At 36.6% G+C, this 60,948-nt stretch overlaps 1 protein-coding gene and 2 non-coding genes across 3 annotated transcripts; all 3 read left to right on the top strand.

Annotated features, from left to right (window-relative positions):
• Positions 1–24,111: 24,111 nt before the first annotated feature.
• On the top strand, positions 24,112–26,355 carry LOC108047167 (anti-sigma-I factor RsgI2). The gene is made up of 2 exons (XM_017127264.2): positions 24,112–24,189; positions 25,359–26,355. Exons 1-2 carry the CDS (start codon positions 24,175–24,177, stop codon positions 25,971–25,973), a joined length of 630 nt encoding a protein of 209 aa, XP_016982753.1. The 5' UTR covers positions 24,112–24,174; the 3' UTR covers positions 25,974–26,355.
• A 16,189-nt stretch (positions 26,356–42,544) lies between these two features.
• Positions 42,545–42,617, top strand: Trnav-cac. Its single transcript has one exon. It is a non-coding gene; the product is annotated as a tRNA-Val (tRNA).
• A 2,343-nt stretch (positions 42,618–44,960) lies between these two features.
• Trnav-cac lies at positions 44,961–45,033 on the top strand. Its single transcript has one exon. It is a non-coding gene; the product is annotated as a tRNA-Val (tRNA).
• The last annotated feature ends 15,915 nt before the right edge of the window (positions 45,034–60,948 follow it).

A 60,948-nucleotide genomic window follows, 5' to 3' on the forward strand; every position in this document is an offset into this window, starting at 1 on the left:
CAAATTATCCATTTCATTCCAAATATAAGTTTGTCTCTGAATATACAATTAGCGATTGGACTAAAAATGAAAAATGACATTAAATATAAATATCTCAATCTAACTAAAATTTGAAAGTTATCTTTATTGATTTATTTTAATTAAGGCAACATATAATACAACTCAGTTTAAGAACGAGTTAATCCCTTAGAGAAGGGAAGAAGGTGAAGCAATATCTTTTATCTACGTTGCAGAAGGTGAAAACTTTAAAGTGCGACTTTCCCCTGGTATTTCCGGACAGCTAAAAGTTTATCTCAATGAAAAACCCCAAGCACATTAACGGCTGTCGGTGTTGGGCATTCAATCACTGCAAAGTGCAGCTGCAACTTGCTCTTACATATAAATAGTTTATGTTTCTTTCCGTTCCATGTTGCCGCTCGTGAAGGCGGCAACCTTTCGGTGAAAACTTTGCACACTTTCGGTTTTGGGGAGTGCCGGATCTAAGCCAGACTTCCCCAAATCAGAGTCCCCACCTGCTGGATTTTCTTAAGCTGCCTTCGCTGTTCACCATCCTAGTCTCTCAGCCTGGCGGCAGGAAGTTTCGTGCTACATCGCACAAAAGACGCAAATAAATGAAGCCATTTGTTGTGTTGTTAGCTGATTTTCGATGCAAAGGATGGCCAGAGGTGGCAAACTTTCGCACCACCTGCCTGGCGAAACTGTTGGCAATTCCCATTAGTCGCTTGTCATTTAAATTTTTTTGACTTGGTCGTGACCTCGTGTGTACTGAGTGAATTTTTAAATTCAACACGCCAATGCCATCCGACAACTTTTTTGACTTTCGTATGCCGTGGGTGCGGTCTTGCGCAAATGAAGTTCATGCTGCGGAAGTGGCTCATTTAGCAGCGGAAGTAATTTGTCGTCCCTTGGTCAGTTGTTGAATTAACAACATATCTTGTTGCCCCACACTTTTCCTGATTTTTGATTAGATGAATTCGGAACAACGCCACCAAGAGTGATATTTTTATACTCACATAATAAACCAATCGAAAAAACAAATGGACAGGTTATATAATAAGTATTTAGGAAGATATGTCGATATATTTCTTATTAGCAACACGGGTCAAAAGACACCTCAAAAGTTTCAGCTTAGAACTGCATTACCAAATTAATTTGCTACAAAGACATCAACTTTTTATATACCCTTGCAGAGGGTATTATAATTTTAGTCAGAAGTTCGTAACGCAGTGAAGGAGACGTTTCCGACTTCATAAAGTATATATATTCTTAATCAGGATTAATAGGGGAGTCGATATAGCCAAGTCGTCTGTCAGCTCAGTTTAAAAGCTAGCGATCTGAAACTTTCACAGTCGTTCTAAAACATGTGCAGATCAAGTTTGAAAACCGCCCCGATCGGATGTCTATATGCTATAGCTCCTATAGGAACAATCGGATATAACTTGAATCTTTCCAAATCGTATTTTTTATGCATTCCTTGATCAAGGTAAAAGCGCGTGCCGATCGGACGTCTATATCCTATAGCTCCTATAGGAACAATAGGGTGAAATCCGAATTTGATATTTTTCAGAATATTTCGCGTAGTGTATAAGCTATTGACATACATTTTTTCAAGTCTTATTTATTTACGCATATCTTGATCAGGGTTAAATCTCTTGCCGATCGGACGTCTATACCTTATAGCTTCCGTAGTAATACTTGTTAAAGGCGGCGAAAATATCCATTTTTTTTATCATTTTCTATGACGTTTTTGCAGTATAAAAGCTATTGACATGAAACTATGCAAATCTAATATATTTGTGTATACCCTATTCTTTTCGCTACTTTTTCAATTCTAGCAATTTCGGCAAAGTCTACAAGGGTATTAAAACTTCGGCTTGCCGAACTAAGCTTCCGTCCTCGTTGAAAATGAAAAACCCCTGATGAAGAATAAACACGGCTTATTTCTGATTTGATTGGACTGTATATCCCAGCAATACTTTTTTCTGAGCATTTAAAGTCATAAAGTGTGCAAAAAGAGTCCGGAAAGAGAGTTTTTATACCCTTGCAGAGGGTATTATAATTTTGGTCAAAAGTGTGCAACGCAGTGAAGGAGACATCTCCGACCATATAAAGTATATATATTCTTGATCAGGATCACCTCCTGAGTTGATATAGCCATGTCCGTCTGTCCGTCTGTCTGTTTCTACGCAAACTAGTCTCTCAGTTTTAAAGCTATCGAGTTGAAACTTTGCACACACCCTTCTTTCCTTTGCACGCAGTATATATTCCAACTTCCTAACTTAACAAACACCAATGTTATGGCATTTCCGATCAATCAGTTATATGGCAGCTATAGGGTATAGTCGGCTGATCCTTATGAAATTTGGTAGGTCGGATTAATTGGCCAAATATAAAACCCATAGAAAATCCCAACTTCCTAACTTTATAAATATATATATATATAGTCGGATATAGTCGGCCGATCCCGTTCCGACTTATATACTGCGTGCAAAGGAAAGAAGGGTGTGTGCAAAGTTTCAATTCGATAGCTTTAAAACTGAGAGACTAGTTTGCGTAGAAACAGACAGACGGACAGACAGACGGACAGACAGACGGACATGGCTATATCAACTCAGGAGGTGATCCTGATCAAGAAAGGTCGAGTGCCTCGACTATTAGATACCCGTTACTAAGCTAAACAACTTAATATAAATATGCCTTCTTGTGTTTTTTTTTTTTTTTTTTAACATAATGTGAATTATAGTGAACACAGGAAAAAAGGACAAAAAGTTCAAATTATCAATTTGAATTCGGCGATCTCTTAGTGCTGGCAGCTTTACAGCACGAGCATCAGCACCAGCGCTGCTTTAGCGCAGGCAGCTTTTGTCCTGCACCAGCAGCTGTGTTTAAATGGACTAGAAATATAAAACATACATACTTATATTGGCTAAACACATACATTCTTAAATAGTATTATGTATATTAAAGTCTAAATGTTTGCACACCACGAGTAACGGGTATAGCGAATGGCTTTCTTTGAAAGGAGTTATCTTTGCCGGTCAATTGAAACTGTGTACAATGTAAATACATACATATGTATATGCTTACATACATACACACATACGCCATTGTTTGACTCAGACCTCCAATTTGGCTAACTAGATTTGATTTGCATAGTTTCTTGGGATATAGTTCGGTATTGACAAATGAAAACCATCGCAATTTCCTTAATAGAAATCCTTATCGAGAATTAACGTTGACTCTGTTGAGCACCTTGGCCAGCTGTTCCAAAGTCATCCGTTAGATGGCGCCATGAAAGGCGGAAATGTAGGCGCTAGCCAGGCTTAAGCGTTTAATGGGTTTTTGGGCGTTAGAGTGGGCGTGGCAAACTTTTATTAGGCCAATCGATATTTATTGACGAAACAAATACATATCAATTAAAATTTTCATAATAGCATCAAAACTGTGGCCGCAGCTTGTTGCTTGTGGGCGTCAGAGGGGGCGTGGCACCATTTTGAAACAAACTTGCGCTGCGTAGGAACTCCTAAAATCTACATGCAAAATGCCAATCTTCTAGCTTTTATAGTTTCCGAGATCTCAGCGTTCATACGGACAGACATACGGACAGACGGACATGGCTAGATCGACTCGGCTAGTGATCCTGAACAAGAATATATATACTTTATAGGGTCGGAAACGCTTCCTTCTACCTGTTACATACTTTTGCACGAATACAATATACCCTTTTACTCTACGAGTAACGGGTATAAAAACAGGCAAAAAAATTTAAATACCACTGAATGGAATTATAATACCCCCTGCAAGGGTGATTGAATGGTTAGTGCTATAACCTATGGATGTATTTTCGCTCAGTGCACGCTTTAATAAGTTTTCGGCATGACTGCAAGAATAATAATCTCGTATTTTTCTTTATTCTTATTCCTATGCATTTGATAATCTGAAGGATAATAATAAGTAATGTAGATCTCGAGATATATGTATAAGATCGTCCCGAACATCTTGTATGCTATTTTCAAAATGGTTAGACTTTCCAAATTTAGAAGAAAGTATCTTTTGTAACCCTGTGTGGATATGTACCTTGCCCAGGGCTTCATTTACCTACATTAAAGTCAGTTATAAGCAGCCACGAAGCAGCAGCAGAAAATACAAATACAGGGAATGTCTTTCTTGGTCTGTGCATTGTGCTATTTGTGTTTTATGATGCAAAATTACACAAAGCCAAATAAGAACAAAGAATGCGAAAGTGGGCAACAAAGAAAAGCAGAGCAAAATAGAACAAAGCAAAACAGAACAGCCCGACAGCAGCCAACTAAAACTGCAACTCAACTTTGTAGACACACTGAGGCTGCTGCCGTTGCTGCTGCAAATGCTGCTGTTGCTGTAATGGCAGCTGAGACATGCCATAAAAAGGCTGAAGAAATTGCTCGCAAGCAATTAAAAGCGCAGCATGGCAAATAAATGGCCACGCCCAACGATCGACGCCCCACTCCTGTAATGGACTTAAGCTAAACGGAGTCGTCGCTTCGGTTTTTATGTAGTTACCAACTTGACGTACTAGCTGACTAATTAGTCATAAAATTACACGACCCACGACGAGCAGGCCGCACAAAAGCCGGGCAAACACCGAAGGAAGGGATCTGGCTCTGGTCCTGTTTCTGGTCCTGGCTTCCAAGGGTCCTGGCAGCCAAGTCAAAGTGCACTGAGCGGCCGGAAACTGTTGGCGGTGGCGGAAATGCGTGCCCACCCTGTACACACACACGAGCACACTCGCAGCAGCCCAATCGCACACCTACATTTGCGGGAAAGTCATTAGCACGCAATATTAAGCTATTATTATATAGTTATTCATTATTTAAATTGTTAATTATTTAAATACAACAAATTTAACGACAACTAATTTCCTTTTTAATTTGACTACCTTAATGTTATTCAAATTATATTATAGGTGTAAACTATATTCACAGTCGCAAAATCAAATTAAAATTTTTTTTAATATATTAGAAATTTATAACCTGGAATCACAATTTAGTTGTATTATATTAAAATTAATATGTATATGGTTGTATTTGGTAAATTATACTAATTTTCCGTTTTTTTTTAAATTTTGTGACACTAAAACAAGACTACAAAAAAATGTAAAAATCGCAAATTTTTAAAATAGCCTAAAATATTTCGGAATTCTTAAATCCTCATTATATATGTTTTACATTTTTTTTAAGTTAATACAAATAAAGTAATCTATGTGATATATGGCTGAGCATATTCAATATTATGGAAAAACTTATAAAAGAGATCGTAAAATTCATAAATAATTGAAATTCAATAATAATCGGAAAACTATTATTTCGAACGCTCCTGTGCCTAAGAGTCAGTGGCAAGCAGGACCTCAGGCTTGGGGCGTTAGGTCTGCCACTAATTGCTGATTTCCCGAGCCGCCGGCAGTGGAAACGGACTCGAAAACTAGTGATGGACACGTGAACGGAATGGCGAGTGCAGCCCGATCCCGATGGCGTACTTGGGCGGAGGGAAGGTAGGGGATGGAATGAAAATGGAAAATGGCCCCACTTTAACAGAACAGGCGCAGGGAAACCAAAGCGAGGCCGCACATTTGCCACATCACTTATTAGCTTTATTGCTTTTAACAATTTCAACTTCCACTTCCTGCAACGGCAGGGAACTAGAACGTGTGCTGATTAGTGGCACACACCAGCACATACGTATCCTTGTCTGCCAGAGGCAGCTCCATAAATTCCTGAGCTGCAGGCAAAACTGCAGCCAAAGTCAAAGGCAACCTACACGAACACGGTGAAATGGAGTGGGAGTTGGGAGCTGCACTGCAACCTTTTCTTCCGGGCTATTTATGGTAATATTAATAACATAAATATAATATAATAATCATATAAAAACTCAAGGGATAAAAACTTCTTATTTGTTACTTAAATAACGTTCAATCTTTCCTTTTCTATTAATTAATAACATAAATATAATATAATAATCATATAAAAACTCAAGGGATAAAAACTTCTTATTTGTTACTTAAATAACGTTCAATCTTTCCTTTTCTATTAATTAGGCACACACTACTATATAAGCAATTCAGTCTAACTTCCGTATTTCCAACCTACAACTGCCACCAAAATACGTTTGAGGTATAAAGACTTCGAGTAATAGAATTCCCTACTGCCAATAAAACTTATGCAATTTATGACAAATAAATTTGTTAAAACATTTTTGTCGACTTCGCGATGATATTGTTGTCCTATTTTGATAAAACTAAAAGCGTAGTAAATAATTACTATATCTCAAAGGATTATTTTGATAAATAAACAAAATAGGAAAAATTTTAAAAAAAATGTTTTTCCTTTGGGTGCTATATGATATAGAAGTACGAGCTTAATTTAATTACCATATTCCAAAAAACAACAACAAAAAATTAAGAACAACAAAGTTTTGCTGTTGTTAATTTTCCTATGGGAGCTATATGATATAGTCTCCCGATCATGCTCGTTCCGACTTATATACTAGAAACACAACTTTTGGGTAGGTTTCAAGCAGATAGCTTTAAAACTGAGGGACTAGTTTGCTAAGACTAGATCGACTCTCCTAGTGGTACTGATCAAGAATATACATACAATAATATACGTTATAGGATCGGAAAAGTCTCATTCACTGCTTTGCAAACTTGTGACTGAAATTATAATACCCTCTGCAAGGGTATAAAAAAGTCGGGCGACTATATCAAAATGCTGACGTAGAATCGATCGAACAATTTATCAGAGCTTTTTATTGACCTAGCTTCATTGTTTTTAAGTGTAATAGCTGCAAGGGTATATAGGCTATGGCCTGAACAAATTTGCTTTGTTTGAAATAATTGTGCAAGAATTAACATTTCAAGACTTACCAAAATAATTCTGACGTTAAACTTCGTTGCTATGAACGGACGATATATATTTATATGTGTTACGTTATTACTCCGATGTCAAAGGTAAATTTAGCTATTGAAAAAAAACCAATTAGGGACCAGTTTGGGGATATTTTTTCTCTGTGTAGGAGGTGGGATTGCTGGGGCCAGACACATGCAACATTTAACATTGCAGACAATTTATAAGGACATTCATGGCACACGGCGGTGGCGATGGCGATGCGAGGAGGCCAGGCCCATAACTTGGCACTCGGCACAATGCGAACAGCTCGTCCTGCCCTCATCCGGACCAGCCATGTGTCCTGTTATAGTTTTCTTCTTTTCCCGTTCCCGATCCCTTATAGCCTTCCCCCCGCTTGCATTGTATTTGAAATTCAACATTTAAGCCACTTATGGGGCAACTTGAACTGGCATTTCAAAGGCTGCAACGCAGCAGCCAAAGCAAAAACAGCAGGACAATGCCGCTTGGAAAGATTTATGGCTGGCTAAAAGCGTGAGAGAGGATCTGGTGGCAATGATAAATGCCGCCACGAAAACGTTTAAAATACGGCAATAATATTTAGCATCTAATAAATGGATTAAGACAGGAGCCGTGCAAAGCCAATGTTTTTTATCCGCATTGTGAAAAAGTGAAACATTAAGGTCGATACAATCATTTGTTGCTACGTTTAATTAACATCATGTAATGATTTCAATCAAGTAAACAAAATTAATGTCTTTAATGAATGTGAAATATTGGGAAATAAAATATTTCTTCTAAGAAAGTTTATTGATTATACTTATTATATATGTTGTACAACAATTTTTAGGTTAAAAAATCATTTAAACTAGGTTTTTTTCAAATTTAATGTATTGCTTTTGTAAAATATGAAATTGGGTTATACAAGTTAGTATAATTAAATGTAGGCTAATTTGGAGGAATTATTCAAAATATATTAACTTTACACTAGATGCACAGCAATGAGTATAGTGATATAAAAAGAAAATTTATTTAATAATTGTTTGTGTACTTTAAGGTTCCGTTGCCAAATCCGTATTTAGCTATACGTATCTCATATATTGTTCTTTTATTAACAGCTTTTTTGGAATCTTTTGTGTAGAGATTTTTTGGATGTTTTTGCAATATACGAAAGTTCTCAAGCCCCAACCAGTCCTACTCAATCCTTTTCGATACCCGTTCGATTAAACCGAAACTAGCTCAATCTGTCAAACCGCCAGGCACTTAAATCCGGCTGGCTGGGGAACTTTTATGGCTACAGTGTATCTACACTTTGTGGGTTAATGCATCGAAGACAGGGCTGTCATTTGAGCCCCGGCAGCAAACACAAAACGGGTCCAGGATCGACGTGCCATTCGAATCCGGCCAAGTCATCGGGGAACCTTAGAGAGAGGGGCGGAAGTGGTGGGAGAACATGCAAATTAGATTCGGGCGAGGTAGCAACGGGGCCAATCCCTTGTCCAGCCAAGCGACAAGGATAAGTAAGCCACCGCCCGATGCACTCCAGGATATTCAGCCATGGAGAGGTCATTGTCTGGGCACAAGAATCCCATTGCACATGGTGAAATCTGCGGAAAATTAGATTCCACTCCCTCAACGGCACCGCATATGTGCATGAAAATTGCTGGAGGAACGTGCTGCAAAAGCCACTGCAACTGTATTTATGACACGTGACCAAATGAAATTATTTGCGCAGGCAATCTTAAATCGTAATTGTGGCATCTCAGCCGCCTTTCGGACATATTTTTCTTTCAGCCGCCCCGACACGAAAAAGGTGGACAGCTCGCACCGAAATGCCAGGGATTAAGTTAAATATATACTTTATACATGCAAACTCAGTCCTTCGATTGTGGCGGAGTCAACAGAGGGAATGCGTCTGCCTCTGACAGCTCAGTTCAGCCTCGGCTCGCCGGAGTCTAGATAGTAAAGTCGCTTGGCAGACAGGATGTCATATTCGTACTTGGGAATTTCCTTTCCAGCTACTAAGAAAATAAGGAGAAATATATGAAAAAATTACCCTGGATTACTCAAGTTTTCATAATTATTTAAAAAAGGTTTAAGTGTTTTGGGGTGAAATAAAATCACGGATGTAATGTTAAATAGTTCTAAGGGACTAAACTATTTTTTTTATTTTTTTAAAATAATTATTAGTTAATAATTAACTATTATGTCTAGAATATTATCCTTATATTTTAAGTCGATCGAACTATGTAATAGAGAAAGTTTATAAAATGGATATATGCAGGAGTATATATTTAAGATTGTTTCAATGCTATATGTTATTGTCGTTTGCTCTGAATCGGCCAAAGTATATGCTAGCTGCAATAGATAGTATAAATGCTTTAAAACTGAGAGATTTAATTTGTCTTATTTAAAAATATGCTTAATTTAGTGCTTATTTTGGTTCATAAATCCCAAATGTTTTGTTTCTGCTCACAAAGGAATATTTAACTCTTAAATATATTTACTTGACATTAATCCACTTTTATTCGAAAAAGATCCACTGTTCGTCGTCTATATCCTGCGGCGCGTCTTTGTGACATGAAACAAAAGCGGAAAACCCTCCCAGCCAGTGCAGCAGTAATAAACTTAGACCTCCCACCAAAAATCCCTCTGCAACCCGGTCTACGGCCTCAAGTTTGATTTCTTTAAGAGCAAAAAGTAAATCAAACGAGTTCGCATGCCGCTGACAGATGGCATCGAATGCACTGCAAAGACAAAGCCGACGAGTAATGTAAAAATAAAATAAAACCGAAAACCGAAAGAGGAGCCCCCGAAACGAACACAATTCAATGCGTGACTTGACTGAGCAACTGACGGATGTACTTGAAGTCAACTTCATTTTAATCAGCGCCTGACAGCGAGCAACTATTAAGGGGAAATGTAATAGTGTCCTCCCCCACCTTTGTTGAGATCGGGCCAGGAATTTGATAAGCCCCGGGTGATAAAGCGCGCCGGCAGACGTTCAGCTCGGGCTCAGTTCAAAATGGCGTCACAAAATACATTTTGAAACGAGCAGCGAAAACGTGAGTTGATTAGCAATAACCCGCTGGCTCCTCCTCGATATGTGTGTGAGCGTGGGTGTCCTTAGCGCCATTTTGTTTCATAGCGGAGACAAGTTTAATGGGCACCTCTTAAAAGGTTTGCAGGCTCCGAGTATGGCCCGCCACATTAGTGCCTCAAGTCTGGAGGATACTAAAAAATTGTGTACATCAAGATATATGGCTAGCACGTGGCTGCCATATGTCAGAGTCGCCTTTATTAATATTTTATGTGTTGTTTATAAAACGACAAAAAAGGACATGTTGTTACTGACGAGCTTCCAATGGGAATTACGAACGCATATTGACGTAATGGCTGGACCAGTTTTTCCCCTCTCCATTTTTTTCTTTCAATTAAATGTATCTGCAATTGTCAACTATTTCAATATAGTTTTACGGCAAAGGCTTATATTGTTAGCCGCTTTAATTTGCCAGTGGCTGTCATTTGTCGCACTTTGAACATTTATATATTTGCATTTATTCTCATCGCTCAACTGTCATTTCTTTCGCCTCGTTGGTTTTTAATGCAAAAATTAAAACCATTAAACTGTGGAAATCCTTTTTGTTGATCTCCAAGAATACAACAAATATTTAAATTTAATACCACAAAAGTAAGGTCTCAAAACACAAAAGGATGCAATCGAACTGCAAAATTATTATCAGCCTCGGAGAAAAAGTAGAATATAGTATTAATATTTTATTATTTTCTGTTGCTATTCATAATCTAAATTAAAGTGCCTTAAATTTTTCATACATACGCCTATGGGGCAAGACCAAAAATGACTATGCGTAGAGACAAATGGCTTGAATATTTCAACAGTTTTAATTTTTTAAAAGAAATGAAACAGGTTTTCTGGTTAATACTGAATATAACCGCAACTGGCATTTTACATGAAACAAATTCTAGCCAATAAACCAAAAAATGACAAACCTCAAATCCAGACATTGACAAAGTTCCCCAAGAAATTGGCCAAAGCCAAAAAGGGCAGAGAAATATGACAGGCCAACTGAAACACAATCGAAAGAAAAGGAAATTAAAAACATAAATAAAAAGTCAACCCACACACGCAAGGGTCAGGCCGAGTTGACCCGTTCTTTTGCAACAACAAGCGAGAATTATGAGCCAAAGCTTTCGGATCTGTGGCCAAGGAGTTGTGTATTGTAATTCATTTGCTCAGCTGCCTCCAAACAAAAAAGGAGCAGAATTAAATGCACACAAACAAGGCGAGAAAATGCACCAGAAATTCAACACTTATTCCGTCGGGTGGGGAGATGACAGTGTTGTCGTTTAAGCTTTTTAATTGTTTTATAATAAGATTTCCTTAAATTGTTTTACCCATATTTGAAAAATAAAATATCTTTTAAATAAAATTGCATTGCTCTTTAAGTTCTCTTATAATTTATCACTCCTTTTATACCCTCGCAGAATGTTTTAAATTTTTGGCAGAAGTTCGTAACTTAGGGAAATAGACATTTCCGACACTGTAAACTATTCTAACAGCATTACGAAGAGAGTTTATATGGCCACGACCGTTTTACTCACATTAATGTTTGAAAAGTCGATAAAGTTTCTTAAATTTTTTGAAGTAAATTGCGTACTTCTGCTGTTTTGGTGATCAAGATTACAGTATGTTTTTATGCAATCTTTGCAACAATATCTCTAGTTTGATCAAAATCGAAATATATCTGTCAAACTAGTCGTATAATCCTATGCATTTTATTTGAAGGGGCATTCAAGAAAAAAAATATCTTAGAATTTCTGAAGTGAGCTTTTGTTCTCGTAATAACAAGTGTAACTATGATGTTTTAAGTCATAAATATTCATTATAAACTGCCTCCATTAATTGATTAAGTCGAGAGATGATAAGACATAACCTCATACCCATATTTATACCATCTATAAAAACAGTAAAGGCATACGTTTTATAACATAGTCAAATAGGTGACCCTAGCTTTTAAAAGAGTCTTACTCAGCACAGCTGGCAAACATGGACCCGTCAGTTCATGCTGATCGGGTGAAACTCAACCATCAGAAATTTATGAAACTTACCATTAAAGTTGGATACTACTATCGGGCAGTTTAATTATTTTTAACTCCGCATTAATTATTTAATATATTCTCATTTCTGTACACATAAAATGGAAAATTCAGAAAAAACATTTTGTTACTCTATTTATTAATTTTGGTAAGATGCAGTCTTTTAAATCAAATACCAAATTGAAATAATTGTGAGCTAAGCCAGTTTTGGTTGAGGCAGCACTGGTTTTGAACTGCGGCTACCACCAAGGTTCCGGATACGAATACGGGTCCGGGTGTCCGACTCCGACTCCGGTCGCCGTTGTCGCTTAACATAGATAAATTGCGTTAGAAAAAGAGGCGGCGGTGTCCTGGGTCCATTCGTATAATTCACTTTTGTCAGACTCATAAAAATTGTTGAGTGACATTTGTTTGTGTTTCCCGTTTGCCATTCTTGTAGTTGCTGGTTGTTGCTCTGTTTCCACTGATTTTGTGTCAGTGCAGCCATCTTTTTCTTTTCCACTAGACTACCCACACACACAGATACTCACCCACACACACTCTCACAAGCATACACAGTGTTTTGCCTTTTTGCTTTTCGCATTTTCGTAGCTTTTTTCTGCAATCTCGTGTTTCTGGCTCCACATAAAAGAAAATTAGTGAGTTTTGTTGCAAAAATATAAAACATTCCCCCTGCCCCTCTTTGGGTTATCCTTTTCGGCATTCTTTTTGGGTTTTTTGTCTTTGCTTTTGACATTTCTACTGTAGGTACATAATGACAAAGGTTTCCGTTTTCAAATGGCCTGACACAAAGCGATGAAAAAGCTTAAAACTGTGTTTGTGTCGCATTGTTTTGCTTTTGATTTGAATAAAAATGCCTGCAATTGCACAGTTTTGAGCCTTTGATGCAATGCGAGTCCCTGCTCAGAGCGAATCTCGTGTGTCCCGGTCAATTGGCGCCATTGGTCGTGTTTGCCAGCCATTAAAGGACTGGGACTAAAAGGTATTATATTTCCGTTGCCATGGTGTGGATAGTAAATGAAATGTCTTAGTGATTTGTACAGAAATTGAGTTTCTAGGCCAAAGACTTAGGTGAGGTTAGGTCGCTGTTTCTTCGGCTTAGAAGACACAACAGTGAACTGGAATAATGTTTAATGTTCAGTTGATTGAAGAAGATTTCTTCTCCTACTAGTTCTTCAAACCAAGCTATTGCTCAATTGGTTTGTCGAAGGAATCGGAAATTTCTGCAGGCTACTGGACATTAAGTGTTTTTAGAGCAGAAAAGGCGAAGTTCCCCTGCATTCGTGCAGTTGGCGATTTGAGGAAAGGGTTATAAGGGGATTGTGACCTGAGGACCTGAGTGGTCCTTAGATTTTGAGCAGTATTGGAATGGCTGTAAAAACAATTTTAAACTTATCACTGATAACTTATTTACTTTTTATTGGCAATTTAAAATAGCAATAGTTTCGGTTGGCTATAAAGACGAATATGATTTGAGTAGTCTTTTTTCCGTGTTACTGAAGATATTGAGAAATTTAGAATCTGCAATAGCAACGGTGATTACGCTTAATTTCCCTTGTCCCTTCCACCAGCTGCAGTTTACCTTTCATATCTGAGTATTTGTTGAGTCAACACGCCAAGTTCGTCCAGTGGCGTATTGAACTTTGCACCGCCAGCATGCAGCAGCGACCAGTGGCCATTGCTTTCCTAACGAACCACAAAACGTCCACATCTCCGTCACAAATCACGGCCAACACGTGCCATCCAGTTCGGAGTCGGCAGTCCAGCGTCCTGGGCACCTCCGCTTATTAACAATCCTCGGAGAGATTCGTCCTTCGCGCTGGCTCTTCTTTGCCATTCACATTTCCCCGGCATCCGTGTTTGCCGTTTCCCGTTGCCGTTACCATTTTCACATTAATGAAGTGCTCGTGTGAGCAAGTTGTTACATTTTCCTTCGGACTGGCGTTGATTACATGAGAAATTCATGTTCAAATTCAAATTTAAAACTTTGCCAACCGACAGGGAAAACTTTGTTCAACCAGGTAACCGATAAAAAGGAGCAAAAAACGGAAGCCCAAGTTTTTTCAGCAAAAATTTTCAGCTCGACTTATGTTGAAGTCGTGCCATTGCACTTTCCCAAGGTTTTTGCTTGATTTGTTGGCGGTGGAGGTATCTCAGATATATTTCTGTCTGACCACCTTTTTGTCGATGGCCAGTGCAGAGGAAATTTTTCTTATTTCGCTCGTATTTTTCCAAAGCGCTGCATTCAAATATTATCAATTTCTGCAGCTAACGATTTTTCTTGCCAACGCTAACTGATTGAATTGTTAGAACGTTTTACGTGAGCGGCATCGGAAATGCGCAGATGAGCCCCGCCCCTCGACCCTCGACCTTCAACCGCCGCCTGCCACTCAGCCTGAACTTGGACGGCGGAAAAATCAATTTTGTCGATATAAATTGTCGAATTTCTGGTATAAATTGCAACCGTTTCCCCAACACTTTTCCCAACACGAATGAAAGCTCGCCCGCCCTTTTTCGCTTAATTTTGGATGGTTTTATTTATTTTTTTTGGAAATCAGACACAAGATTAAAAAAAAAAAAATTATTTATGATAGTTGCAAAAAAAACCAAGAGAAGAAAGGGATTTCATTCGATGACCATAAATATCCATTATTTAACAAAGATAAATCACTGCACCATACAAGTCATCCCTTCTCATTAAACCCGTTCCATTATCCGCTCGTTAATTTGTTTCATTATTTAGTTAAGGCTAATATCGATTGAAAATTGCAATGAAATATAAATTGCATAATGCCCCTTTGGAATTTTAAATAATTAATTCATAAGCTCATTTAAGTGTGTCTAGATAATCATTAAAGCTAATATCACACTCAAAACAAATAAGGAAGCATACTTCGGCAAGCTGAATTTTAAATACCCTTGCAGTTATTACAAAAAAACAATGAAGCTATTTCGATTTTGCGCTGCATTTAGCCATCGTTTCTGTGCCAGCTATATGATAATGTTCTCCGATTTTGATAAAACTAAAAGCGAAGTTCTGATATAGTATATTATTACTATATGTCAAAGGAATATTTTAATAAATAAAAAAAACAGTAAAAAAATTTGTTTTTTATTATTTATTTTTTTTAATTTTTTGAATTTTCTATGGGAGCTATGTATATAGATGTCTGATTTTAATATAATTAAATTTCGTATTCCGCAATTCCGTATTATTAAAATGTTACCAAATCCGAAAGATCAACAAAAAAATTGTTGCATTTCTTTGAATTGCATTACATAAAAATCAAATTTTAGCTCTTTTTGAATTTTGTGAGTCATGCACTTTGTCCACTATTTTTCTGTGTGTATCCTAATAAGCATTGGTTAGTATATTTTCCATTTCTAAACCTTCTAAAACCAAATTAACTTATGAATCACTGGACAACTATCACTTAAATACACATTTATAGTTTTCTTATATTCTTATTCTAGAGAACGCTAATTAAATGATTTTCTAAATCTTCATTGCATACCAATTAAGTTTAAAGTCAATATGTAAAATTTTGCAAGTCTTAAAAACAATTGAATATTTTAAAGTTGATTTTTATTTAAGTACAAGTCTTTCGTGCATGTGAAATACAATTTACCTTATCAAGCCAAAAGCTACTTTCTTTTCATATTTTATACGCCTTACAAATTTTTTACCTATTTAGTAAGTCTTGCATATCACTCAATTTTATAACTAAACATGGCACCCAAATAATATTATGTGAAAATACATCTTATTTAAACTGCAAATATCTTTGAATACCCTAGAGCAGCAATTAAAATAGAGCGAGAAACTAGAGGTTTTGTCCAACTTATGAATGCAGTGAACATTGGCAGATAGCTTCCCTCCCCCTCAGATCTGGGAAAATGAACAGCAGTTTCATTATATTTGTGGTGCCGTATGATTATCATCGACATCGCTTATACGCCATAGACGACGTGAATCGGCTGTCTGTGTGGCTGCTCTCCGGCTTCTCTGCTAATTGTTCCAAAATGACAATGCAAATTTGTATAAATTCTCAACGCCCCCCACACACAGAGACGTAGACACGTAAACGCTTTGCAAAATAGCCGAAAAATTTGTGTTAAATAAGCGAATAAAAGCAATGAAAGTTTTGCCACTTGCCTGCGTCCGGCTTACTCATTCGTGTTGCGTGTCCGTCCGTCCGTCCGTCCGTCGTCGGTCATTTCCTGTTTTATTTTGCCAACTCATCATCATGGTTGCCAGAATGGTTAGCATTAAGTTTAAAGCCTGCTCTCGAGAGCTCAGGAGGCACGTTTTGGCGTTTTCAGCACTTTATTCCGGTTTTTATTCCCGTACAGCACTTTCGATTTCGTTTCCAATCCGAACGGCTGATTACGCGTGAGTTGATTGCTCCACGTGATACGAACATTATCATTTCTGATTCAATTTGGGCATGCTGTTTGCCCTCCTCCGCCCCCATATTCAATATCATCTCTTCCAGAATCCATTATAGTTGACAGCCTTGCCAAGACCAATTCATACAATGTCAACACGAAAGTTTCTTCGCTTTTTTCGTCGTTGTTTCTAACCCTCGCAGCAGAAAAGAATTTGTTTAACAAGCACTTATTCAGATTATATTTGTTGATTTCCACTTATGAAGCACTTAATGCGAACACGATTCTGTATCCCATATCTCAAACTCTATATCTCTCAGCTCAGTTTCGTCCTTGGATTTTCATAGCCAGCCCGCAACACCCAGTTTATGTTTGCCTCTCAAGTATGATTGATAATTCTGATGATTCATGCGTGTAATTCAGCTTCGGGGTTTTCTGGTTTCTTTTCTCTTTTTCTTGGACTTTCTGTTGTGACATTTATATAAAACTCATGATTTTCTCATCGCCTTTTACCTTTTTCCGAAATATTTCCTCATGGAAATGAATCCTTTTAAATTAAGTTCAACTTTTTAAAACGAAATTGACTCATGCTCTAACTCAACTTTTGAATATATGGATAAAATAAATAATCCCCGAATTCAATATGCATTCTATCCAGGCAATTTTCGATATTATAATTAATAAACTCTTATAATATAATATTGGAAAAAATTATTAAAAGCATTTTACTGGAATACTTTTATTGTTAAAAATATACCTAAATATCGGATAAAATAATTTTTTAAAATTGTTTTTCCTCGTTTCTGTCCTTTCAAGTAAATAACTGCAGCACATTAAAGCACTGCTGATGAATTCAGCACATTCTTACTGACGCACAGTTGAGTAAACTTAAGTTGAGAGTCATAAGCCAAGCCATAAAACAGTCAAACGAACGACCGCAGAGAAGCCATCAAAAATATTGTAACACATTTTCCCTATTAATTGCCAGTTCAGCCACCGGTCCCGGTACAGTCTTCATTTGGCAACTCGAAGCCAACATTTTCTACCTTTTCCCGTCAGACGCCGTCGATTTTCTCAACCCACTGCGCTACCCTAATAAAATTTTGCAACATTGTCGGAGGAATTTGAAGTGGCCAGTTCCCTGGAACTGGCTTCCTTTCGGTACTGGCTTTAATGATGAAAACGAAAACTATAAACTCATTTGAGTATTGGGAATCGGAATGGCTACGTGATCCAAAGGGCAGTAGCTGGAATTTTCGCAAACTTAAAGATTGCAAAGGGTATTGCGAGGATAACCCAAAGTTGAAAACTTTACAAGCTCATCAGAAAATCAATTATTTATATGTTCTTTTAAGTTTGGCAAATAACGTATACTTTAAGATATGTACAGGAAACTATTTAAACAGTTATCACTCGACTATCAAATGCCAATAATTTGTTTGACATGAATGCTTGTATGTTATTTTGAACAAATTTATGATATTTATACTTGGAAATGAGAATATTTAATATATTTAAAGGAAAAAAGTTCTTAGCATAATAAAACGCTATTTTCAAATTATACGATTAAAGGACTCCCTGTACTATTTGCATTAGAGTAAAAAAATGTTTTGCCTAAATTCATTTTCCCATTGTATAATTATTTTATTGAAATACCAACTCGACAATACGTAAACATAAAGTACGTTGAACTTTTTTCTGCGTGGGAATTTCATCTGCAATCGCAACAGTTTTGTCTGTCATTCGACCCACTATTAATGATTTTTGAGCCTCATGCCGGCCTCAAAATCAGAATGTGGTCCCAATTGCCCGCATGTTTCTATGACAGTGGAAATAAATTGCCAACGCTTTGAACGCAGCGTAACCCGAATCCATGACGGCAAATGGCACCGGTCCGCACATACAGATACAAAGTGAAATACAATGCTCCAAAACTTCAGTTCCCACTGCGCAACAAAACTGACGAAATACGCGACATTTATCCATTTTTTTTGACTGACTTACAAATGAACAGGTTGATACCATCCCCATATGCAGTGAGCGAAAGGTTGAAACATATTTATGGTAATTAAAATTGATTTGAAAAGTTTAGATTGTCTCTGTGGTCGCACACACTCTTCAAAGTGTACAATGTTTCAGACTCGGAATACCCACTTTGATTCCTACGCAGTCTCTGCTCTGTCGTATAGGGCACACTTGGCAACAGATCATTCTGGCCACCAATTTATACGATTCCGTACAACAAAATAGAAATGCAATTTTGTGTAAAATTGTAACCTTTTTTTTATTATGCAGACATCATTGTTGAACTTTGAAACTATCCTTTGAAAACTAATTAATGGTAAAATTCTCTATATATAGTATGTACAACATTTGCATCAGTTAACTTCTGTCATATTTGTAAGTTATTATTACTTATTGTTAATTTATTTACTATTACTTTGACCCCAGCTGTACTTACCCACTGCCTGCATGTGTGACAAAACTTTCTAATTAAAGTTGCTGCAGCCCCGCACTGAAAAGTTGACAAGTTCTCACGTGTGTTTGTATTTGCCAAGGCGAGGACAAAGTTTTCGGTGTCGGCTTTTAGGCGCACTGCGTAATATATTTTACTTTGGCTGATGCCGTTGTTTTTGCCTTTGCTGCGGTCTCGATTATGCAGGGAATTCGAGTCTGATTTTAATTAGCTATCCGGGCAATTAGACAAGCACCAGGAGCTCCATAAAAACGAACAAGGAAAGACCGAACACACATCGCCATTATGAATACCAATATAATTATTAAATAACAATTTACAATCTAAGTAAGTAAAGTTAAATCTTAATATATGCTGTAATAATTAAAAAAAAAACGTTCAAAAAAATGTGTTTTTCAAATAAGTTTTAATTCTTTAGACAACTGGACGTGTAACAATCTTATATGTTCATGTTAAATGTCATGTTTTTACTCAGATATTTGAATCTTCCAACGTAGTATAGAGCATTACCAGGCAAGTCAATATAGTCAATTTTGGTGTCTTATATCTAAAAATTCTGACATATTGTTTCGGAGCTCTGAATTCGCGTATTTTTAACACTAAAACTTTTTATGAAAAACTCTGACTACGAAACTTTAAAAATAGTTTCAACTATAAGAAAATTACATTTGTAAATAAAGTACCCCAAAATTAATGAACTGGTTTTTATTTTTAAGAATTTAAAAATAAAGTAAATCAAAAAAGGTCCAGAAAGGTGGGACTCAGAAGAAAAGTGTTTTAATTTTGTCAATCGGGTCATTGGGATCGGAGACATACAATTAAATTGTATTAGTTAATTATTTAAAATGCGATATATAATTTCAAAGGTTTGAAATGCAGTTTAATGCACTTTACTTATTAAAGTTCTACATTTAATATACAAGTCTCAAGTACAAAAGACTGACTTTTTCCCTTGAAACTTATTCAGGCTTAAGCCACGAGGGACCATAAAAGAGTTAAGGACTGACCCGAATGAAAATCGAATAAGAATACAACTTGCGAACTGGACAAGACAACGACTACCCGCTGGCTTGCTCTCGAGTTAGCAATATTTTTAAGTTTCCCATTCAAATTGAATTAAATAATATGCACTCGACCCGCAAACAGAACTTTCCCCGAAATCTTAACTTTCGCTGAGTTCACCAGGGGGTGGAAAAGTGGGGATGGAAATGGAAAAGCGTAAGCAAAATAAGGCAAAGAATCTGAGGAGGTTCCTGCAACTTTCATAATTCATTTCTGCCTGAGTGTAACAATTTTTGCACTTTATGACTTTGGAGTGCGCGCTGTGCGAGTGCCTTGAGTTTGACTTTCGGGCCCGCAAATCATGCAATTGCACTAGCAACTATGGCAGCAACTACAACAGCAACTCTCGGCGGCAACTTCAAGTCGCAAACATTTTGGGCGCATCCTCCTTTTCAGGGGGCAAGCACCCTTCTCTCCTTATTTTTGTGCTAATTACAGGGGCAGGACGCGACTGCAGACGGTGCATTCTACTTGGCAACAGCCGCAAACAAACTTGGGGCCACGAACAACAAACAGGCAACCAGAAAACGACGATAACCGTAAAGGCAAGCCCCACAGCAAAAAAAAATGTAAGTAGAAAGAAGTTTAAGTTGAATGAGGCGACTAGAAAATACCGACTATTTATGGATATATTATATATAATTTATAAATAAGTATATTGTCAATGATTGCTAAATTTGTAATTCTTAACTATATACATTACCATCGATATTAAATTCATTTGATTGAACTCTTATGAGGAATATTAGGTGCACATATTTTGTAGTTGCAATAACTCCAAGTGACGTTAAGGGACAGCCAATTATTGAGAAAGAGACTCTGCTGTTGATACTTATCAAAATAATGAATATTTTCTTAAGGTGCTTTCACCTCATCTACCCAGAACTGTTGAGTTACTGGGTATAAAAACAAGGAGCGAAAGCGAAAAGGCAAACAAAAGACCAGCGACAGGCCAAAAGGCAAGGCCACAAGCCTGACCAGGAAGTTGTAAACGGCCAAATGGCATTGGGGCAGGCGTCCAGTTCGGTTCAAGTTCCCTATGAAGCTCAAGACTAAGCCGGTCCAGGGAGTCGAAGAGGGCTAAAAGGCAAAACAATCCGCCAGCAGGTTCCCAGGCATGAGCTAAGATTGCCAGGCGAAACGACCTCGGGCTGGGCCAAAAGTGCTTGTACATGTTCTTCCCAAAACAGATGGGAAGTCCGGCTAAAATGCTCTCCGATCTACCTGCTCCCCCTGCACATGTTTACTTGGGATTCCCGATTAAAAAACATAACTAGTACTGCTACTGTTTCGCAAAATAAAATCTTGTGTTCAAGCTAAAAAATACCGCCCTTGGTTCATCACTATAGGAATTATAATCGAGCAAATTTGTTTTCCGCGTTAAATATATCGAATCCAGCTAGTGGATTTGAAGATAAATAAATTACATTTTATTGCCGTTCCAAAAAGATTTAATAATGTATTTACCTTTTAACCTTATTTATAACAGCTAAACTTTAAACGAACCTGAATTTGTCTTTTACAACATCCCCCCCAACATCTGTTCCCAATGTGACTCTTCCTAACTGAAAAGTTACCCAAAGGCTCAGAGAACGGTTCGTTAATTAGGCCATCCGAAAAATGAGTGCTTTTATTGATTTAGACTTTTCTTGTCTTGTGTCAGAGGGAGTTTCTCAATACAAAAGTTAAAATCAATTTTTTAGAGTCGTATTTTGACACTTGTGTTATTTCGATTTAAAAGAATACCTTTCAATATTTGGGGCTCGATTTCGTTGGCATATCTTCCGTCCATAAAAATTGTTTATGTCATGCATTGACACGCGTCGTCCTTCTCGGTAGAACAACAGAAATTTTCGATTTATATGTATATACAAAGACAATTGAATGCGGGCGAGTACCCAAAGGACTCCGCTCCTGCACACGGAGTTCGATATTCGGTTTCCATATTCGCTACTGGGAATTTCCCTTATCGCATGCCGACTCCCACATAAATATAAATAAATACATACAAATAAATAACAGAAAAGGATATGGAGGCCGGGAAATGGAGTCGGTCATGGAATACAATCAAGAACAACAAGAATCGCGCACTGTGGTACGTCTGCAGTAAATGTTGCGACGAAATAAGTTTTATTTTAAGATTTTAGGAAACATAAAATGACTAGATTTTCCACTATAACTTCTAATTATTATTATTAAAATTTCACATTTTAAACTTTTTTTTTTAAATATTGGAAGCTTGCTTGCAAGCGGAAAAACCAAAAAATATAATAACTTTGTTGTTTTTTAACATATACATATTTTTTTACAAAATATATAGTTTTTTAGATATTTTTTTCAAAATAGGGTTTTAATTTTATAAATATCGGACGAAATCAATACATAGTACATAAATATCGGTTCGTGGAAATTATCATATTTTCTTGTTTTTTTTTTTTTGCTATTAACAATGCTCAATACAAATTATGTTGTTATGGGCTTTTCGGTCCACTGTGTGCAGCAAATAAATAAGGGGCAACGGCTATGGGTTGGTTAAGTGAAAACACTTGAACAATTCAGTCGAGCTCAGTTGGGGCCGCATAAATAATTCGCTTTTGATGAATTTGAGGCACGTGAATTGTCAATAAAATAACTATATAATAATTAAGGTAAATAAAAAGCGGTGCAGTTAAAAAGACCCCAACACAATTCAAATATTTTAAAGACAAGTGGAAAAATTCAAATTGAGGAAGTATCCAAACAAATCGTTAGGCCAAAGAACCAAAATCCTTTTCTTTTTTTGGAACTTAAAAAATTGAACCTATATTCTGCGTTGTTTGTAAAATTTATATATATTTAATTTATTTAAACTAAAAAACAGGAAACTTAAGCCTTAAAAATATCGTTTTTACCCCGTATTGATAAAAAACCAAATACTTTATTTTCTTAAATTTTGACGCCTCCATTGTTTTAAACCAGTAAAATTCAAAACAAATGATTTATTCCTAATCAGATTAAAACATAAAACAGTAGAACCAAACAGTGGCTTTAGTTTTGTAAATCATTTAGTTTTATAACCAAAAAATTTGTATAATTATATCTCTTTACCTTGCGGTCCAAATAACGTAACCAAAATAGCACCCAACCTCTTTGATGAAACGATAAACATCTTTTAAAAATGAATCCACTTAGGCCAAATACCTCAGGCAACAGAACACAAACTTTAAACTATTTGCTAACGCTTATCAAAAATACCACACGAATCTTAACAATGAGCAATTAATCTCGTGGAACCAAACCGAACAAAACAAAACCCGAGAAATCCGGTTGCCCCTAATGCGGCTCATAATATATGAGCCTTCGCACGCACAAAAAGTCTCGGCGTTAGGAATCAACGCTCACATAATTTGCATAAATTGGAGATGTATCAACTGAAATTGAGGTAATAAAGCCAACAGCGAACGGAGGGCCCTATCAAATTCTGGGCTTTGATGACGGAGATGCTGATCTGCTATCGAGGCACTTGTAATTGGCACTAATTTGCTTTCACTCCATTAGAGAATCCCCCCACGATTTAAATGCAAATGAGGGCGTTCCACTGGATAGAAAAATAACAGGTTGGCACTGTGCGAATACTATTAAAACCAATTAAGAAATGGAAATAAAATCAATCTCCGAGCACGGGTGTATGCCACCCTCTTGTATAAGGAAGTGACATAAACCGGCTTCGCCTTTTATCACAACTTATGCAAGACGCTGAAAAATGTTAATAATTACATTTGCTCTCACTGAAATAAAGTTAAAGATCCGCAGGTGTGTGACATCTCACAAGAACCAGATTCGAAATGTGAGATACGAGGTTTTGTATCTACAAGATGCGACCATGAACCCCAGAAGTTCAGCGGATAATCAGCTGTTTCGGTATCTTATGCTGCTGCATTAAACCGAAATTCAAGAAGTGATAATCGTTGAAGAAACCACTTAATTGGCAAGGGAGACCAAGAGCAAACACCACTCTCATGCTCATCTTCCACATAAAGCAAAATAAAAATAAAACAAAACCCCCGGCTTAATCCGGTTATTAAACTTTACACTGAGCAGCAAGTTCGTGTAACTTCTCCCTCGTTTCAGTTTGGAAATAGATTGGTCTCATCGAATATAAAAATGCTGCGCATGCTCAGCGGCGCTTTTAGTTCGTTCAAAAATTTCAAAGTGTTCGGTTCGGGGCAAGAGTGCTCCCACTTAGGAAAAATAGGATCCCTTGCAAATATGTCACTCAAATACGTAAGTGGACAACTATTCTGCATAATGGTGAATTCTTAATTGCTCCAAATGTATATTCAAATTGTGTTTCAAAGCTGGTCTTTCCTGAAATGGACTTTTTAGGAATGCAGCGAATTTGTTCTAATTAGCAATTTGCGTAAGCATCATTAGTGAAATTCCAGTTTGCTGCATAAATTACAATATGCAATTGGTCGTGAACAAAAATTATCATTATAAAATCATTTGTTGGATGAACAAATCAAATTTTAAAATATATTGCCAATTAAATATTTGATTAAACACAACAAAGCTGAAATAAGAAAAAAAAAACAAGCCAAGACTGGTAAACTGACTTTGTCTAGTTTACATATATATTTATTCGGTGAAATAAATTGCTTTATTATTTGAGGTGTGAATCTGCAAGCCATGACCAAACGATGACGTATAATTTCTTTCTATTCAAGCTACGATTTGCATAAATTTCAAGCTCGATTAGTTTCATTATAGTCGCTAAGCTAATCATTGTCGGAGAAGGTCTAATGACCTTTCCTACAAGGGAAAGGAACATTTCCGTTAGAATATAAATGCGAATAGAACTGGCCGTACACTAATCCAGTTTTGGCATGTGCCGAACAATGCAAGGCTTTTGCCGATTCGAAGGTCAGAATTAATCAGATGGGAATATTTTTAGAGCGCCCACACTCAAGAGCCAAAACTTAACCAAATTTTCAAATTGGAACACATTTCGAATGTCTGTGACCAAATCAAACAATAGGGCATAACTTAAGAGGTACAAGCGAAATTGGTCAGCAAGTCAAATGATCTATTACGCAAGCAAGTCTTTCTTATATATTTTTATGCCACATAGTCCCATTTTTTTCTCAATAATTATAAAAATATTTTTCAAAACCTACCAAGCTTCTTGATTCTTCAAATTGATCCTTTTTAATTAAATAAGTAGACATTTTAAAAAGTTTTTAATATGGTACATTTTTTAGAAGCCCTTGATTGTAAAAAACAAACTCAATACAATAAAATTATTATATGCAACTTTTGACTTTGTTTAATATTTTAATAATAATATTTTTTAACAATTTTGCTTTTTTAGATTTTTGTTAAAAGTAATTTTAATAATTTTAATATATAAGATAATAGCCCATTATTTAATTATACGTGTATTTGCATTTCAGTTATTCATTGTATCGGCAGTGCTGATCGTTTTGTGCGGAGCAGATGTGTCGGAAATAAAGGCGGATAAAGTGGCTCTGCCATTCAATGACTTACTGCCACCGCTGGTGGATGAATCGAGCACCACCACGACAACCACAACTGCGAGGCCTGCCACAACGCCGGCCACAAAGCCCACCAAGAAAGCGTATTACCAGAAGCCGGCTCAGCTGGCCAAGGAGGATAAATCGAAGTCCGGTGCTAGCACACAGGACGTGCAGGACCTTGCCCTCGATCTGCTGCCACCCTTCGAGGACGAAGCCAAGCCAGCGGAGGGAAAGCCTCAGGGTCTGGTGAAAACTACGCCACGACCTGTGATCAAGGTCACTCCGCCGGCTGCTCCCAAGGTCACTCTTCCGGCAGTTCCCCGGCCGCAGTACTCGGTCCAACCAGCCGCAGCTCCTCGGCCCCAGTACTCGGTCCAACCAGCTCCACCAGCGGTACAGCCCGCCCAAGGCTCGGCTCAAAGAAGCGGTTTCCAGTCCCGGTTCTCCAACTATTTTCTCACCAGTACCGTCCGACCACGGCGCGGTCCTTTGCCCACGATCACTCCTTTCCCGCGCCACGTCAGGCAGTAGGAATCCATTTAATTAGATTAGACAAGCAACCATTCAAAGGCCACGTCGAAACACAAAATAAATAAGATACGATACAGCATGAGATAATGAGTGGAAACTATTCGGTATTATTTAAAAGTGACTGTTGAAGCATGAAACTCACAACAAAAGATGCGAAGATTCCAAATGTTGATGGATCTTAAATAATTTATGAATGCATAAAAGTGAACATTTTGGACCACAGAGGCACAAACATCTGTTGGCATAATGACAAGTCTGGCTATCTGTTTTAAATAAGCACCTCTGTGACGGAATTAAAGTGGGCGCAGTTAAAAATATAACATAAATTGATAATTATTATAAAGCAAAAACTTGTATTTTTAATTTAATCAAAAAGTACATTTTGTAAGGTTTTGAGATTCTTTATCAGACTAGAAATACTTCTTATTCCTAAGGGTTTTAAATAAATTTTTTAGAGTGTAACAAAAACTATAAATAAATTTTGATTTCAGGATTGAAAGAGATTTTGCTTTATACAAAATTGTTATTCGATTTTAGTCGAGGTTCGTCTGATGCTCAAAAATTCATTAAAAGTTTACAGCGACATAGTAAATATTTTAAAAAATGAATAATTTGATACTTCTTTTAAGTTTCCTAGCTAAAAAATTCATTAAAAAAACCAAATCAATGGATTTTTCCTAAAAAAGAGTTATACTGGAATAGAGATGTCAAAAATATGAAAGTTAATCTAAAGTAGCAAATGGTAGTCCAGGTATCTTTCAACAGCACAATCAGCGAACATTTAAAATATGTGAAACGCCTTTCCCTTCTTGCAAACGTCACATTCTAGTGTCTACCGCAAAAGCGGAATTCAGATTCATTAACAGCATTTAATTAATTGCTTGGCGCCGCCGAAACAGAAACTGACACTGAAAGCCGCTGTCAACTGCCAAATAGCTACAAACGTTTTGGCCCCCGGCTAATATACATGTTATGGCACCACGGGCCAAGCCGAACCCGAATTCAATTCCAAGCGTGAACGCGAACCCACCGCTTGACATTCGCTCAACCTGCTAAATGCTAATTACTTGGCGTTGATGATGTCGCCGACATTCGGGCTGTCAGAAATTTGTCGCATTCGCATTGCCATTTGAATGCAAGCCAGAAGCCACACTCAGAATAAATTTTACAATACATTCAAAAATTAGAAATGCCTTTATACTTCTGTAAGCATTTTTGATACATAACAATATTTTTTAATGGTAAAAGATCACAGTTTAATATTATAGTTTAGCATTTGCTCATATTTTGTAGGGTTACTTTAAGTTTTCCATATAACTTAATTTAAAAAATTAAATTGTGTGAATTAGGTTAACGGTAATCCAATATATTGTTTTTTAAATTCTTCGGCCCTAATAGAGTGGAGCTTATATCTATTCTATATTTTTCCCAGTGATTTGTGGGAGATATCAGAAAGCTCGGCCGATCTAATCAAATCATTGCCATACCGATTAGCCATATTTATGGCTCCCGTTTGTCACTCGCTGTTGCTATTGTTGTTACTTGTTGGATGTTGTCCATTTAGCCTCGTTAATTACACGACTGATTGACATTAATGCGTGGACACTGGCCGACGGAGTAATTGGCTTTACATCCGGCGGCGATCTTGATGCAACAGCTGATTTAAATGGCTATCTGGCCTCAGGCATAAATGGGAAAAACATCCCCCTGATTAATGGCATTAAAATAAAGTTAATATGCTATTTAAATAATTCCGATAAAAGTCTTACGTATGCTTTCGGAGGAATACCATTTCATCGCCTATAATTATACCCGTTACTCGTAGAGTAAAAGGGTATATTGTATTCGTGCAAAAGTATGTAACAGCTAGAAGGAAGCGTTTCCGACCCTATAAAGTATATATATTCTTGATCAGGGTCACTAGCCGAGTCGATATAGCCATGACCGTCTGTCCGTCTGTCTGTCTGTCTGTCCGTATGAACGCTGAGATCTCGGAAACTATAAAAGCTAGAAGATTGGCATTTTGCATGCAGATTCTAGGAGTTCCTACGCAGCGCAAGTTTGTTTCAAAAAGGTGCCACGCCCCCTTTAACGCCCACAATCGCTAATATACGATTTTAAAAATTTAAATATTTCGGAAAAGTAAAAATGCAGTTTTATTGTGTTTATCAATACCTATCGAAATGTAGAAGAAATTTTTCAAATCGGACCATTCGCTAAAAAGTTATGCGTGATCAAAGTTTCTATCTCCATCTCCCTCCCACTCCCTTTACCTGAGTAACGGGTATCTGATGGTCGGGGCACCCGACTATAGCGTTCTCTCTTGTTATACCCTTGCAGAGGGTATTATAATTTTGGTCAAAAGTGTGCAACGCAGTGAAGGAGAAATCTCCGACCCTATAAAGTATATATATTCTTGATCAGGATCACCTCCTGAGTTGATATAAGCATGTCCGTCTGTCCGTCTGTCTGTCCGTCTGTCTGTCCGTATGTCTGTTTCTACGCGAACTAGTCTCTCAGTTTTAAAGATATCGAGTTGAAACTTTGCACACAGCCTTCTTTCCTTTGCACGCAGTATATATCCGACTATATCCTATAGCTGCCATATAACTGATTGATCGGAAATGCCGTAACTTTGGTGTTTGTAAAGTTAGGAAGTTTGGATTTTTTAATGCGTTTTATATTTGACCAATCAATCTGACCTACCAAATTTCATAAGGATCGGCCGACTATATCCTATAGCCGCCATATAACTGATTGATCGGAAATGCCATAACTTTGGTGTTTGTAAAGTTAGAAAGTTGGGATTTTCTATGGGTTTTATTTTTGGCCAATCAATCCGACCTACCAAATTTCATAAGGATCGGCCGACTATATCTTATAGCTGCCATATAACTGAACGATTGGAAATGTCATAACTTTGGTGTTTTTAAAGTTAGGAAGTTGGGACTGTTTATGAGTATTAAGAATGCATCATATGAATAATTTTGGAGAATATAATTTACAGAATATTCTGCAAGGGTATATCAACTTCGGCTCCGCCCGAAGTTAGCTTTCCTTTCTTGTTTTTGGATCTTTTCACCCAGTTTTAAGATATCTTTGGATGGCAGCGACGAAATGCAACGAGAATGTACCGCAGGAAACTATTTGCTATGATATACGATCCGAACAAAATTAGTACTAATAGAAAGGTATTTTTACGTTTTTTTAACATTTCGTACTAATACAGTTCAAAAGACTCTTTGTTCTGGCTTAACGAATAAAACCTGAGGTTTCTAATCTTTACCAAAAATTGCGGCGAAGGAAACCAAAAGTATTCTAATACCTCTGTTTTTAAATTGAGACTTAAATGTCTGATTGTGCGTCGTTATGCTTATCAATTTTTTTGTTTTAGAATCCTTGAAACATTTTTGTTTCTCCACTTTTTTAAGAAAATTTGATATGATACATTTTCCATGTCAAGGTGCGGTCGCTAAGTCTTGCTTACCTCGACAAAAGGTGTTTTTGTCTGATAAGAAAATATTACCACAAATATTTAAGACTGCGTAAAGTGCCCAATACTTTTATTTGTTTTAGTCATGTGATACAAATAATTTTTAAATTTAAATAAAAAAAAGAATAAATTATGCTATTTACAACAAAATTTTTATATTATTTGCAAATGAACATTGGCCATGTTGAACTTAATTCCAGATATACTGCAATTCTAATGCAAAACTTTCCAATTACAACAACTTACTAACCGTAGACTTTAAGTTCACACCAACAACAAATTGTTCAGTCAATTTCGAGAAAGAATGTTAAAACGATTTTCAGTTGCCATGAACACTTTGTAAGCAGATTCGTATGATACTGTCCATGTCGAAGCAACAGTAAAGCAGCCTCTCAATGTCAGACCGTGACAAAATCGTAGCGATTTAATGCGCTTCAACTAATTACTGAACCCCCAGCTCTTCCCGCGGGAAATGCCATGAGCTGCCAAGCCGAGCAATAATTTAAATGACACTAAGCGATGTCGAAATGCGACTCAAATGATTACTTTTTCGTATTTAGAAATTTGTGTACACGTAATAGGCGCAAACTTGGGAAGGTTAATCTATTTAACTGATTGGAATTTTACTTAGAAAGATTTTGAATAAATATATTTAAACTGGCCTTTTATAACGTTATTAATTCAGCCAATAATTTTATTTATTCTTTCTATAGTCACTTATAACGGAACCCTATTCAAAAAGTCAACGAAAATTAGGTTGTAATTTTGGATTTTCGGGGTAGTTTTGTCTTATGGAGCGACCGATATTAAGTAGTAGCTTTAAATATTTCATGAAAAAATAAAATATGTATTATAATAATTTTGTAAATTGTTTGACTTCTGAGTAACATATCAAATCCAAGGATATGAAAAGTTAAATCCCACGGAAGTAATATTTCAAGTATCAGATCCAGAACTCTGATATTATTTTTACGTATGTCGGCAAAGGGTATTGGCACGATGCGCTCTCATTATAAAAGTTTTCCTGTAATGCGTCGAAAGCCATTAGATGTTGGCCGTGGCATTGGAGCTTTCCTCTCTTTCACACCCTCTTGTGTGTGGATCTCACAGCAGCATTAAAAATCGCTTTTACAAATGGTGCCATAAGCTCTTAGGCAAACTTTTAATGTGCACACACCCAGACACGCACATAGTTGGTATTGCACGAGGGTGAAAGATTTATGTGGCCAACGCGGCGTATGAGCGTTGCGAAGTATTTTCAACTTTAACATAGAGCCCACCGAAACCCCCTGCTCAAGTATCTAGATATATTAAAAGTGTCTAGACTATGCCACATTAGCCAGCACAATAAACAATACTCACAATAATAATAAAAATAAAAAAGAACCGATATACGGCCACCAAATGAAAACGATGACCGACCTTTTTTTTCATGGTCAATAAGATCGGAATGAAATGGAAACATTTATTTTCCACTCGATGCAAATGATAGTAAAGAGGCTCTGTTTTAACAATAATTTTTTACGTCACTTTAATTAAATTTTCCCACTCGCTGCGGAGTATGTTAATTTCCCCACCGAAAGACGATTTTCACTTTTCGCAGCTGTCGCCGAATGAATTAATGACCTTAAGTGAATGGTCGAAAGGACAATTACTTTTCGCCACAACACTGATGCAAGTGTTTGCACGAATTTTAAATTGATAGTAAATATTAAAGTTCCCAGAATCCTTCAACATTAAATGCAATTTTTCGCCAACTTTTCTCATTTGCCCAGTACATACAATAATAATTTTAATATGGCCGTGTAGCCGCATACTGAAGGGAGGATATGGCATACGTTGGGGCTATCATCCAGGCCACCACCCACACATATCCCTTTAATTATGCTATGCCAACAGCGGGTCAGAAAAGGGGAGGACTGCATCTCGAATTTGCATAAGAGTGGAGAGTGAAGAGTGGGGAGTCGCAACAACTGACCGATTGGAGTATTGATTGTCGACGTTGCCAACGTTGGCAATTAGCCCACTGGTCGTCAGAGGTGCCAATTTGTCTATCTGGGTCGTTTGCAAGCCGAAAGGATTTAGTTTAGATTCGGCTCAACTTTTATTTCCAGCAAATGATCAGTGAGTATCGGGATTTCTAAATATAATGTTATTTCTCCAGGACAATAGACTTAATTTTTTTTATTGTTATTGCAAGATGTGTCTTTTTGCATTTGTCGCCTGCTTCCATTAGATACTAATGGAAACGATTTTTACATACGAATCTACAAATACAAGGTTTCATTGAAAAAAATAGTAATTTTCGAAAAAATTACAAATTAAGAAAATGGCTCCAAATTTAAAAAACTAGTGACTTAAAAATAATTTAAATAGAACTCAAGCTATAAAAAATAAGATTAATATAAATTGAGTCAATTTCATCAATATAACCAAAAAAAAATTTTTTTTTATTTATTTATGTGTGTGGTTTTTGCATTTACGCCTTCTTTTTTTAGCTTTAAAAATTTAATTAAAAAAAATATATTTTGTTTTAATTTGGAGTTGATAAAAAATTTCAGGAAAATCGATTTACAGCCTTTAAATAAATGTTGTGGCTTGCAAAAATACAAAAATCGACCAAAAACAATATATCCTGTTCTCAAAATAGATTGTTGACAACTCTGATTGCTCATATACAAAGCCATAGATGCTTCAACCAACCGTTAATGTCTCGCTTCAGTTACAATAACGGAAATGAGTTTTAATGCGAAAATAATTGCATGTCATTGACGTTGACAACAGCAACGGCACATAAGCAAACAGACAATGCGAGAATATTGATATAATATCATTAAATTCCATTTCATATTTGCTCTCTGATGAATAACAGGCAGTTCAAGTTGCTACTGACAGAGGTCTGGGTGCTTACCCTCTTATTCTCCGACCGCTACTAAATGGATTTAAATTGAAATGCAAAACCTTGACTTACATTCTGCCGATAAGGAGGTCGGGGCATTCCTTTGATTCATAATTGTCAGGCCTTAATTGAAAAGTGAAATCCACAAGTCCATTGATTTATCTTTTTCAGCGCGTTCTTACTTTATTTGTTGCTTTTAAAATGAGGCTTTATGTACATATACATAATTGAATTTCGTTATGCTATATTCAAGTGTATAGATATAATATTATAGTATAATATTTTTATACAGACTTAGATATTTGTAAACACTTGCATAGGGTCCGTCCGTCCGTTTGTATAGAAATATGCGTATACGCAAACTAGAAACTTCCCAAAAGTGGTTTTTCTATTGCCGGAAGGAGCCGGATCGATATATCATATAATTCCCATAGGAACAATCGGAAAAAAAATCTTTTTTAAAGTATAACTTTGTTATTTTTAATTTTTGTTTGTGATTGTGTACTCAGGAATTCAATAAAATTAAATTCGGACATCTATATCATATTTTATTTTGTTGTTATTTTGTTATTTTGTTATCAAAATATTCCTTTGAGATATAGTAATTATTTACACTTTTAGTTTTGTCAAAATCGGATGGCTGCCATAGAAACGATAGCAAACGTAGTCGTTTTGTAATAAATTGCTTTATTTAAAAGTAACAAGGGACTTGTGCCATTAAAAAAAAAATCGACTACAAAACTTTTTATTTTGCTAACTTCTTTTGACTAGGACCATATTTCTGAAATTAGGAAACAATCAAGTTGAAATTTTGTTTTGCAGATTTGTTCTATGGAAGCTAAATGATATAGTAGGCCGACCCCGCACAACCCGACTTATATAATACATGCAACAGAAAATTGTTGAAAGTTTGAGTGCTGACAACACAATAACAAATTTATAATTGTTTTAAATTTATTTTTCCAATTGTTCGAATGGGAGCTATACGTTATGGTCTTCCAAATCGGGCGTTCCGACATTTACCTGCAGTATAATGTCGGAAAGTTTCATCATGATAGTTTTGAATTTCACAGACTAGTTTGCGTAGAAACGGGGACGGTGATACATACTTAATTGTGTCAGAAATGTACAAAGTTTTGAGAAAAATTATAAATTATATTTTATAACCAATTCTCTGCCCCAAGCAACCAATAATGTAGTTTCTTGAAAATTCCCAGTTTAATTCTCAGCTTCAAAGATATAAAAAATCCCTTGAACACATTCTGCCCAGATAAAACTGGACATGAATAAAGAATAAAGAACATCCGTCATTCATAAGCTTTGATTACAAATGTAAGGCCACAGTCGACAAACAAATTGAGGCGAACGACAAAATAGATTATCACTGCAAAAACAGGAAAATAATAATGGCAAAAAACATCACTAGCACGTCTCTGCAGAAGGAACGAGTTGAGTCTGGTCCCAAAAGATAGAGATACAAATGAAGAAGCTGATATAGCAATTGACCTGAGGGTCGAGCTTGGCAATAGGAATATTTGACACCAAAATAAATAATTCATTTATTCGACGACAAACCGTGTTAATTCCCAAAGTCTGGAGTCTACGGGGGAGCGAATAGAAATTATTAATAATTTATTTTAGCACATTTCAAGGATTTTGCACGCCGGCCACACGTTTCGGCAATTTCCGGGTAACAAAACCGGAAAAATACTTGAAAGCGTAATAAATTTCCAAAGATGCTGGGTCGAGTTTTGGCCTGTCCCCGCCTGACTGTTTGTGTCAAGGGTCGTCATCTCTGTAGCGAGGGGCGGTGGGTGGTTGGTGGGGCAGGGTCAGATGTAAGTCCTTGACAAACTGTTGCCGGGACCAAATCAATGACAAAAAATTACACACGAATGCCTTGGGGCATTCCTGAAGAGATTTGCAAACGCAACATTCGCCCACTTTGCCTTCGAGGAGTGGGAAATTAATTTCTTTACGGAGTTTGCGCCTGGTTAAGTTCCGGGGGAAATTGCCATTTATTTAATGCCCTGACCTTTACTTTTGATTTGAATTCAGTTTTCATTTAAAACTTGAAAACTTTTGCCCAAAGCCAATTAAATTAAATTGTTTTATAAATGAAAATTCGTTTTAAGTACTCTCACTTAAAGAAGGTATATAATACTCGAGACATGTAAAAAAAAATTTACATAGATTTTGGAAAATCACTGGTGATTCAAGAACTCCATATAATTAATAACATTTATCTTAAACAATGAAATCCTTTCTCTAATTTATGAACATTTTGCCATTAAAATTTGAAAGGAGAAAAAGAAGAGGCATGATAATTTTCTAAAGTTAAAGTTGATTTTTTTTTTTTTAATTTAGAGTAAAATTGCCTTTGGTTTAAGGAAATTTTACAGAAAAACAAGAAAGGACCATAATTTTTATAAATATAAATCGGTAGTTAAAATAGTCAAGACCGTTAAACGTAGTATTTTTGTTATACTAATTTTGTTTTTTTTTCATTTACTAACAAAAACAAAGATCAGCGAAGACTGAAGTTTTTTAAGTGTACACGGTCATTGCGTTATCCAGAGATTTTTATCGATTCTCTAGTAGTGTAAATCGGCTCTAATGGAACGAAAATCGAATTCCGAAATAAATACAATTCGTTAATTTTCATGTTCGACTTCAATTACATTTACTTTCGTTCAAGTCTATTAAAGTTCTTTACTTCAAAGACATCCTTAAGTACAAAGCCAAAGCAAAATAAAAAGTATTTAACAAAATCAACAAAGCAACTTTCCACCGCACCTTGAACACTCAGCGAAATGAGAGCAAATGAAATCCTGCAAAGCATTTTGTATAAATTATTTTTCGCAAGGCAGACGCACAGACTACAAAATACAAAAACGAGAAAGAATAACTGCCTCTGAGCAGTCTTAAATCAAAACACCAAAGCTTTTCAATGCCACGTGCTTGGAGGTCAAAAAAGAGCAGAAATCTATGGAGGGAGGTGGTCCTTTAGTCCTTAGTCCTGTGCCTGTAAAGTGGGTCTGGACGCGAGCGACGGACGAGCTTAGCTGAAAAAGACCATTAACAAAGTAAACAGCTGCAGAAGAGCCTCCAGTCTGCGGACTTTGAAGAGGGGTTCCAAAAATTCGGTCGAGTCAGCGTTGTATTGTGCAGAAAGTGGATGGAAATTAAAGAAATCTCTTTGTTTTGACACCTCATTCTGTGGGAACTTTTTCGTCCGCGCTGATACAATCTGCTGCAAGACATTGTGTGCACACATTAGCATAATTTTAGGCAGTTTTAAATAAGCAGCTATAAAATTACCGCCCTCATGACACTATAGCTTACCAGATGCCACCTTCACTGAAATTATGTTTTGGCAAGTTTATTTTTGGGTCAGCTCAGCTAACAGCAAGGTATCGATGGTCCTCCTGCGCATCTTAAACAGCTGGAAGCCCTGCTTATCTCATCCTGACAAGTTATTGCATACGACGACCCAGATTTAATTTTTCTGGAGGGGAGTTGGACTTTGATTAAATACGAAACAGGGCTTGGATATCCACGGTCGGAACGACTCCATGAAATCAGTTAATATTGTTAGAATGTGATAAAAAGAGAAACTGATATATGCACTTTGTTCACTGAGAAAATTTGTTCAAATTTATTGACATAAAACAAGTTTCCTTTAGTGTAAAGCCCTTTTTTTTGAGCAGAACAACAAATGGAAATGCAGACAAAAAAAAATAATAATACAAGAAAGTAAGTCAATTTCGGCATGCCGAAGTTTACATAACCTTGCAGCAGTTTCAAAAATTAAATGTTCTATATTTCAATTTTGATCCTTAAAAAGAATGAAGCTAGAACGATGTTCCGATAAATTTTCTGGTCTAAACTATAGCAGTTATATGCCGTAATTCTGAAATCGTTAAAAATTACTGTAACTCGAAGTATATAATTATATATTACAAAACAACAAAGTTATAATTTTATTTAATTGTTCGCGATTGTTCCTATGGGAGTTATATGATATAGCAGGTCGATCCAGCCCGATTGGACTTTTTTACTACCTGCACAGATAGACGGCTTTTAAGTAAGTTTCATCCAAATATCTTTAAAACTGAGGGACAAGTTTGAGTAGAAACGGACGGACGAACGGACGGACGAACAGACGTACATGGGTAGATTTTATAAACTCGAAATATGCCATTGTAAATTGGTATGTTTTTGAAAAAAATTATAATTTTAAGGGCACTCTTTAAAATTGGTAACATTTTTCCAGAGTGATGCAGTTTGGCTACGAACCCCCCATAAATACGTATGGAAAGCTTTTCATGCTGGAGTAGGAATAAAAACAGGGCTTTAATCGATAGCTCAATGCCGTAATAGCTTTAAATATACAGATATATATATACGATTTATTCGTCAATTAACTTACTCTGTGATGTTTTATATTTTTATATTTTTTATAAACTCGAAATATGCTATTTGTAACTGGTATGTTTTTGAAAAAAATTATAATCTTAAGGGCACTCTTTAAAATTGGTAACATTTTTCCAGAGTGATGCAGTTTGGCTACGAACTCCCCATAAATACGTATGGGAAGCTGTTCCGGCTGGAGTAGGAATAAAAACAGGACCGTAATCGATAGCTCAATGCCACCACAAGACATCCGTCAGTGGCGGTGGCGAACGAACGCCCCGCAAAACCCAAAACGGCACATATCGGTTATTGAAATTGTCTCGCAGGTGTCATTAACGTTGGCAGCACTTTACGGCCAGCAGTATGGGCCATGGCAAAATCGGGAGCAGCAGCAGGTGCTTCCATTTGTGGTCGGGCATATACGATACGAAGCCCGCAGGCTCCTGCCCAGCCCTCCAGAGCGACCCCTTCCCTTCCTATCCCCATCCTCTGAAGCCACTGTCTACTGTTCGGCATTGTCATTAATTTCGATTTATGGTCATTAAGCTGAGGCATCGGCTCCTTTCTATTTAATGTGGAAAATATTTAATGAGTCCCATAATTTATGCACCTTTTTTGCAGCGTGTGATTCGAGAAAAAGTAAATTATCCCGCCTGTCGATTTGCGTTTATGATTTTAATTAATTCCTACCAGAGGCTATGTCCTGTCATATCTCGGCCACATTAGCTTTAATTTCACACTTAAATTTTGGCACTTTTTTGCGTGTTCCGTAGCACCCCGAAAACTTTTGTTTCTTTCGCCTTGCCCCGAGAGGGAAAAAGGAAAATTATGAAAGAGTCGCAGCATATTTTCTTGCATACTTTTTGCACAAATAACAAACCATAAATAATGTCATACGCTCGCCCAAATGCCAGCCAATGTTGGACTCGCCCCCCAAAGCATCCCATCTATACATTTCTTTCGGTTTGCTTTTAGGCCAAAGTTTTTGAACTACTTGCACGTCTCTTTTTGTGCGACGTTTTTGGTATTTTTTGTCATTTTTGTTCCTGTTTCTCTGTTTGCCTTCCTCTTCCTCTATGCAACCCTGCTGTTTTGTGTCTTGGCCGTTTCTCCGCCGTCTTGGTCGGCAGCTTCATCTGCTTAGGGCTGGCACGCCTTCCATCCCAGCTCCAGCCTCCCGCTGCCTGTCGCTACTTTATGTGGCCGCCGTCGCGAGACTAAAACTTCAATAGGGCGAAAATGATAAATGGCCGTGCTGGGTTTTTTTCGGGATTGGTAAAGACGGGCTGGTGGGATGGTATTGGATGGCAGGGGGTCAGAGCGTGTTCGCGGGAATAATGTGCGAAAATAAAAATGATCAAATAATTTGACTTCTCGTTTGGGAGAAACTAAATTTAAAATAGGCAAAAACAATAATACCAAATATATTTTATTTAAGCTACTATAGCCTGGCAACATTATATTGATTATGTTTAAAAAAATGTTGTTGTCAATTATTAAAAAAGGCAAATGAGAGATATCATGACAAATTTTATTGAAACTTGAACCCAAACTATCCAAAATGGATAATATCATCTAAAGATTATATGAAAAAAAACCAAATAATTATTGGTACATAAATAACATAAGAAAGAAGATAAGAAAGATATATATAAAGATTAAAAATGTAATAAAAATATAACTGGCGCAAAGGAACGTTTAGTATAAAAACAGCAAGTCAAATTGAATATGCTGCAATTGGTGGTTTTAGTTATGGAAGTTCTTCTTAGATTTATTAACAATTCCTAATTACGTTGTTTTTATTCAATAAGGAAAATGAAACGTTCGGGTATTTTTTGTACGGGTTTTCGAGGACCTTTGCTCAGTACTCAAATATGAAGAGCTCGAAATTCCGCCATACCTCAGCAGTCGAAGCCAAATGCGTATGTTTTCCCCCTGTGTTTACACAATTCAACCGCAAAATCCTTTTGTTTGCCAAATATGCTCAGCGTTCTGTGCATGCGGATGCGAATGTGCATGTGCCAGTGTGTGTGCTGCATTGTTCGCTGTGTGTGTGTGAGTGTGTGGGTGCCTTGTTCTAGTCTTAGCGATAATGATGTTTATTTAATGCATTTCAGGTGCAAGGTGCTATTTGCCGTTTGACGTTTTGCGCGCCATCGTACGTCGGATTTCTGCTCAAAATCGACCTAAACTCCTCAAAAAGTGATGAGAAGTATTTCAGTATTTGTACCTAGATGCTTTTCGATGAGCCTTATTCGCTTATCTGTTCACCAGACCATTGCAATATACAATATCAAAATACAATTTAACAAAAATTAGATTTTAAAATATGGGTTTATGAATTTAATTTAATTATTTATGGCATAACATGGGCTTCGAATAACAACAAAAATTTGTTTGTTAGCTAAATATGCCTAAATCGTACTTCAAATTCAAATGCTACTTTGGAAAAAGATCATTGGATTTGTCAACTACATATGTACATATCAAAAATTAAAATTTTTAATTTTATCTTATCTTTTATCGGATCTTACTTTGGAAATTGCTGTTTTCTTCCTGCAGTCAACTCATGCCGAAAATTGATCACAGCGTGCCCCGCGCCAGTATACTGTGTGTAGTCGTACTTATGACAGATACATGAAAGCTATAAAACAAAATATTATTAAATGATAGAGCAAAAGCCTCAAAGTTAAGATATTCTGAATATATTATTAGAGCTGTAGGATATAGACGATCAGCGGCGTTTTCAAACTAAAGATTAATGCATAAGACAAGCTCTAGTTTGTACTCAACAATTAATTATTCTCCTAACGCTTTCACTTGTTTGTTTGTTTAACTTTTAAACATTAAAATAATTGCTAAAATATATTTTATTAAAGTCCTGTACAAGACATAGGGACGACTCAAACTAGTGCACCCAAAACAAGAAAGGAAAGCTAACTTCGGGCGGAGCCGAAGTTGATATACCCTTGCAGAATACTCTGTAAATTATATTCTCCAAAATTATTCATATGATGCATTCTTAATACTCATAAAAAATCCCAACTTCCTAACTTTAAAAACACCAAAGTTATGGCATTTCCAATCGTTCAGTTATATGGCAGCTATAAGATATAGGCGGCCGATCCATATGAAATTTGGTATGTCGGATTGATTGGCCAAAAATAAAACCCATAGAAAATCCCAACTTCTTAACTTTACAAACACCAAAGTTATGGCACTTCCGATCAATCAGTTATATGGCAGCTATAAGATATAGTCGGCCGATCCTTATGAAATTCGGTATGTCGGATTGATTGGCCAAAAATAAAACCCATAGAAAGTCCCAACTTCTTATCTTTAAAAACACCAAAGTTATGGCTTTTCCGATCGTTCAGTTATATGGCAGCTATATGATATAGTCGCCCGATCCGGCTCGTTCCGACTTATATACTACCTGCAATAGAAAGACAACTTTTGGGAAAGTTTCGAGCAGATAGCTTTAAAACTGAGGGACTAGTTTGCGTAGAAACGGACGGACAGACGGACGGACAGACGGACGGACAGACGGACAGACGGACATGGCTAGATCGACTCTCCTGGTGATGCTGATCAAGAATATATATACTTTATAGGGTCGGAAATGTCTCCTTCACTGCGTTGCAAACTTTTGACTGAAATTATAATACCCTCTGCAAGGGTATAAAAATAGCTCACTCTTAAAAATTAAGTATTTCGGAATGATGTTTTTAGTTAAAAAAGGGTCTTTAAAGGAAGACAATTTTAAAAGGGACTAGATTGTTTATGAATGGTTTAAAAAAAATGTTATGGTGATTTGAGCCATTTCTTATTAATTCGTAAATCAATTGTGAATTATTCTTCAGTCAAAATCAAGACTTATCGACCTTTTTATACCCTTGCAGAGGGTATTATAATTTTGGTCAAAAGTGTGCAACGCAGTGAAGGAGGCATCTCCGACCCTATAAAGTATATATATTCTTGATCAGGATCACCTCCTGAGTTGATATAGCCATGTCCGTCTGTCCGTCTGTCTGTCCGTCTGTCCGTCTGTCTGTTTCTACGCAAACTAGTCTCTCAGTTTCGAATTGAAACTTTGCACACACCCTTCTTTCCTTTGCACGCAGTATATAAGTCGGAACGGCCGGGATCGGCCGACTATATCCTATAGCTGCCATATAACTGATTGATCGGAAATGGCATAACTTTGGTGTTTGTAAAGTTAGAAAGTTGGGATTTTCTATGGGTTTTATATTTGGCCAATCAATCCGACCTACCAAATTTCATAAGGATCGGCCGACTATATCCTATAGCTGCCATATAACTGATTGATCGGAAATGGCATAACTTTGGTGTTTGTAAAGTTAGAAAGTTGGGATTTTCTATGGGTTTTATATTTGGCCAATCAATCCGAGCTACCAAATTTCATAAGGATCGGCCGACTATATCCTATAGCTGCCATATAACTGATTTATCGGAAATGCCATAACTTTGGTGTTTGTAAAGTTAGAAAGTTGGGATTTCCTATGGTTTTTATATTTGGCCAATCAATCCGACCTACCAAATTTCATAAGGATCAGCCGACTATATCCTATAGCTGCCATATAACTGAACGATTGGAAATGCCATAACTTTGGTGTTTGTAAAGTTAGGAAGTTTTGGATTTTTTATGAGTATTAAGAATGCATCATAGGAATAATTTTAGAGAATATAATTATAGAGTATTCTGCAAGGGTATATCAACTTCGGCTCCGCCCAAAGTTAGCTTTTCTTTCTTGTTTTGACTGAAATAACCATTTGTTTCACCATATTGGCTAACAAACAAAATTGGTACAACATTTTCTTCTACTCCCCAGAACTTTTTTTAATCTGTTCTTACGCTTAACTTGGGGGCAAAAAGTACATATCTTAAGAAATTTAGAGCAGGGTTTAAAGTAAGGAACAATATGTTTTCGAAAGTGTACCTAGTACCTAATTGAACAGAATGGATACTCCCCTCATCACTGCCCTTCTACAGCCATTCGCTTTTCTGCTAACACTAATGCACTGCTTGGGTTTTGGCTTATTGGGTTGAAGTGGGCGGTCAAATGGACGAAGGAGGAGTGGGGGATAGTGGCGCTCATTATGCCGGGCGTGGCTTCATTCCATGCGCCCGAGCAGCTGCGACGTGCAAGCGATAAGCGAGAGCGTTAGCTCAATGTCATACGCTGCGTATACGTAATGGCCGGGCATCCAGACACCGCCCCAAAATCGTTGGAAAGCATTGTCCCTTAAAATGCAACACACGTTTTTGTGGCACTGCATTTATCGTACCCACCCCAACGGCAACACTTTACCCATAAATAATGCGCATAATCACATTTAAATAAGTAATTTAATTTGTGAGTTTCACATATCGTTAAGTTCTTAAGCTCCATAATGAAAGCGAATCGAGGGGAGCGATACGCAGTTCCCCCGTTAATTATAGCTTTATATTAGCTACAATACTTAATTAGAAGCGATGTCGGGGGTTTACCGCTCACTTTAATTCCAAGAAATCATAGGTAATAGTAAAAACTATTAAGATAACCTGAAATTTTTGATACGCCTTCCGAATTGACCTTAGCAACGCAAGCCGTTTCTATTTATACTGGACTGAGACTGGCTATAAATAGCTCACGCAAAATGGATTTATTTACTGCGAGCATAACTGTGGTTATATCAGGTTTACTTTTAAAAAAGCTTGGTACTCCGACAGCTGTGTTTTTGGACGATAATTTTTCAGTTGTTTCCGTAGTGTAGCGGTTATCACGTGTGCTTCACACGCACAAGGTCCCCGGTTCGAACCCGGGCGGGAACATGTCAATTTCTTTTTTTAGTCTCTTTTTAATTTTAGTGATTTATATTTTGGATCTGATACTTTCTCGTGTTTCTATAATTTTTATTATGAAAATTGGGGACTACACATTCATCTCACTAAAATCTAAGTGGGTAATGTGTTTTTAAACATACTGAAAACTAATGAATTTGAGAAATAGGAATTTATAATTTTGTGAACGAGAAACATGTGGCACTACCTACTTTTAAGGCCTTATTAAAGATTACAAAAACATATTTATTAATATTTTTTTATTTAATTTGGATTTTTAATTGCAGTTTTAAAATAACTTAAAAAAATAAAATATATAGCAAATTATGATATTTCCCCACAGGCCAATTTACTAAAATTAATTCGAGTTCAGTCCCAGTCGAGGGCGGGTGAAAAAATTTGTTTTTAATTCCTCCCGTTTCTTATTTTTTTCGGTTCCCTGTTACGTATACTCCCTTAATCGTTTGTTACTATGTTTGATTGATTTATATTTACCATTTTACAGGCTTTTAAATTAGCGTTTACTAACAGATTTGCGCAAGCAATCGAAAAACCCACCCCCGAAGTTGTTGTTTATATTGCTTGCTGCAGATTGGCGGCGTCTTGTAATTCCCAAGTGCTTGTTCTGGACCCAGGGCATATAAAGACGGCAGTTGTTAGCCCGTACTTCGGAAGTGTATTCTGTGATTGTTCTGTGCATCGATCGATACCGCATCTGCTTATCAGATCTGTTCAGAGCCGACCCTCCGTCACACCTTGTGTTTCCCAGTAATTCCGCCTGGCGTTGCCGTGGCTATCTGCTCGGATCGGCTTTCCGCTGCCTTCCGCCGGACAACGACGGGTTATCCGGCGGTCGACGCACGGTCCCGCACCCGATCCCTCGCCCCCTCCGCCCCGCGGACACCGGTCTCGACCGATGGCCGTATTGGGCGGGGACGGGCGGCGGTCCGCTGCTGAAGCCGACGACAGTTGCCCGAGTCAGCCACTTTCAAAATTTGTTGGTTAAGTAACTTAGTAGCTTAGCTTCGGATTTTCGTTACAAAATTTGCTGTTCAGAACACTTCCAATGTACGCGGCATTGCCGAGCAATTTGCCCATTCTTTTGCTTCTGGCAATTTTTCTTTATTATTTGATATTACTGATTTAACTTGTCATGTAAATCAAAAACATTCCTTCAGAACTACTCCATGTATTGGCTTATCAGCAAAGACTTTAAGATTTCATACGACGCGATCATTGCCTAAATTCAGGTATAACTGAAGAATAAACGTGTTGTAGAATTTTTGGGTCCAGCATTAAAACTTTTTTTCAATACAATTAAATTTATTATTCTTTCTTATGCTTCAAGGAAATGCAGTCGAACTTCCACATCTCGAGCTTTTTCAGCTCGTAGAGTCTTTGAGTCGAGCCATATTTTTTTGTGAATAGAGTTATATTTTTATGATACAATAAATTCTACAAGTTGAAGAATAATAATGGTTAAACTAAAATAACAAGTCAGATACGGCGATTTGTATTACAAAACAAAACATGCTTATATGTTATTCTAACACCGTGTAGGTCTACTGATAAAAGGAGATACAACAAGACAATCCTAGCACATTTTTCTGTTTTTCTTAAGTTTTATAAATTGCAGTGCATTTTTAACGCTTCTGAACTGTCATACATTTTCGGTATGACACGGTTCACAACTTTGGCGTGCCGAGATGTACATTTTCAATTACAAATGTGTCCTGCGATATTTATTGAAGGCTAGCCATAATTCCCCAGAACTACTTTATGAGAAACAAGAAAGGAAGCAAACTTCGGCAAGCCAAAATTTGTATACCCTTGCAGTTATTACAAAACGACTACATTTCGATGTCTTTGCCTATATTATAAAAAGCAATGAAGCTATGTTTATTTAGCTCTGCATTTTGCCATCGTTTCTATGGCAGCTAAATGATATTGTTGTTCGATTTTGACAAAACTAAAAGCGTAATTCTGATATAGTAAATAATTACTATATCTCAAGGGAATATTTCGATAAATAGAAAAACAGCAAAATTACAATTTTTAATTCTTATTTCTGTATGATATGGATGTCCGATTTTAATTTAACTAAAACCGTAATTCCATTAAATTTAAATAAAACCAAATCCCAAATAACAAACAAAAATTAATAACAATACAGATAGATAGCGTTTTTTAATAACTGCAATGGTATATAAACTTCGTCTGGCCGAAGTTTGCTTCCTTTTTATTTTATTGGTAGCTCCAAAATAAATCAAACTAAATCCCCGTCGTGGTCAGCGGACTGTAATGTAGGCAGCTCTTAATGATCTAATTTCAGTTGTTTCCGTAGTGTAGCGGTTATCACGTGTGCTTCACACGCACAAGGTCCCCGGTTCGAACCCGGGCGGGAACATGACGAGATTTCTTTTATTTTTTTATTCTCCTTGTTCTTGTTTTTAATTTCTCCTTAGTATTTATTTATATATATATTATAAATAAGCTCTTTGCACGCACTATTTGATTTTTTATAACGACTTGCCAAATTGCAATATAATTAGGTTAAAAATTGTATCTAATGACAAAATATGTATTCATTCAAAAAAAACAAAGTATACAATTAGGCATGATCTAATATTAAGCCAAAGTACTAATTCTCTTCCCTGCGATTGCATATCTTTGTTATTATGGCAAATTCACAGTTATTGCTATGGTGGTGCACCCGAAACAACATTAATTCACATTTATTTACTGTATCAGCTGGCTGCTATTGGACAGCAACTTTTGCGCACTTTGCATTTTTATTGCACAACATCCGGTAACAAGGACTTTTTGCAGCATTCAACTGTGAGAGATTCCGGCGGACAGCAACCCCAAGTCAGCCCCAAAGAGCCATTACCACAATGCCAGCGATGCTGCAATTACAAACAGTTGTTCAACTGCTTGACTCAAAATGCAGCGGGGCCAGTGGCTTGAATGCGAAATCCCCCGAGCTCGCTGTTCCAGTGCGAGTTCGAGTATCTGTATCTGATGCCGTCGTTTGCGGTTTACGGATTAAAGCGCGTACATCCGTGGCAGCGTGGCAGCGTTGAAAGGCCGGATGATGAGCCGCGCATGCGTCCCCGAAATCCGGGAGAGGCCAGGCCGTAACCCGCAACCCGTAACCCGAAATCCGTAACCCGGACGGAGATTCTGGAGCGGGATCACGGACCAGGGGTCTGCGGTGGTCAATGGCGTCCGGTGTCATTGCGTTTCCGTTTGAGTTGGCAATTTATACAATTTTCACTAGTGCTGCTTGTAAAATGGAAAAAGAAAAACTTTGCCACCGCCACCGCACATTTACTTACTATGCGGCTCGAAGCTCGCACTTTTGTCCAGCCTCGCGTTTGGCAACGTTAAATTGATTTATAATTTCAGCCGGTCCAAGCGTCGCGTTTTAACTTTTCCTGCTCCGTCCAGATCCCGTTCATTTGGCATTTTTTAATTCGCATTTTAAACTCACGGACCGCCCGAGTTTTCCCCCTTGGAAAAACATTCTTTATAGCGCAAATGTATTCATTTTCCACGGCCTTTTATGTTTGTATGAATTTTTACGCCAAATTGGTAACTTTTCTGCATATATGTATATGCCCATATGAACATATATATATTGGGGACTTAACTCTTTTTGTAAGCATGCTGCACAGCCTTTAATTAAAAGTTGAAAGTTCAGCAATTGATATTGTAATCAATTTATGAGCGCTCTGTTTTATTTATACATTTGCTGTTGACGGAGCTTCGGCGCCCAAGTCGCGCCAATCAGCATTTATGGGTCAACAAACATAACGGTCGGAGAAATTTATAAAATGCTCTTTATGAAACACAAGAAAATCTGGAATCAGAGGCCTTTGAGAGTCCAATTCAAAGCAACATTTATGTGAGCGTTAATCACATTAATAATGAGGAAGTATACTAAATGCTGTGGGTGGCCTGGCCATTAAGACAAAGCTCCACAGGGAGAAATTAGAAAAAAAAAACAGTATGTGATCTTAATTTCTATCAACAAGAAATTTCAATTTTAATTGAAATTTGTAATTTATAATTAATTAAAATACTCAATATTTTATTAACATAATTAATTAATCCATTGAAAATTAACTTAGAGTTAAATTTTCACAAGTCAAACTTCTTTAGTTTTATATAGACAGATAACAGACAGCTTTGAGATGTTAATATTGGTTGTATTTTATTTTAAATCCAATAAGTTGAACAATAACAAATTTAAAATCTAAAAATTTAAAACTTATGTTTATTTGCATTTTCAAGTATTAAAACTCTAAAAGGTGTCTTATTGAAAAGAGAAACAAACATCCTGTCGAAAATTTAAATTATTTTTTTTTTAGTTTGAACTAAACATATAAATGGACCAATGTAAAGGGATTCTTTTAACAATTCCTCTATTATTTCAAAATGAATCACAAACCTTTTCGGTTTCCTACTTTCGATCAGACTCAAGTGACAGTATTGGTAAAATGATTTTAATATGGTTGGCTAATTTCCCGCAGTGTTCCAATAAAATCTGTCATCAGAAAATCAAAGAAAAGCGCGGGCATAATGTACTGAAAGCAGGCCATTTGGAGAAAAACTCACAAATAATCAAAATAATGCAGGACAAACAACAATGATCAGAGCTGAGAGCCGCAGTAAATGACAATAATGACACAATAAAAGGGACTGTTAAAGTACGCGGCCAACTTGATGGCAACTAGCAGACAGAACCTGCCACTGAGCCGAGCAGCATGACAATAAAATGAACGTTAATAACGATAAGATAAGAGCAGCTCAGACGCACATTTGCGGGCTGGGGAATGCGGGCTGCGGGGAGGGGCAAATGTTAAAACAATAACCAGCTAAATGTTGCCGGCGAGGGGAGAGCGTGACCAAAGTCCCGGAATTTGTCCACCACTAAGCCGTGAAGATGAAGACGTCCCTCCGAAAATGAGTGTCAACAGCAATGTTCTGGGCTCCGCGTACTAAAAGATTTTCCGGAAGAGCGCAAGCAACAACAAGGGTTTTCACTCCAAAAACGACATTAAATTCGGTTTAGCCGGAGGTTGGGCATTGGTAAAATATATCTATTTGAATTGTGACTGTCATGTCGAGCCAAGCTCAGGGGACTTAATAAATTAATGATAATAACTCTCATAACGACTTAATAAAGATGATGAAGAAATATCGCTTTTATTATTGCCTGGCTTATACAAATTCTTAAAAGTTTTGGCGCTAAATAGTATTTTAATAACGAATTCAAAAAGACTAGGACGAGATAGAGATAAAGATGTGGTTTAATAAACCTTTTTTCAAAAGTGTGCGTTGGGTTTTAATTGTTGTATTGTTTTGCTGTATTAAATGAGAAATTGAGAAAGTTTTGGCTATCCATAACACATAACGTACACATGTTACGAGGAATTTTGTTTCAAATTTTTTCTTGTTTTTTATTTTACAAAAAAAATCAACGGATTTTTCCTCAAGAAATTGAGGGTTTTACTTCAAGTGTTCCGAAAAAATTAAAATTTAACTTCAAGTGTATATACCCTTATACATATATGTATAGCCTTTCGCGAGTTTTTTAAACTTGATTTCTGCAAAAAACTCTGCATTCGACATTTTGCTAGGGTATTATTAAAAAACTAAGTTATGGGAGCTAAGTTCATTTTGAATTTGTGGAATTCTGCAGAATTATAGTATCAGTAATTGCTTTGAATAAGTCCTAGCTATAAAACTGAGAGACTGAATTTGCGTGAAAACAGGGGGACTTACGGACATAGGTAGAACTTCTGGTACTACTGAGTCGAAATTGTTTACTGCGTTTACAGCTATTGACTGAAAATATAATTCGGTATGCGTGTAACAACGACCACTAAGATTGCATAAAAAGTATTTGCCAACAAATGTCTAAATAAACCTTTAAGCTTTGGTCCATTTCCTAAGACCGATTCAAGGATACCCCTAAATACCATTTGACAAATCACAAAGTTTTCGTTTTTGGGCAAACTCTCACACAGCAAACCGTAAGTACGCTCCAATAATTCCAATTCGGTTGTTGGCCCGAAACTTTGCCGGTCTTAAAGTTTATGACGCAGGTGTTTGCTTTGGATTAGAGCAGCCGGGAAAAACAGGGTAAAAATACAAAACGGCATGGGAGGTGGGCTTACCTGGCGAATGAGCAAGTTCTCTGGCACTGAAGTGTGAGTGCTACAACAACATTCCGGTGACCGAGGAAACCTCAGAATTCATTTTCCAGCTTTTCAACACTGCTGACCACAACAAACAGCCTACAATCTCCCACACGGGCGGACAGACGAGTGTGATGGTGTGGTTGGAGCGTGTGTTTGTGGATCGCCCATACTCACACTCACTAGCACATTTAAACATTGACAAAACTATGGCACAAACATGGAAATTGTTTTTAAATTGACGACGAAAGGCAAAGCCATGTGTGAACAACTCAATGGAGGACACACATAACAAATACCTGATTTCTGCTCTTTTTGCTTGTGGATTACAATTAATATCGGTTATTCGATCAAAGTTTTGCCTGGAGGTTTATTTAACAGTTGTAAAGCTAACGAAATTTATATTTTTTTTGCGATTTTAAGGCTAAGTGAACTTTTGTTTTTATTTACCATTTTATATTATTTAAAGCCTTTAAAAAAGCTAAAAATCAATGTCAGAATATTCAAATATCAAATTGACCGAACTAGTGTCAATATGACATATTTAATGAATAATTAACTAAAAACTAGATAATTTGGCTTTTAATGGTGTAATTAACTATTTTAACTTGAATATACTTCCTAGGACCTATCCAAAAATATCTAATAATCCTAGTTTTACAAACATAAATCAATATGAATACGAGAATAATTAATTTATATTTTCTTGGGGAATAGACATATAAAGATCAAACATTTTGCTTTTAAGTAAAATAAACTGTATTTATGTTAACCACTAAGTTTTCACATATAATTTGTTTATCACAGCAGCGACTTAAGCCATTTTGTGGTCTGCTGTTGCATGGTTGTCATAATTAAATTATTTATTTTGTGTCCTCAATTTAATAAGACCCCGATATATATTATTTATGAGCTCCAGTGTGGGTATTAATTTTCATTCGATGTTTTCGTAGATTTATTTATGACTTTGTGGTTACTTGTTAATATTTTTACGAAATAATGTAATTAATAAGACACATGCACATCCATTGGGGCAGTATTAATTATAACGGATTAAAAATACATTAAAAAGCACAGAAACTGCGTGGGAAATAAATATATCAGCAAGGTGCATAACCCAATAATGTGACTATACGTAGTGTAAGAAGCAAAAAAACAGCAACAAATTCCATCATTTTATCTCTTTATCCTTCGATTCGTTTTCAACACAAACCATTGCCGGCTTAATCTGCCTTATTAATAACCGTTTATGCAAATTTAAATATATATGTATAGTCTGTTTCCCTTAAATCAATAACAGGCAGGACTCTTTTAAGTATTAAAAATAAAAACGTCGCATTTGTTGTGCTTAATTAACAGCGACAGACGAATGACCCGTTGCACTATTCATTACAATTAATCGTTCCCATAAAGTGGTTAAGTAAAGTCGGATAATAGCCTCTGATTAAACTTTCAGCTAATTATACTCAGGATGTCGTTAAACAAATTGTATGCCAGCCTGGCGATTCTTCGATTCTCAGATTTTTTTCGAATAAGTAATTGCATTAACATTTTTCAAAGTTTTCATTCTCATTGCGTTCGCTGTAGTTTTAGTAATTTTTCAACTGATTGGAAAAATGGGAAAGAAATGAATGCATAAAAATGCTCTTATTGACAGTTTCTGCGCGAGTTTTTCCGCTCGGTTGTTGCAGCTACTCGAGCAATGAATACCAAAAGCAAAGTGTCTGCATTTGACAGACGAAAACAATGGCTCGAGGAGAAAGACGGGGAAATGCAATTGGCAGCCAGCAGCAGGGAGTCAAAGGCGAATAATATCCTTTTAATTCCATTGAGTGGGGGGCTGGGGGAGGCCAAACTGGGCGTTATAGTCAAAGACTGGCTCATAATCGATTCCATTATTTTTGCAAGCGTAGTCAAACTTTTTAATTACACTTTGTTACTGCATTTGCAACTTTCCGAAAGGTGTTATTTCTTGTCCCTTAACTCACGTTCCCGCACGTTGGGCAAACACACTAAGACAACTACTGTGATAGAAGGTTCCCCAACTAGACCAGAAAGTCTATGACAAAAATTAGTGAGAACTTGTACCATTTGTATACCTTGGCTGAGAATATTATGATTTTATAATATAAAAGTTTGCAACGCAGTAAAATAGACCCTTAAATGTATATATGTTCTTCTTTACCAGAAAGTCAATTACAAAATAAAAAATATATTTTTTTAACAAATCTATTATTATCAAATATATGAATAAATGTTTTTACTTCTTGGTAGTTACAATTATCATATATTAAAAAATATTCAATATATGAAATATGTATCGACATCATATTTAACTTACTATATGAAAATATATTTAATGATATATTTTAAACGTTTTATCATGCACTCAACAAGATTAAAAGTTAAAATTTTTTCGTTTGGCCGATTTTAAAAGGATGATTGTCTATTTTTTCATGTTGTTTCAGTCAGTATATTCTTAAGGTACTAAATATTTATAAAATTAAAAAATACATTTTTTAATGGTGAAAAACCAAATTATATAATGCCCAATATCACTGTGCAGCTTTGGGATTCGTTGGCAAAGTCTATAATAACAGAATTAAATTTATGCATCCATCGTTGCGACTTTCCCTTCATCGTTCGCCCACTCTATCGCTCTGAAGCACATGACACAAGTTTGTGCAACACTTAAACTTTAATTGTGCAAAGTTTTTGACCATGTCGTGTGAATGTCCTGTGCATTGTGTGTGTCTTTGTGGGTATGTGTTGATAGATGGCGTAGAGAATTTCGCAAATGGGGTCAGTCTACGTCTGGGATACCAAATGCATAAAGGATTAGACACACACACACGCACCAGCTCACACATTCACACATATGGCTCAACCGAAGCAGATTGCTGGACTTTTGAAAAATGACTGACACTAAAATACAGAGTAAACCAATATTAGAAATTCCCTTTGGTTTTTCGACTATTTGACATTTTTTATTATTTATTTCTGAAATCAGAACTATAACATCATTTTTTTATATGACTTGCAGAAAATTTTAACAAATCCCATTTTTCCACAAATGATTTTTTATGATTTTATAAATAATACGAATAAAATATATTAAAAATATAACATTGGCACTTTAAAAAAAAACTATTACAAAGTTTCTTACCAGTTATGTAGATTTTTTCGAGTGGAGCCTTATTCGTGTGTGTGTAAGCCGCTTGATGTCTGTTTGCCAAATGGTTTAGCACACTCATTGGGTTCTGACCACAAATTCAATTTGCCTGTTAAGATAGTAGAGAGCCAGAGCACACAAAAATGAAACGAAACAAAAGTTTGATCACAAAAGAAAGCAGGGGCCATATAAAAAGAAGGTAAAAAGCATATGCGTAAGAAACTGGTAAAGGTCAATTACCATAATGTTGCCTAGAGATATATAGTTGTACAAATTCTGGATTTCTTTATCTATCGAGTTGGTGGCTCAATTTCGCCAGAGCCCGAAAATCCAAAAACTAAATAATGAGATGCAAATATTTTAATGGCAGACCCACACCCAGAGACAAGTGAGCTAACCAGCTACACACCCACGACCATCCTTTGGCCGTAACTTCATTTATTTTGAAAAGCTTTCCTTTGGGCAATTTGGCCGCCTGTGGGGGAGTTCTCCTAGCAACCGACAAACGGACATCGGACGGGGAGCTGTCGTCGTCGGCCCCCAAGTGAGAAATATTGTTTTAGTTTATCATGACAGGACTTTTACAAGCTTAAACTGCTCATACATTAATTAAAAACTTAATAAAACACACAGCACAAAAAACAAGCCCGGGCGAGAACTAAAACTAAACAGATGTAGGTATGTTATGTAGATGAGTGTTCAACATGTGTAGCTCTATTAATTGCTTTCGCCGTTTTCTGGTGCTCTTATTTCATGCTTAAAGCAAGCCCCTTCCCTTGGTTTTTTTTAGCTGTGTTTAAGAGGTGAAAAAAGGGAAAGGGAGCAAATTGCAGCACACTTTCGAGGACCCTCCTAATTGCACAGCAATGTTGTTGACACATTTGACCAGCGAGTAAACAAGGAGAATGTCAGCACGGACTGCGCTTCAGAGTGCTGACCCAGCTGCAAAAGAATACCAAACGAAATTTGCTTACCGTCGGTTTTTTCTGGCAAAGAACAGTGACATGGTAAAACTCGAAAGGATATGGGATTTAGAGAGAATGTCGAAATGTTTTTAACTTTGAGAACTGTTCTTATTCATGCAAAGGGTCGTCACAATTTGGCAAAGCCAATTATTTCTCGGAATCCGTCATTTACTGCCAATTAAATAGTAAATGATTTAGATCTCTTTTTGAAACAAATGCTTTTTTAAGCCTTCACAGAATGGAAATTACTTCTGGTGTGCCTCCAGTTTAGTTTTAATATTTGCTTACTTACATATTTAGGTATAGTTTAATAGGATTTTCAACCTTAAAATTCAGTTGAAATTTAAAGCATTTATTAACCACTTTTACACGAATGTAGATGCTAATATATTTAGTACTAATATGTGTTTGTCTTTGAGAAGTCCATATTGAACGTTTTTACTCGGATCAAGAGAAAAGGGTAAGTCAGCAATTTATATTTTAATTTCTATGTCCAGCAGATTCGGACCAGAGACTACACCCACATATGCACTGATTGCAAGACGCACAAACATTTTGCAATATAAGAGCTCAAATTGGTTGCTTTCTTGTCCAGTTTTAACCATTTCATATATTTCTTAGCTGTTCTGCTTTTCCGTTTTTTCTCATTCGCTGTCTTGTTATATTATTTTTGATGAATTACTTTGCCTGTGCCAGCACTTTGCATAGAAATCGTTGAAAAGGGTTTTCCCCCTGCTGTCTTTCGTCTTGATTTATTATTTTGAGGAGCGGAACGGGAAGAGGTTCTGAATCCTCACATGCGTGCGCGCTTTCAAGTTATTGTTTTTAAATTCATGCATAATACGACATCTGTGAGTTATGAGCCTGTGAGCCGCCTCAAGCTTGAGGGTCAATAAACTCCTGAATCGGAAGTGGAATCCAAACTGACCAGATCACGATAACTTCTTTGAGAAATTTTCTAATTTGTCATCTTGTCATATCTGATCAGATCTGAACGCTGCTGCACTTGACATTTAGATATGGAAAGACCCTGGTAACTACAGTTTTCCGTACAAAATTGTGTGTTTCCTGCACTGCAGTGCACTGGTCTTCCACTCGGTGGTGTTGGTGCATGTCAAGCGCTCGACTTCCGCTTCCACACACTTGCACGAAAATACAGACGCTGTCATAATACTAGTTCTGAAAATAGCTTCGTCAAAATAAAAATATTTTTAGTTTTCCATGTTACAGCCCGTGTAGTTTTGTGATTTGGTATAAAAAAGGGGTTTAAAGTAGTATGTGGAAAGTAATAATGGAAAGTTTATATCAAAGTCTTTAGTATCATTTAAAGTTTTGGCTTTGCTCCGTTTCACATTTTTGGTGATATTCGTGTGAACATTACTGTTCAAATATATTTTATACATATAAAATCCAGACCTTACTATCTTGGGCACACAGTTGGTTACATTTTTATTTCAAATTGGTCATTTCCGATAATTTCTGCAATTTTCATTTGTCGTCCGACTGCCTGAAGGAGTGTCTGCCTGCTAAAAATTATGTGGCCGCCAGGACATGAGTGCTCCATCATGCAGTCTGACTTGAAAACTGGTTTCCGTTTGACGTTTTTTGAATATTGCTTATATTTCATATGCAAGCAAAGGGGATGGATGGCTAGCACAACTTGCCGAGTTTTCCTTCTAAACAAAAGCCATTTTCCGGGACTTGAATTTCGGCCGGCTTTCCTTTTAACGAGCTGCCATTCTCCTGCCTTTTATCCGCCTTATCTCTGTATATGTATCTATATCCCTGGCACATATGCAAGTTTATATGGCACTTACACACTCACACTGGCGCTGTTTAATTTGCATTTTTATCGATTCGGAAAGGAGCTTAGCATTGTCTTTGCCATATTCACTTGATTCACATAAAATACCCATAAAAATGTCAACGCATAAGCATCCAACTCGAACCCGAAAACCAAAACAGCTTGGATCTCCACTAAGCCACACTTTTAATGTGTAACATTCTTTTATGGGCGGCACTTTGGGCTGGGGGTTTCAAAACACAATCAATTTTATTTGCTAAAATAAATTTCATACTCTGCTGCCTTATGACGAAATAAGCCCAAGAATATGCATTATCCAGGACAACTTAATAATTATTTTACCTAATATTGAGTAAATATATATATTTTGTTTATAATAAGCATTAATAAAATAAATAACGTATGGCCATATAAATTATAAAATGAAGCCAATTTGTACCCTTAATTCAGCCAGAACTGCATTATAAAGTTAAACCTTATTATACACAATAAGTTCTTTAGTAAGAATAAGTCCAAGAGATTACATTAGGAAAATTGCTATTCATTTGAGTTTCTTTTAGGTTAAAAATTAATTTAATTTAAACTCGGCAAATATTCGTAAGGCAATATTTCGATTGGAATGGCTGCACTCCATAATAAATATTGACAAATGCAAGTACCAAACAAATAATGGCTGCTGTCTGTTTCTTATTTATGCCGGCCACAAAATTCATTAAGCCTCAGTACAAAAGGGCCTGGCCATAACAAACAGCAACTGGTGAGGCGTTGAGTGGAGCAAAAAGGGGCAAGGAAAAAGGGAAAGGGCACAGGCAATATAGGCAAACAATGAATTCAACAGCATGCATATTTAATTGCTTATTGAAATTGCATACAAAACAATCATAAACTTGTAGATTTCAATTAAATACCCCAACCAGAGCGGTGACAAGTCCGAAGGGTAGTGCATGCAAATAACAAAAATAAACATTTGCATAAGCTCCGACTTCTTTTCAACTGGGTGGCGTTGTTTGTCATGCGAAGTAACTGGCTTATTGGTGAATCACATTACGCATACGCCCCATTCGCCCTGCACACTAAGGTCTGCAGAAGCCAAAGCAAAGACTAAGCCGAGCTAATAGCTTTAAATAAATAAAAAACACAATACAATAAAATAAAGCAGAATAAAGCCGAGAAGGGCAGGAAGTGCCACAGATAATGCTGGCCAATATGCAGTACATAATACGCAGGACAAATAGCAGAGGGCACACAGCTCCGGCTTTCTGTGCATATGCCAAAGGCTTGGGCAAATCCACTTCCGGCTAAAATGCATTTAAAGCAATTAGCAATTGTGTGCGCTACAAATGGCATTATGACGACATCCAAGCAGGGGGAAAATGCCAAAGACGACTGGCAACAACTGCAGGCAGTTAGATACCACAATTCTGTTTATGACTATATGAACATCTTCCCGTCGTAAAATTTAACCCAAGAAACTTTCGGCTGGCAAATAAAAGAGCGAAATAAACTTATTAAATAACAAGAAAGGAAAGCTAACTTCGGGCGGAGCCGAAGTTGATATACCCTTGCAGAATTCTCTGTAAATTATATTCTCCAAAATTATTCAAAATTATTCTTAATACTCATAAAAAATCCCAACTTCCTAACTTTAAAAACACCACAGTTATGGCGTTTCCAATCGTTCAGTTATATGGCAGCTATAGGATATAGTCGGCCGATCCTTATGAAATTTGGTAGGTCAGATTGATTGGCCAAAAATAAAACCCATAGAAAATCCCAACTTCCTAACTTAACAAACACCAAAGTTATGGCATTTCCGATTAATCAGTTATATGGCGGCTATAGGATATAGTCGGCCGATCCTTATGAAATTTGGTAGGTCAGATTGATTGGCCAAATATAAGACCCATAGAAAATCCCAACTTCCTAACTTTAAAAACACCAAAGTTATGGCATTTCCAATCGTTCAGTTATATGGCAGCTATAGGATATAGTCGGCCGATCCTTATGAAATTTGGTAGGTCAGATTGATTGGCCAAAAATAAAACCCATAGAAAATCCCAACTTCCTAACTTAACAAACACCAAAGTTATGACATTTCCGATTAATCAGTTATATGGCGGCTATAGGATATAGTCGGCCGATCCTTATGAAATTTGGTAGGTCAGATTGATTGGCCAAATATAAGACCCATAGAAAATCCCAACTTCCTAACTTTACAAACACCAAAGTAATGGCAATTCCGATCAATCAGTTATATGGCAGCTATAGGATATAGTCGGCCGATCCCGGCCGTTCCGACTTATATACTGCGTGCAAAGGAAAGAAGGGTGTGTGCAAAGTTTCAATTCGATATCTTTAAAACTGAGAGACTAGTTTGCGTAGAAACAGACAGACGGACAGACGGACAGACGGACAGACGGACATGGCTATATCAACTCAGGAGGTGATCCTGATCAAGAATATATATACTTTATAGGGTCGGAGATGTCTCCTTCACTGCGTTGCACACTTTTGACCAAAATTATAATACCCTCTGCAAGGGTATAAAAATAAAGCTCACTGAGAAATTCAGATCCGAGTTTTTTTTTTAGAACTTACAATTGTTATTATATTAAGAATGTTACGTTGCTTGTAGCTCACATAGTTTAACTAAAACGTGCCTAAAGTTAGAAAGATAGAACAACTAAAATAAAAGAGCTCAATTTTAATATATTTTGAAATTGAATTTCACTAAGAATCTGTCAACCTAAAAAATGTATATAAAACACTAATAATCAGTAATGAATAAAATATATGTTACCTTTGGTAAGAAATGTGATTTATTCTCCATTAGTTTAAAATTATTTCAAAATTAAAATTCAAATAAAAACACCTTTTAGCGAGGTATGGACGTCATGACAATTGCACCTTTACCCCTATCAAATATAGATATCAAATTTGTTAAAAAAAATTGATAATACATTCGACTTAATAAAATTATTTTAATGTTCTTATACCCCTTGACGCAGATAAATATTTTAGACTTACAAGTATTTCCTCTTATTTTTTTTCTAATGTATTTGTTTAGTTAATGCTTAATCATTTTTCGAATGTTCGATGAAGGTGCGATCATCACGATTCTGGTTAGCAGGTCTATCGGCTGTGTTTATTATTATGTTAATTGGAAAACCATTTCATAAATTCACTTCATAAAATGGCGAAAAAAATGTATATATTCGATAACACGATGGAGCTTCCTTTTATAGGATTGTGTTGACAACATAGCTCGACCCATAAGTGTCAGCCCTGAATTGAAAAATATATTTTTTTAAAAAATTTATTAGTCAATAAATTTTAAAACGACAAAGAAATCAATGTTTAATTGTTATTTGTGTAAGCTTTGCGGTTTTAATAAAATAATTTACCTCATTCGTCTGTATAGGAAAACAGATGCTATTTTGACTTTAAGTGTTCAAGAATTCACAATTGTTACCGTGGTATCATGCTTCAAAGAACACATTATTTAATTCTTTGATTCTCCTCGGTAGTGAGAACTTCTTTATATTAAGACAAATGTCATCAGATGACTTATATTTAGGTTATCATTCCAAATTCCATAATATTTTAAGTTAAATAAAAGATCTGGCATTTATAATAGTATATGTTAATGTACAATAAATCAGTTCGTGTGCATTTTGCACCTCTAGTCACCCCAGCTCCAAGTGTTCCAGATCAAACTTTTAAAGCCCATTTCACTATTTTGAAAAGTTAAATTTATACGTAGAGTATTTTACGCAAGTGATATTGTTCTCGAAGCCGAGAACTAAGATCTAATAACTCGCCCTGATGTATGAAACAATACGAAAAAATAAATGAATTCTATAAATCTATTTATTATATCTGCTATTTATCCTGAAACACTTTAAAATCCATTCCGTATCCATTTGCTGACCACAATGTTGACTGGGTTTAGTTTCGTTTCAGCTGCTTTTTGCCACAGACTTGCTGCCAACAATCACAATACAAATAATAACAATTCCCAAACCGACAAACTTGGGAATACAAAATAAATATGTGCAGGGGAAAACAAGGCAAGAACAGAAACACTCTCTCACTCAAAAAAGGCCAGCAGCTTCAATGTCATTGCTTACATTTGTCGCAGGACACTGTCGACCAAAGTTCCTGCCACGCCCACTGCAGCAGGAAGTTTTCGGGAGAAAGGTGGAAATCGCAGGCAATTATAATAAGCAAGGAAAACCGGCATGCAGCCATATCAGGAAGTTGTTGTTGCACCCAGACCAAAACACAAAAATAAACACCATAGCAAATTTCTTTAGGTTGGTGCTTTTAATATAACAATGGAAAAATCAAGTTACTAAATACTATTTTTAATACCAAGCTATTATTGTAAGTTTTAAAAAAAGCTTGTAATATTAAAATTTAAAATTTAAAAATTAAAAATTAAAACATTTAAATTAAAATCACTTAAAACTTTATACATATTATCGACAATATGTAAAAAGAGCCTACTAATTTTTTTATACGCAATTTAATATTTTTGAAAAATGTATGCAACATTTTCTGCCGGTGCCTAGGAAGATACAGAGTTGGCCAACGAATTCTTGTTGTGCTCTGGTTCTGCCGCTCGTATTTGTCTCTGGCAAGTTGCAACACTTTTGTTTACTTTTGCAGATTTGCAGCCAGAAAGCAACACAGCCGGAACCACTTTCAGGCGTTCCCCGAATCCATTTCTGCCAGAAGTAGTTTGGTTTTTGAGCAAAGGGAGCAGCCAGAACCCGTCTGCTGGCACTTTGTTGGACTTTCGGCATGCACCACTGCAAGTGCATTCGGCAACAAAAGGCTGTGTGAGCGCCACACAATTATATGAAAGTGCAATGCGAGACAGCCAGACAATACACCAAAAAGGACAAGTATTGTAATAACAATTACAAGGACAAGCCTGGGTTCCTCGACTAGCCGAGGCGGTCGGCATTAGCCCGGGTGCTGGGTTTCTCGTTCTCACTTTATTTCAGGTTAGTTTGGCGCTCCGTTTGCTAGTCGTTTGCTGCTATTCAAGTTTAATTAACCTAAAAGTGCTTGCATTATTTAATTTTATTTTCTGACATTGTTGTCGGCGTTGCTGGACAGACAGATACTAATTTAGTTGAAAGCTAAATTTCATTAGCAGTGAAAACGTCGCGTGTGAAAATATTTATCTTAAGTCCATTGTTTTTGTGCTGCATCTGAAGTAGCATTGTTATCCTCAGCTATTATGTTGTTCTTATTCCACGGCAGGAGAGGCAATTGAAACAGGAATTTAATTGAACCCGACAAAACATTGACTTAAAGAGGATACTTGCAGAATATTTCCAAGGCGTACAAGTCTCTTTTTTAGAGCAATTCGCCAGCATGCTGACAGCTCCATTATCGCTTATAGAGCACGAGCACCCGATTAATCAGTCTTCACAGTTCATTGTCCGCCGGATCGCAAGTACTATGCAAATTGATACACTTGATAAAACTTCGATTTCCCCTTTGACCCCAGAGATAGATACTTGGCATCCGAATCTGCACTCGCACTCGCATGCAAATAATACTCGCGCTTAAGGAGGAAATGAAATCAGCAGCAGCTCGCTGAAATTGGCATAAAGTCAGAGTGCGTTCCCTGGTCATATTGCATGATGATACAAAATAGCAAGCCATTCAAATGGTGGGGATGGAAATGGCATTTTCATGCTCCTTGACTGCTCAATCATAAAAATTTGATTTTCGTATGGCATTCGGGACGGCATCCTCTTCTTTTTCCAGACCCGACGGTCTTTGAATTCGCAGTTGGAGGAGCCAGTAGTTTAACCATGTGCTGGTGATTGAAGGCAATCGTTGAAAAGGAATTTTTACTGCTCAAGGCATCGCCTTAATTATAGTTATTGCCATACATTCTAGCACATAATACGATATTTTTCAATTTAATTTGCCCCACATTGAAAGGATTCTTCGGCATGCAATCAAAGCGTGCAAAATATTTAAAATGCAAGTACGCATTATCTCAAATGAAGTGAACAAAAAGTAAATGCACTTTCTAGAGTTTCCTGTGTAAGTATATATTTTTGTTAAAATAGGTTTTGTATATTTTCTTATAAAAGGCTTGGATGGTTAAACTATCTAACTTTGGATGACTCGAGGTCAAAACGTTAAA

The sequence above is a fragment of the Drosophila rhopaloa genome, unplaced genomic scaffold (assembly GCF_018152115.1).
Source record: "Drosophila rhopaloa isolate 14029-0021.01 unplaced genomic scaffold, ASM1815211v1 contig_155, whole genome shotgun sequence".
NCBI lineage: Eukaryota > Metazoa > Arthropoda > Insecta > Diptera > Drosophilidae > Drosophila > Drosophila rhopaloa.